Below are 72089 nucleotides of genomic sequence, written 5' to 3'. Positions count from 1 at the left end.
GCTGGAAACTAGGGATGATCATTGGGCGGGTTGGTCGGGTTATTGGGAATTTTTACCCGCCCAATGTCATAATCGGGTTAGGAAAAGTGAACCCGTAACTTGTCCAAATAAGAAAAAAAATATTTTAACCCGTCCAATAGTTTGGGCGGGTTGGTCGGGTCAACCCGCTTAAACCGAAGTGAGAATAATTTTTTTTTTTTAGATTACATTTTTGTAGTTTTTTTTCCTTTAAATACTAGTACTAATAGTGTGAAATTTATCTTTTTAATCTTAAAACAATATTTTGAATTTATAGTAAAAAAATAAAACAAAACTTAATTAATTTATATATTTATTTGGATTAATTGGCAATATATTAATAATTGCATGAACATTAAAAGTATTAAACAAAGTAACAAACATATATCCTTAAAATGAAAAGGAAAATTAATATAGTCTAAAGTCCAATTACAAACCAAAGTCCAAATAAAATTAAAAAATATATAAATTTAATTATGTAGATAATATATTAATATATTTAAATGTATTAAAAAATAGTAAGCTCTTAATTGGACGGGTTGATAATTATTTTCAACCCGCCCAATGTAACAATTGGGCGGTTTAAATTTTTATCGGTTTATTCGGGTTGCGTTTTTTGGCGGTTTTTTCGGGTTGGTTTGGGTGGATTATTCGGGTTGGGCGGGTTGTAAAAATTTCTGCACAGCCCTACTGGAAACATTCCCAGATCTAGAAGTGGACGACCACTACCCAGAATCTCAGAGGAAAATACCTCACGGACTGAGGAACACCCCCGAAGGTCGGGCAAGCAACATGTTAACGATTAGACCTCCAATGAAGGAAGTGCTTCATCGATACCACGAGACCTTGGTCAAAGTTCTACGCCACCAAATCAAAATTACTGCAATCTTGATAGTTATGTCCCAATGGTGGAGTTGGAGAACCAAATGTTGCGAGAAAGATTAGTCGAAGCTACTTGGCTAAATGAAGAGATGTAAGGACAGGTGAGGCCCAAGCACCCCCACGAAGGACTAGGGGGCATCCTCGGGGTAGTACTATGGCTTGAATGGCCGAGCAGATAGCTCAACAAAAAAAGGCAGGAAGAGCTAGGGCGAATGCTGGAGTTAACCAGACAAGGATTTCATCTCGAAACCCGAAAGGCACCAACCAGACTAGAGAGATTCATGCTGATACTAGGAACAATTGAGCTGCCCCACAAGCAACTCAGAGTAATAACCCAGAACCTGCAAGGCTTGCCTTGAATAACGAGAGACCGCCACCATCTTCGATCAGGCATCCCCTTTCTCCTATCAGACATCCCTTACCAGTTTAAGGCGTACCGCATCCTGCCCCTGGTGGACCTCGAACACGCAAGGGGGCTCCTCAAAGACCTACCCAAAGTGCAAGAAGTGTCAGTCGAGACAGAAACACTCGAGAGAGGGATAATCGTGAGGTCCTAATGGGGGAAAATCAATGCCACAGGCAGCCAAGACAACCCCAACCATCGGGAGTCACATGTCAAGATCACATGCCACTGGGATTAAGGTACATGTGGATAATCCACCGCGAAACCATGCTCAATAGCAGTAGTAGAGGACAGTCAGTTTCTTCGAAGATAATCAAGATCATAGTAGGTCAGTGAGTGTTTACAATATGAAACCGAGATATTATGAAAATTATCCTAATAATGGTCCGGATCTCCGAGACTACCTGAACGAGAACCAGGGATAGTACAACTAGCCAAACCTAGAATTAAGGACACACGTGAATGCCCAAAGGGAGCACTTACAACCTGTTTACAGAAATAATTACAACCTGATACTTCAACAAGGAGTTGGAGTTTCTTTGAACAACAACCAGCTCTCCATAGTGCAAACTCTGCCCCAATATGATCTTGTCCATGAAATAATTAAAGCACTCGAGGAGCAGATCAGGCTCCTTCGAGAAGGGAAAAATAAGGAAAAGGCATATGACTCGAAAGAGGAGCTAGAGCATTTTGCTCCTCATATTTCGAGCACGCCTTTCCCACGAGGTTTCAAAATACCCCACGTGGCACCATTGATGGACCCAAAACAGGTATGTTTTAAAAATTTATAACTCGCAAGCGCACGAATCGTATATGAAATATAGTGTTCGTGTAAGCACGAGATCGAACCCAAAGGAGTTGTCTAAAATAAAAAGAAAACTATTTTAAACCAAAATTAATAAATTCTAACCTAGCTCCAAAGATTAATTTTAATGTTATGAACATAAAATAAAAGATTGAAAATAAAGTTATTTAAGAGAATAAAAATAAACCAATAATGATTTGAAAATAAGTGTTAAAAGAAAAGATTATTAAGATACTAGAATCCATAAATTGTAAGTTTAATAATATTTATTAGTATATTGATTCCCAAGTTTTAGTGATAGTTAAAATAAATCAAACTATCATTTTCTAAATAGATTTATAATTTTAAGCACAAATTACTTATAAAAAGATAGGATTTTTCTTCACTTTTCAAAAATTATAATTTCAAAACATTTAATATGAATCAACCTAATGAAACAACAAAAAATCAAATAACATTATTTATAAGGCAAAACATAATATATTTGTTATAAGCATGGATGTGTACAATTTAATGACACATCTTACACAAAGAATATTATGTTTTTGCAAAATGAAGAACAAAGTGCATATTATCTAACAATCCAAAATATGAGATATTAAAGATGAAAGACATATATGAAGAAGAAAAATCCATAATCTTTGTTGCATTACAAGGGAAATTAACATACAACATAAATATTACCTAGTTACAAGTTGCTTCATCATGATCTTAATAATCTTATGAAAAAGATTAGAAGCACATAACTAGAATAGAAATTACAAACCAAAAAATTACAAACATAAATAGGAAAATTTGGAGGAGGAACCCCCAAATTTTTCCTCTAAAATCTCATAAAAAAAATTACCAAAAAGAAGAAAAAGATGAAGAAAATAGAAAGGTCTTGAAAGTGTAGAACTTGTGTAGTGTAACTGCCCTCTCAAAATTAAGCACTCTAAATGGTTTTGAAAATTCCCTATTTATAGCCAAAATGAGAGTATTAAAATAATCAATTTAAATTAATTAAATTAATAATAATATGGCAAATATGGGTAAATTATAGTGTAATGATGATGTTTTGGGATAAAATGTGTAGAAAAGTTTGGGTAAAAAATAGTATTTTTGGCAAAGGGGACAAGGGTACAAAAGTGAGCTTTTTTGGGCTCAAGGGGAAAATGGCATGGAGGTTGTGGCAGGTGGGAAAGTGCCTGGATTGGGCCCGGTTGTCTTATGGTGGCAGGCGTGATGGGCCGTGGGGCATTGAAGCAGGCCCACGGTGAGGAGACTGTAAAGGTTTTGACAAAGGCTATGAATTGTGTAATCTCTCAATTGAATTGAATGAATGAATATACAAGAGTATAAATAGAGATTACAGCAGGAGAAAACATAACTAACTATCTAACCGAATTGCAGCTAACACTAAGAATAAATAACTAACTGTAAGCTATAAAATAACAGAATGTACAAGTATTTACAATCAGTTATAACTAGTCTTAACACCCCCGCTCAAACTAAGAGTGGATAAGGATTCAACTCTTAGTTTGGATCACAAGTAGAAGAACCGAGAATGTGAGAGGGCTTTGGTTAGAATGTCAGCAGTCTGATCGTGAGCAGGAACATGACGAACGACAATTTGCTTTCTCTACACTTTTTCCCTGACAAAGTATAAGTCCAGCTCAATATGCTTGGTCCGAGCATGTTGAATTGGATTGGCTGAGAGGAGAACAGTGCTAAGGTTATCACACCAAAGCATAGGAGGATGAGGTTGGGCAATCTTCAGTTCAGTAAGTAGAGCTTGAAGCCAAGTAATTTCAGCAGTAAGAGTAGCCAAACTTCGGTACTCTGCCTCCGTGCTAGACCTGGAAACAGTGGCTTGCTTCTTAGATGACCAGGATACCAGATTTGGACCAAGATAAATGCACATGCCAGAGGTAGATCGACGGTCATCGGGATCCGATGCCCAATCAGCATCACAGAAGCCAACCAGATTATGGGAAGAGCTAACCCGAAAATGAAGGCCATAGTCCAGAGTGTGCTTCAGATATCGAAGAAGACGCTTGACAGTTTTCCAGTGCGACTCAAGTGGATTATGCATAAATTGAGAAACTTTGCTAACAGCAAAGGAGATCTCTGGACGTGTAATAGTTGCATACTGAAGAGCCCCCACCAAACTGCGATAAAGCTTTGGATCCTAAATAGGATCACTACCTGATGCAGAAAGTTTTTCGCCACCAACCATAGGAGTAGGGAGACCATTAGCAAACTGCATTTTTGATCTACATAGTAAATTTGTGATATACTTAGACTGAGATAAGTGATATCCTTGAGATGTTTTGGCCACTTGGATGCCAAGAAAGTAATGAACATCACCAAGATCCTTGAGAGCAAACACAGAATTCAGATGAGAGATCAAATGATGCATTTCAGTAGCTAATCGACCTGTCACCAATATGTCATCTACATATACTAGAACAAAGAGAGGTGAGCCATTGTCAAACCTTAAAAAGAGAGATTGATCAGCTTGAGAGTTATAAAAATGCAGAGAAAGTAAAGTTGTTCGAAGCTTTTCAAACCATGCTCGAGGGGCTTGTTTCAAGCCATAGAGAGCCTTTTTCAACTTGCAAACCAGTGGAGGATTATTTTGAGTCTCAAAACCAGGAGGTTGGGTCATAAAAACTTCATCTTGTAGCTGGCCATTCAAAAAAGCATTATTGATGTCTAGTTGTTTGATAGGCCAGCCATAAGAGAGAGCTAAGGAGAAAATGACCCGAATAGTTGTTGGTTTGATTACTGGACTAAATGTCTTAGTAAAATCAAACCCATATTGCTGATTAAAACCCTTAGCCACCAATCTCACCTTGTGCTTTTGAACTGAACCATCATGATTCTCTTTTACCTTAAAAACCCATTTACACCCAATGGCTCTTCGGTTTGGTGGCAGCTCCACTAGAGTCCAAGTATCATTTTGTTCTAAAGCTCTGAACTCAGCATCCATAGCAGATTTCCAATGAGAACTAGTCAAAGCATCATTAAGGGTCAAAGGCTCTCTAGAGGTGATGAACACCTTCGGTTTATAAACCCCTGCTTTAGAACGAGTTACCATTTGATGTTGGTTCTGGATAGATCTTGAAATAGGTAACAGAGGATCATCTGCTTGTACAGTCTCGGGTGGGGATGGAGAAGTGGAAGGTGGATCATGAGGCAATGGAGAAGAGGCAGCGGAAAGGTGAGAAGGAGGTGGAAGAGGTGGATTAAGTGGCTGGAAAGGGGATGAAAAGGGAGAGGACCGAGAAGTGGAATTAGATGGTGAAGAAGGAGACAATGAATGAAGAGGAGCATGAAGAGATGCAGATGTTTGAGGCGTGGATGATATAGAAACAGTGGTACGAATCTTGGATAACAAAGGAATTGAAGTAGTGGAAGGAGATGATATCTGAGTATGAGGCTGCACTGGTAAAATAGGTGATGAATAAGGGAACTTATGCTCATTGAAAATAACATCACGAGAGATATAGATCCTACCTGATTTGGAAAGGCATTTATAGCCTTTATGATTGTAGCTATATCCAAGAAAAGTGCAGGACTCAGATCTAAATTGAAGCTTATGAGAATTGTAGGGTCTGATATTAGGGAAACACTCACAACCAAATGTTTTGAGCTTAGAGTAATCTGGTTGCTTTTGGAACAAACGAAAAAGAGGAGATGTATTAGAAATAACAGGAGAGGGCAAACGATTGATTAGGTAGACAGAGGTTCGAATAGCTTCATCCCAGAATTTGAGAGGCAATGAAGCATTTGCAAGAAGAGTGAGGGACATCTCAATAATATGCCGGTGCTTGCGCTCAGCAAGACCATTTTGCTCAGAAGTTTTGGGACAGGAAACACGATGAGTGATGCCATTCTCTAGGAGGTATTGAGTAAAAGCCTGGTACTCACCTCCCCAATCCGTTTGGATTTATTTGATCTTATAGCCAAGTTCATTTTCAACCTGAGTCTTAAAGTTTCAAAAAGTTTGTTTGGCTTCAGATTTGTTTTTAAGTAGATATATCTAGGTATACCTTGAAAAAGAATCTATAAAATGTATGTAATATCTGTAGCCATTTGAAGACACAATGGGAGCTGGCCCCCATAGGTCAGAATGAATAAGCTCTAGTGGAGTAGTATACTCAGATGTAGAAGTAGGAAATGGGAATTTGTGTATTTTGCCTTGACAACAGGATGAGCAAAAATCAAAATGTGTTTTATTAATGTGGGGAAGATTACATACAGAGAGAATGGACTTTACAATCTTAGCAGATGGGTGACCCAATCTGTTGTGCCATAACAAAAATTCAGAATTACATTGGGACTTAGAGCTAGATACATCAGCAGAAAAACAATGTGACAGAGACTGAGGTGAGGATTTATTCAAATTGGTAGGCACTGAGCTAGGATGAACAAGCTGGACTGCAGACGATGGAAAAGCATAGAGACCGTTGTTAAGGGTCCCTCGCATCAGAGTTTGATTGGTGACCTGATCTTTCACAAGGCAAAAATCAGAATGAAATTCACAGTAGACATGATTATCCTTAGTTAATTGGGAAACACTGATAAGGTTTTTCTTGATAGTAGGAACATGCAAAAGTTGATTCAAGAATAGAGGTTTGGAAGGGCAGAGAGACTGTATAGCAGACTTACCAATGTTGGAGATAGATAGACCCGAGCCATCACCAACATGCAATTGGTCAGATCCAGAATATGGACTCTTGCTCAAGAGATTCTGATCATTATTTGTGCAGTGATTCGTTGCTCCCGAGTCAGGATACCACGAGGAATCATTAACCATGTCTGAAGAAGCTATGAGAGCATTCATGGAAGAGGTCGATTTGTCTGCAGGTTGAGCTCCAAAACCTGGAAAATCAATGTTAAAACGTTGATAACACTGCGATGCGTAGTGGCCTGGACGGGAGCACAGCTGACAAATTGGACGATTTGCTTGAGGAGTCGCAGAATTGGGGGAACCTTCATTGTACGATCTACCAAGATTAGAAACACGGCCACGACCACCAGCATAGGGATTCCAGAAATTACCACGGCCAACAGAAGGTAAGGAACCTTGAGAGTGAGGCGATGGAGAGAATCGACCATACCCAGGGTTAGAGAATGAAGCCGAACCACCTCGTCTGTACGCGGCATTGACCTGAGGACTGGAATCAAGATCGCGATTATGTTTCTCCAAACGGCTTTCTTGAGAGAGAAGAAGAGATTCAATTTCAGCAACAGTATAAGTCGATTGACAAGAATTGATGGAGATGACAAAAACATCGTATTCAGGCGGAAGACCATTAAAAATCGCAGTGATGTGGTCTTTCGCAGTGGTAGTGTGACCTATAGAGCTGAGCTGATCAACTAGAAACTTAATCTTGAGTAAGTAATCATTCAAAGATAGGGAGCCTTTCTTTAGATTTCGCAATTAAGTGTGAAATTGATCGATCTTAGCATTAGTTTGAGTAGTGAAGTAAGTATCAAGAACAGACCAAACCTGAGCCGAGGTGTCAGAACCAACAACTCGAGTAAGAATACTTTCAGACATGGAGGATAGGAGCCATGAAAACAGAAGATTGTCTTGTTGCTTCCACTGAGTATACGCCGAATTGATGTGACCAGCGGCACGATCAGCATCCGTGAGAAATTTCAATGGAGGCGTGTAGTCAAGATCGATGTAATCTTCAAGCATATGGCCTCTGATGGCGGCAAGAACCTGAGGCCTCCAGAGAAGAAAATTGTGATTGTCCAGCTTTACAGAAAGATTGTGAGAAAAGACAACAGGTGCAAACGAAGAGGAAGCCATAGATGATGGAACAGCAGAAGCCATGGATGAACAGAAAAGAAGATGAAGATCAAGAACTCAACGAAAAACAGAATCGTATGGGCACTGATACCATGTAAAGGTTTTGACAAAGGCTATGAATTGTGTAATCTCTCAATTGAATTGAATGAATGAATATACAAGAGTATAAATAGAGATTACAGCAGGAGAAAACATAACTAACTATCTAACCGAATTGCAGCTAACACTAAGAATAAATAACTAACTGTAAGCTGTAAAATAACATAATGTACAAGTATTTACAATCAGTTATAACTAGTCTTAACAGAGACCAGCTGGCTGGGGGCTTCGGGTGAAGAGGAACCAGGCGGGTCCAGTTGGCTAGGGAAGTGTTGAACGTGGTGGAGCAGTGGTCCTGGCTGAGCTGCTTTGGCTGGATTGAGCATGGGCCTGGGCTTCGGATGGAAGGCCCAACGGCTGGGAAGGGAGGCAGCAGGGAGACGGGCCGTGGGCCTGGGGAGGCTGGGCTGCTGGGCATTGAAGGATGCTTTAATTTCCTCATTTTTCTCCTTTCTTTCTTCAAAAATGCCACTTCTTTCTTTTGATTTCCTTACTTCTCAAAGCCCAAAAAAAAACAATATACTCCCTACAAAATAAATCATAATAAAATATTTCTAACTATAAAATAAATCAAGTTAATTATTTGAAAATATTAATTGTAACTTAATTTATATTTAACATTTAAGCTCAATAATACAACATTTTTTTACCTTAAATTAAACAACAATAATTCCAATAATTAACTACAACATAATACAATAAAATATATATTGTAATAACCCATAAATTTTTTATTTATTTTTATTATGTTTTATGTAAACATTATTTTGTGATTTTTTTTTATTAAGAGTGAGTAATAATTAAATTAATATTTGGTGAATATTATTTTAATTAAAGCAGTGTGAGTTGATCGCTTTAAACCATAGTGTGGGGACTTAGATGTGAAATAAGTCTAAGATAGACATCTTGTTCAAAGAGTTTAAGTATATGATTTTATGTGTTTGGAATCCACATAAAATCTTAGAATTATTTTAGACTATGATTTTGTGACTTATTCACTAAGAGTCTATGAATAATTCAAAAGGAATTTTATGGGATTAAAATTATGATTTTATATTGAAAGGACTCACATAAAATCATAGACATAAGTTTATACCAAAGTTGCATTATTTAGTGCTTAGACCATAGTTGATTTTAATTATTTTAAGCAATGGTTTAATGCATTATTTTGGATAAAATGCATGTAACATTTCAGCACATATATTATTGTGCTTCTCACGTGTGTGTCTCGGCCAACCACACAAATCAAGTTTTGGTGGGAAGTTTTTGAAAGGATCATGGGTAGTTATTAGAGGTTGGTTGAGAGGGGGTGCCATGTTTCTCTCAGCCATCTTCGAAATTGAAAGGGAAACCGAGAGAGAAAAGATGAAGAACACTTGGTGTTCTTGAGAGTGTGGTACGTTCGGGTCCAAGAAGAAGAAGGCAAGGTGAGTTTTTCTTGGTTTTCTTTGGATTACGAACTTTAGACACGTCCTTAGAACCTCTGTTTTGATTGTAGAAGAAATCAAGAGAAAGAAGGGAGTGTTTTGAGAGTTTGGTACAAGAATAGTTAGAACAAAATAATGTAAGTCCAAACCTACTTTGTGTTAATTTCTCTCTTATATTCAGTTCCAAATTCATGTCGAATGGTTTTGTTGTGTTCATAGTGTTCTGGACTGAGTTGAGGAGAAGAAAGAACACACCAAGAACCGGCCACAGTAAGAGGTATATATTCATAGATTTCCTTTGTAGTTTTAAGTTTCCGATTTTTCATTTTCATTTCTTAGGATGGTGATGAATTTATGGCCTGTTATGTATGGTTTTAATTAGCGTTTTAGGACTAGAGAACATCCTTAAGGTGTTGGGAAGAGTCTAATATAGTAGATCTTAAGTTTTGGGGTGGCAAGGTGGTGGTTGTAGCCATGGCCGATGCTTGCATTGAGAGTTTCCTCACCGCCGGCGTTAATGGAGGTTGCAGGCGGTGATGATATTTAAGGCCATGGCTGGGTGTTCTTCCACACCCCTAAGAGTTCCAGAGGTGTATTAGAAGTTGCCTTGGGGTTGGGTTCCACCTTTGGTGGGTTTGGGAGTCACGGATGAAACTTGGGAGTCATTGTTGACCGTTTGCTTCGATCAACCACCACCGGTGGCGATGGTGGTGGTGGCCGGAGGTGAAGGTCATGGTGGTGCTAGGATGAGGCAGTGAACGTTGTGGGAGGTACCTATGACTCGAAACTGGACTTGAAGAGTGCTTGCCATTCTTGGCCGTGCACAAGGAGCCATTGATGAAGTCTTTGTGCACGTGAGCATGCATGCATGGTTTGTTGTTTCTTTTGGTAACTAATGGTTACAAATTTGTAACCAAAGGGGACAAAAAGTGGTATTTGGTCCCGAAACTTTAGAAAGTTACTGCAAGGCTTGGGATTAGGTATTATAAGATCAAAATCTGATTATTGAGAATTAAGGATAAAAATTCTCTAGTTAATTGTTCAAGTATAATAATTTAGAAGCTAGGCTCGGGAATTATTATGTAAGCTTCAAGAAAAATTCTAGGTTTGGGAGTTAGTTTCAAAGTTTAGATTTGATGACTTATGTAACGCCCTAACTCCAGGGACCGTTACAATGTGCCTTGTAAACAGTGCTAAACTCGCTAATCGAGTCATTTGGCCAAAATCGTGTAACTAAGTATGATTAGCGGTTTAGGGATTAAAATTTTTGGTTAAGATATGACGTTTCACTAGAACGTCTATTATATACGTTGGGATCCCAAAAATATAATTTAGAGGTCTATTACAAGAAAATATTTACAGCCAGCCGATCTAAGCAGCAAAATCAGGTTAAACCCTAGTTCCTCTTCAAACCTCGGCTGTGGTGGTCGAGCAGCTGCATATGTACACATCGCCACCTAAGCTCTCCAGCTCAAGGATGGTCCAGCTTTCTTTTGCCTTTACCTGCACCACATAGCACCCGTGAGCCAAAGCCCAGCAAGAAAACTCAATATGCTCATGAACAGTAATAACATGTCATCAAATCATAAGGCACACGCCTAGCAGATATAGCCCTAGTCAAGCAGGCAACAAATCCATGTTATGATGGGTATCCAGGATAAGAAATCCTGCCCTCCTGAGTGGATGACTATCAAGTCAATCTCAATCAGATAAGTGATTTAACACTGATGGTTCCGGTAACCATACCGGACTGATAGCCCTGAATAAAAGAGTGACAGTGGTACAAGTCACTAAGGTGGGTTCCGTTCCCTTTATAAATAAGTGATCATTTCGCTAGCTTAAACATGATAGGTGCATGATGATTAGTCACCAACATAACCTTCCTCATGACCCTAGAGTCATAACTATGGAACACTGTTCCCTAGCCATGTGACAAGCAATCACCTAGGCCTTAGGCCCTGGCTCTGAGTAACTAGTCCTAGACTAGCCAAGCGCTTATAATTTTCATCGACCTTCAGGTTGGTCCAACATTAATACCCCATATGAGTCATTCAACGCTGATATCGATTAGATCTAATCTTCATTCGGCCCTGCGTCCTCGACGCTTATGCCGTTTCTGACTCTTAGGTCAGTAAAACATGACCAGTGTTCAACCCGTTGTGAACGTGACTAGTAAATCACAGTTTCACAGATGGATCTGACACCATTTCCGATTTTGACTAATAAATCAGTGCCATACACAAGTAAGCAATGCCACCAAACATATATCATATGTCAAATAACCGAATACAGGGCATTCAGCATGCTTACTCAATAATTACTAGCACAACTAGGATCATGCATAAACACAGAGGCTCAAGTTCTGAACAATATCATACTCAGTATAGAAAGCATGTCCTAATCACATGTTTCTCGTACATTACATTTAAACATCCAACATGCATCAAGAATAATCATGCATGTCACATATACACAGGGTGCAATTTTCTTACCTTTGGTCCAAGCACAGGTTACCAATAAATGAGCCACAAGAGCGATCCTGATTCCAAGCCCCTATTGATAACCTACTCACAACCATGATATAAAACCTCATCAAAATGAGTAAATAAATACTTCCAAACCCAACCCAAGTCTCTGGGACAACAAATCCCACTCAACTAGGTAGTAGGATCGATCCCAGGCCCTTAGAGTTAAGTTCCCATGCTCAAAACATTAGTTTGGCCAAAAATCGCACCAAGCGCCGCGACCCTCCCGGCAAGCATTGCGGCCTTTAGGCAAAACAGAACCTCCACCTGCTTCTTCAAGCCTGGGCCGCGACGCCCAAGAACAGGGTCGCGGCACTACCTCAAACCAGCCATTTTTCCCCATTTTTAACCTTTTAAAACCTCCCAAAAACATATCCAAACATCTCAAACCTCAAAAATCAAAGTTCCCAAACATCCCCATCATCCAAAACCAACAAAACCCAAGTCTCAAATCAATTAAAAACTCATCAAAACACAAAATCCAATTCAAGCTTAAAAACTTTTAAAAACATAGAACTTAAAACTTGAATTACCTTCGATTTAGTTGTTTCCCAACTAAATCCTCCGGCTAATAAGCTTCTAATCTTCCCTAGGATTGCTATGCCTCAATCCTCGCTTGAATCCGAGTCCTAGAACTCAAGTTACCTTCGAAAATGCGATCGGGGAACAAAAATGGAACTTTGAGGGAGAGAGAACGTACAGAACGTTCTTTTTATTCTTTTAAAAGGTTACTTCAACCAAATCCTAACACTCGGGGTCCCGAAAACACTCCCGGGGGAAAAATAGTCAAAACCTCCAGAATTTCCCCCTAATCTTACTAACTCCCAATTTATCACCAAATATTAATTCTCATTACCCAATAACCCGGTAATGCTCTAAATACCTCTTGACTCACTCCGAGTTAAGAATAAATCCCGTTGTGACTTTCCCACTAGCTTACCTCCTAGGATCGTCTTGTGCTCAGTAACCTTAGCATAACCAAATAATAATATAGCACCACACACATATCACGTATATGCCAAATTTGCCCGAAATGGCCAAAATATGAAAATCACCCAATTACTCAAAAATGAGTTCACATGCATATTTAATACACCTAAACATGCATATTATCATTTAATAGCACAATAAATCAATTATGGCCCTCCCGGCCTCCTAATCAAGGTCCTAAACCTTATTAGGAAATTTGGGGCATTACAACTTAGAACCTACGAAATATTTGCAAGGACTTGGAGAATATTTTAGGAAGTACAATATTACCAATTTTAAGTCTCAAGGTCAAGAGGTGGACTCGGGGCTCGTGAATTGGACTCGAGCATCGGAAAATAGAATTTTAAGAAATAATTGGAAGTTTTGACTTGAGTTTGGGATTCTGAGAGGGGTATTATGGTCATTTTACCCCAAGGGCTCGGGTTTGGGCCAGGGTCAGGAATTTCAGTTTTTTTTTTATTTTTAAATTCCCTTATATATTTTAGAATCTTAGTAAGCATAAACTAAGACATATTGTCCCAATATGATAATAGGGTCTCAACGCGATCAGAAATACTCACAAAGACATAATTCACGAAAGCTAAGGACAAGAGGTAAGGAAGTATACACCAAGAGTAACTTAGCTTGTTGTGATCTTAGCGAATTGTTTGCTTGTTTGTATGCTGTCGGTTAAATTCTAGTTGCTATATATATGTTTGATTATATGGCTGGATGCGCATGATAGTACCCATCTATCGGGTTTGAATGTGCTCAGTGCAGTAAAGTTATCATGAATGCATGTGCAATGTTTGTGACTGTCAAGGGAAACCTTGTGAGGGTGGACCCCATGCAGCCGTGTAGTGGGGTTAGTCGCCAAGTCAGTAAAGTCATCGAGTTTTAGCGGAGTGTACCCCTTTGGCACGGGAGGTGAGTATTCTCTAGGCCACGGAGGCCACCCGGGGATCATGACCCCACAGATAACTCGATGGCTCAGTACAAGGGAAACCTTGTGAGGGTGGATCCCCATGTAGTCGTACAGTGGGGTTAGCCGCCAAGTCAGTAAAGTCATCGTGTTTTAGCGGAGTGTACCCCTTTGGTACGGGAGGTGAGTATTCTATGGGCCATGGAGGCCACACGGGGATTAAGACCCCACAGATAACACGATGGCTCAGTTATATGTTTTCAGTATGTTACGCAACACTTTGACTTATGTGAATATGCTAGACGTGTTGCTCAGTTTGCAATTTCTAGATATGCATTTCTGTTATGCAAAGTTTGTTTTGGATAGTGGAGTCATAAGTTGTAGCTAGCTTCCTTAGTGAGCGTTATAGCTCATCAGTTACTCTGTGTGTGTAGGTAAGGGCAAAGCTTAAGGAGCAGTGCAATAAGTTGGAGGGGATTCTGTCTAAAGTATGCATACTGTGAAACAACCGACCTGCGGGGTTGTCAGGGTTCTCTTAAGTTTTCCACTGAGTCTAGTAACAGTTTTATCAATTTCATGTTTACTAGTTTTACTTAAAGAAGGCCCTATGGCCATAGACTATTTCTTAAGTTACGTTTAACTACGTTTTGTTTTTAAAACTATGGGATCCCATCCAAATAATATTTTATTTCAAAGTACTCCAATGTAAATTTTTCTAAAGTCTACTTTAAAGTTTATTTAGTTTTTAATGTCCGATTTTTACCAAAGTTGACCGTAAGGGTCTAGTTGACCCCGGATAATCATAGTCGGGTTTCAGTGGGTCTAGTTAAGAAAAGGCGGGTCGTTACATCTATAAAAACATATAAAAATCTAGAAAAATACAATAAGACTAATAAATTTAAAATTACTTAAAAACTTAATAAATCAATTAAAAACTCAAGAACTAAGCAACAATTAGCATAAAAAATGTGGCAAAATAACTCTATTTTGTAGAGTTATCAACCATATGATGGGAATACTAACCCTAGTAGCTACTTGAGTACGTTCAACACAATGATGAGGGCCAATAATGTTGGCCTCGAACTTCGATGCATGCTTTTCTCAACAACATTGTCTGGAGTTGCAAAAAGTTGGTTCAACAAGTTTCATAGACATTCGATCTCGTCATGGGAACAACTATCAAAAGCTTTTACGATACAGTTTCGGGCTGCAATAAGCATCAAGCCTAAAGCTTCCTTCTTGGCAAACATTAAGCAACAACCAGGACAGTCACTTAAGAAATATCTTGCAAGATTTAATATTGAAGCAGCTCGAGCTCGAGATGTTGACGACAACAGCCATTTAATGGCTATTCGAGCTGGAATCTTGCCAGTAAGCCCCCTTTGGGAGGATTTGCAATGAAAACTGATGCGAAGTATAGCAGAGTTCACTCTTCGAGCTCAGAAGTTCATCAATGTAGACGAGGCCAGTTCGGCACTACAATTAGTGCCTACTGCCCCAATAATGTTAACGATAAACATTAACTCTACAACAAGCTCGACAACACCATCTACAACTCAACCTTCTGGTGATAATTTTTCAAAATGGAAGAAGAATGAAGGAAATACTCCCGAGGTCGAAAGGAGTAAGAAGAAAAAGAGAGATAAATACACCTCCATTTACACATTGTACATCGAGCTAACAGAGATTCGGGAGAACATATATATGGTTAATGAGAATCAGTTCCCGTTTCGGCGACCTGAAGCAATGCGCCAAATGAGATTAGAATAATTATTGTCGATTCCATAGGGGCATTGGTCACATGACTAAGGAATGCAAGCAATTAAAGGACGAGATTGAGGGCTTGATCTCAAGGGGTTATCTCTGACAATATGTTCGATACAAGAATAATTACCAGGGGCATGCACCACAAAACCAAAGGGTGGCATCGGCCCAACCTGCACCATAACCATAAGTCGCAACACCTCCTAATAAAGAAGACAATCGACCCCCTCCAATTGATGGAGAATATGTAATAACCATCTCCAGGGGACCCCACATAGCTGGGACAAGCATGAATGGATCTCCCTATGTTTCAGAGCATTGAGCTCCAAAGCAACAAAGGGTCGAATCCCAGCCAATAACCTTTACAGAAGAAGATGCCTCTTATGTCTAATTTCCCCATAATGACCCATTAGTCATAACTATCCAGCACGCCAACAAAATGGTCCACCGAGTATTGATTGATAACGAGAGCTTAGTAAATATCTTTTACAGGGCAACATTGGAAAAGATGGGTCTATCGATTCGAGACTTAAAAGCGTGCACAATTACCCTCTATGGATTTTCAAGAGAAGGGATAGTCAGCACTAGAGCAATCGAACTTTTGGTACCTTTGGGAGAATATCCTATCTCAATCATGAGAATGTTCAAATTCATAGTGGTTGACACCCTATTAGCCTACAATGTCTTGCTCGAGAGACCAGCCCAGATTAGGCTAGGGGTAGCGACATCTATAAGGCATTTAGCACTGAAATTCCCAACACCAAGTGGAATTGGGACACTGAAGGGAGATCAATTAGCAGCCCAAGAATGCTATAGTATCTCCATGAGGGGAAAATGTCAATCTAGTGACCAAGCCCTGGTCATGATTGAGGAAATAGTAGAGAGGATTTGCGAGGTTGAAGATGAAATCAACCCCATGAAGGGAGAAGACGAGCTGAGCTCGAAGACATCAAGCTTGATGATAAGGGCATAGCCAAAGTGATAAAATTTGGAAAGAATCTTGCTAAGGAGGCAAAATAGCAGTTAACATGCTTCTTGAGGGAAAACCAAGATGTTTTCGCTTGGTCCCTTGCATATATGATTGGGATTAGTCCTAACATAATAAGTCACGCTTTGAACATAGATAAACACTTCCCTCCTAAGTAGCAAAAAATGAGGCCCCTTGATGATGAAAGGAAGCAAGCCCTAAAGGAAGAAGTTGATAGGCTAAAGGCAAATTGCTTCATAAGGGAAGGTTACTACCCAGACTGGATAGCCAATCCAGTGTTAGTTCCCAAGCCAAATGGGAAATGGCCAACTTGCATTGACTATTCAGCCTTAAATAAAGTGTGCCCAAAGGATTGCTTCCTATTGCCTCGAATTGTTCAGCTAGTTGATGCAACCTCGTGGCATGATATCATGTCATTCATGGATGCTTACTCTGGATATAACAAAATAGCAATGCATGCTCCTGACCAAGAACACACGAGCTTCTCAACGGACAAAGGATTGTATTGTTGCAACATGATGCCATTTGGGCTTAAAAAATGTTGGAGCAACATACCAGAGATTGGTGAATCGCATGTTCGCTGAACAAATTAGAAACAACATGGAAGTGTATATGGATGACATGCTAGTAAAATCTAAGCACACTAGTAACCATGTTGCCGACCTCACAGAGTGATTTACTATACTCTGAAAGTACAACATGAGACTAGACCCACAAAAGTGCTCCTTCAGGGTATCTTCGGGAAAAATTATTAGTTTCATAGTGTAACGACCCAAAATTACTAATAAGGCTTAAGGGCCTTGATTAGTGTGTCGGGAGGGCATAATTGATATTTATGTGAATTAACGATTAAATGCATGACTATGTGATATGCATGATCCTATGATTATATGGATATGTGAAATGCATGTTTATGAGAATTAATATGCATGTGGGCCCTGTTTAGTTTATAAGGGCATATTTGTAATTTTGGCCCGTTGAGGGCATAAATATAATTATGTACGATAAATTGTTGAGACCACACTATTATGTGGATGTATTTGCAGCATATGGCTCGAGACATTCCTAGTGAGCGGATTGGCGAAATAGTCACGGCGGGGATTTATACCCGGCTGGGGGGAGCCTGGGGGAATTTTCGGGAATTGGGAAAGTATATCGGGGATTATTAGACATTTGGGTAAATAGTTGTTTAGTAATTGGATGACGAGATTTAATTGGTTAATATTAAGAACACTCGAGGAATTAGCGGGAATTGAGGATAAATGACTATTTTGACCCTTAGATTAAATAAATGATTAATAGGTATGTGGAGGGGCAAAGTGGTATTTTCCATAGAAGGGATATACTCTGATTATTTAGGAAGAATACAGAAGAAAATAGAACTCCCCTGCCTTCTCTCCCTCTCACGTATTCTCTCTCTCTCTCTCTTTCTCTATTACACTTTGGAAGTTAAGGAATATGGGCAGAAGGAATTGGGTTGAAGGCTTAGGAAATTAAAGGCTAGAGCTGGGTAATTCAATTCAGGGGCCATAACTTGTTAGGAAAACTTATATAGGATCTTTATTTATTTTCATGTATATCTAATATTAAACAAATTAATATGAGATAACCTAGAACATGTTTCTAAAATTGAATTCAAAGAGAAACAAAGAAAAGAATACTTACAGTATACGCAGCGGAATGAAAGAGTCTTTCCTTCAGTTTCTCTAACTCTTGTATCCAATCTATCGCAGAGTATTATCAAGAAACTGAATCGTTCTTCTAATTTCTTCACAGTCTTCCAATGTATCCTTAAAATCACCTAGACTAGTGTGGGCGATTCTCAACACGTGAGATAGATACAGAGAGAAGACGAGAAAATAATAAAGAGGCTTAGAAAATTTCTTATGTTTAGAGATAATCTAAAACCTATCAGAAAATCTGACTTGTGACTTATCAAACTTATCTGTCGTCTCAGAAATTTGAACTTGTGACTTCTCTCTAAGCACTTCTTTTATAGACTCAATTAGGCCATTTAATTTAATTAAAAAATCAATAAAATAATAGCCAATTTGAAGCCCTAGGTCAAAATTATCATGGGCTTTAGGCCCGTGAAATTTCTCATTTGATTATAAGCCCATTAGACTTAAAATCAAGGCATGTATTATTTTCTATTGATTTAATTAATTAAATAATTATTTAAATCCTTTATCAAATTAATTATTTATAATTTGAACATTGAGTTAAACTTATTTATTAATTTAGATACTAATTTATCTTAATTAATAAATCTGCCCTAATTTCTCTTTTCTTCTGAAAATTACATAACTCAGTGAAACTATCCAAAATTGACCTGGTCAACTTTGATAATTCTAATTGATAATTAAATCAATTAATTGAGACTATCTAGATGATTTTATCCAAGGTACAATGGGGACCATGGGCCTATGAAATCAAGTTCCAATAAGTTATCATAAATCTAACAAATAAATTTACTAACTTATTAATTCCTCGTGACTCCACTATAGACTTGGAATTGCACTCTTGAATTCATAGAACACTCTATAACAAATATATATACACTATTAATTATCCATTGTTACAACCATAATTGTCACTCAATCCTCTATAGACGGTCTACAATGAGATGGGACTAAAATACCGTTTTACCCCTCATTGTATTTTATCCTTAAAACACTTAGTTCCTTGTAAATGATATTTCAGTAAACTAATTTAATTACTGAAATGAGATCTCTATCATTTAACACCTTGAACCAAACTAAAAGGAAACCATCGTTTCACTTCCTCATCAGAAGCTATAGATGTTCATATCTATGATTAACACTCCCACTCAATTATACTACCGAGTTTCGAAGATGTAAGTATGGGCTAGTCCGTAGGGTAAGCTGGTAACGAACAAGTCAAAAAACTCAAATAATACAATCAGTTAGAATACTAACCACTCAGAATTGAAATTGAATTGACCTATGGTCAACTATATGATATGACTAGAATAGATAATAGCGGTATGTTTACTTATCTTATCAATTGTCAATATTGGTCCAGTCCGATGTAACAAATACATCCGATCTTATCTACTTTACTAATGTTCTGGAAAGAACATAACACCACAACGTGTAAGTGTAACACCCTGGATAGCCAGGACTGCTACACTGTGTACTTATAAAGGTGCAGGACTTGCTAATCAAGTCATTTAGTTAAGAATGTGTCACTAACCATAAATGTGCTAGAGTTTAAAAGGGTTTTGGTCTCAAAAGATACATTTTATATAATTAAACAGTTTTACACATGGGATCCCAAAAAAACAGTGTTTAAAAGCCGGTTTATAGAATCTCCAAAATACAGACAACCACCAGACATTCTAAGGTAAAACAAATGTTTATAGCTCTCCTGTTCCTGTCGTCCTCACAACCGTGGCGGCTGAGCAGCTGGTCATGTACATTCAGCTCACAGAGCCCTCCAAGTCAGGGCTGATCAAGTTTGCCCTTGCCTTTACTGTTAGGAGTGTGTCCTAAAAGCATGTAAAGACATTTGTTTTTCTGTGACTAAATAAATACAATGGTTTATTATTATTGTCATATTTAGATTGTTAAATTATTGTTTGAATAATTTTGTAAATATCAGAAAAATTCCATATTCATTATTGAGGATGTGATCTTGTATTAGTACGAGAGAATTAAGATCACATGAATGAATAAAAATAGTCAACAACAATAAATTAAAGTTATGGAATTCTTTAATTGGAGTTGTAAGTACGGTTTACTGAGTATCATAATGATACAAATAATCTAGATTCAGATTATTGATGTGGAAAGACATCTCGGTAAATGTGCTTTATATAATATGATTATATATGGCATGGACCGATATGAATTAAAGTCTTTATCCAAAAATCATTTAACAATAAAGACTTGTAATTCATATCATAACTAATGATCATTTATAGATCAACCTAAATCATGAGTGTTCATGAACTCCTGTTCATGTTTATTAAATCTTTTGATTCATTCGTGAAGGTCTCTTCAAAGAATGAGGTTAATGACTTTTGTTTTGGAGATTTAATATCATGGATGGCTGAGAACATGTATCAACAATACGGAATCTAATCTTTCCTAACGGATCGTATATTAGTTCCCTTAAGGGTTAATTCTTGAACTGAATGATTTTGAGCTCAAATCTATAATTAGATTATAGATTAATTATTCACTAGTGAATTAATGGTACTTAAGGAATAAGAAGTAAATTAGAAAGGTTAAATGGTAATTCTCCCATTCTAATTTATGAACTAATTAATTAGAGGGTTGAACTATTGTAAGATGGTTATATCAATGGACGACTTAAGAAAAAGATTTCTGTAAAAGTATATCTATAACATAAAGAGTGCAATTCTGAATTTATAGTAGAGTAATATCAGAATTAATAAATTAACTATTATAATTAAAGAGTTTAATTATTTAGTTTCAATTTATTGGAGCTTAATATTATAGGTTCATGGTCCCCAAAATGGCTTAACAATCACTGTCAAAGGCAAATACAAAAATGGGCAAAAAGGACTTATGTGATAAGTAAAATAGTTTTCTATGTATCAAACATAATTATTATTTAATTATGTGTAATTAATTAATTATTTGATTTAACAAAAATATAATTAATTTATCTTTGGGATTTTTGGTATTTAAATAATAATAAAAATTGGGAAAAATCACATGCCATCACAGGCATGTGGTACACGTGTGGCACAGTGCAAAGGCACTGTGCTACACGCATAAGAGATGGACTTAGTCTCTTGATTCCACAATTTTAGTTATTTAAATATTAAATAAATAATGAGATATTTTAATATGATTAAAATATTATTATTTAAACAAAAATCTGAAAACTGATCAATTATTTTGAATTTGTTTAAAATAACAAATATTTTAATATATTGGATATATTAAATATAGGATATCAGTTTTCACAGAACGTAACTTTTCAGGGATAGAAAAATATCTAGGAATCTCTCTCAGAGAAAGAGAACAATGACAAAAACAAAGGTCATTGTTCTTCACAAAACCTAGGTCCAAACTTTATCAGATCTCATGTGTTGAGAACATCTGATAAATAGTTATTGCCTATTATTTGTATAGCGAGCCCACACTCGTTCTTTGTGTGCCTGAGAACATTTTGGAAGATCTTGGTGTGAGATCTCAAGGATTCAGCCATACGAAAAGATAGCAGCTAGGAAGGACCTGAGGTCATTTTTCTATTCTTGTCCTTGATTCAATATATATATGAGTGTGAAGAAGTAGATCTAGAAATCTTATGGGATTAATCTAACAATTTGATTGTTGTTCCGCTGCGCATAATCTCTGATTTGATCAATAAAAACCAACATTTACCTGCACCACGTAGCACCCGTGAGCCAAGGCCCAGCAAGAAAACATAATATGCATCACAAACAGCAATAACAGATGAATAATCCTTTAAGTATGATCAAACACTTAACACTCATACTAATCACATAGCATGTATTCAGAATCAAAGATGCAACCAAGCATTAATAACAATCAAGTTACATGACTATCAGGGCTGACAACTTAGGTCGCACCCTCTGTTTACCCCACTGACTCCGGCCCGCTTAAACCGAGCTTAGTGCATAATAAGCTGTCCTTGGCTACAAGTGGCCGAGCCGCGCCTTGGTTGCTAGTGTAACCTTGGGCACTCTTAGGTCGTGGTTTACTGTTTACATGGCATAATACCATCCTTTCAAAGTATACATATTAGGGAACCCTTAGTCCCACTACAAATACACAACCGGGTGCAGTTTTCTTACCTTTAATTTCCAAGTTCATCGACTATAAGCGACGTCTCTCGAGCACGACCCGCTCCCCGAGCCCTAGCTTAACACCTAGTCACAACCAATGTAATGGATTCCATTAATATTCAAATAAAGGTTTCCGGGTACAATGCTAGCTTTTGGGACATTGAATTTCACCAAACACGGTGGTGAAATCGATCCCGAGCACCCTAGGTTAGGTTCCCGTGCTTAGAATCCCCAAAATATCAAAGATGCACCTAAAGGCTGTGGCCCCTGAAACCTAGCCGTGGCCTGCCCCTTAAACAGAAACCACGCCCCTTAGAAGGCAGACACGCGCCGTGGCGCTCCCCTTCGGCCGAGCCTCACTGACTCCTTTGCTTCGTAGGGCCGCATCGCTCTAGAACAGAGATGCGACCCAACCCTTCGTGCCCAGAAAATCCACCATTTATAACATCCTAGCCTTATTCAAAACCTCCCCAAAGCACCCTAAACCCAAAACCTATTAATCACAAGGCTTTTAACATGATTCTAACAGCATAACCCAACAGAAATCCAACTTAAAAACCCATTAAAATCTCATTTTGATTTCTGAAACCCAGCAGCTCAAAACACAAAAACCAGTCATGCAAACTCAAATTTTAACCTCTAGATTACGAATTGAAGTTTACCTTCTTTGATGAGCCACCTTCTTAACAACTTCTAAGCCAAAACCCAAGCTTCTTAGCTCTAATTCAGTCCTTAAATATTCAAACCATAAACACCCTTAATATTCAGCCAAAACTCAGAATTCTAACACCAAAAAACAAGACTCAATTCTTACCTTGGCCTTGGTTGAGTGCTCCTTGGTTAGTGCTGAGCTAATTCCTCAAACTTCAGCTCAAATCACAAGATTTCCAACTGAATTCACCTTAGTTCCCTATAGCTTTCTTGGGAGAGAAAAGATAAGAGAGGAGAAGAGAAAACATGGGTCGGTTTGGGTCTTTTGTTCTACTACTTTCTTATTACTTAGTCTAATCTTAGCTAGTTAGATCAATCACGAGGCTCAGGGTACCGAAAACGTCCCCGAGGGTAAAATGGTAAAATTCCCCAAAATTCTCGCCTAAGCTTCCAAACCTCAAATATATCTCCATATATTTATTTCCATAACCCGATAGTCTAAATAACCACCCGATACCTGAAATACCCCTGACTTCTCCAAAGTCAAATATTACGCCCCGTTGTGACTTTCCCGCTATCTAGCTCCCTAAGATCGCCTCAAGTCACTCGCTGCAGATCTACCCACATAATAATGTGGTTCTCACAGATATAACATTTAACCACATTTATATTCATATAATCATACAGGCATGCTCATCATATAATCATGCATCAAATCAATAAATTCACACATAAACCAACTATGCCCTCCTGGCATACTAATCAAGGCCCTTAAGCCATAATAGTGATTTTGGGTCGTTACAGTAAGTAGATGATATCGTAGATTGGCAAGTCAGTGTAAATCCTATGCACTGACTAATCTTAGGACTAACTTATTTTGAACATATGATCATATTTATATTCCACTGTGATTATGTCACTATAAATAAGATTAGCTATATGCTCGGGATTTAATATAAGTTTATATTAAACAAATAATCATGAAAATAAAACATGTGAGCAAAGTGATTGACCAAGTCAAAAAATGATTTCTATTCTTTTATTGATAATAAAATGAGATTACAAAGAATTTGGGTTTTAATTAGGGCATAAAACCCCAACATAACTATCGTGAGGTAAGCTTCAAATCCTTAGGTAAGATTCAATTCAAGGCTTATGTTTGATTTGCTTGAATTTGTGTTCTTGAGTTTTGGGTTCAAGAGATGAGTTTGACTGGTTTTTGGGTAGAATATAGCTGCTGAACTGGATTGTTGGTTTTAGTAATATAGCTTCGGTTTTGAGTTTTATTGGGTAATCAAAAGCCTTATAATTCTAGTTGGTTTGATTGAAGTTGATGGGTTTTGTTGGTAGAAAATTATGGGTTAAAGCTTAGTAGTTCGTGCCTGGGAAGAAGAAGAGGAAACCCAAGCTTTCTTTGGGTTCGAAGGGCGCGCTGCGACCTGGCTAGGGGGCGCCGCGATGCTCATGGCCCTTATGGCCTGGGATGCTCTTTGACTTGGGGGCATGCCGTGACTTGCCTGGCCAAGTCGCGACCCACCTCCCCTTTGGCAAGAGGGCTTGCTCTCTGACTTGGGGCAAGTCGCGACTTGTTGAGCCAAGTCGCGACCCGCCTGAGAGTTTTGGTCTTGGAAGTATTTCAAGTGTTGTTAGGGCTCGGGGGTTCGGTCCTAGGTGCTCGGGACAATTTCTATTACCTAATTTAGTTGAAATTGAGGTCCCAGAGGCTAGTTTTGATCCCTAGGTATTTTGTTTCTAATTGGAAGTTAATAGATATCCATGGCCTTTGTGACTAGGTTTATCGTTGAGGCTCGAGGCTAAGGACCGTGCTCGGAATCAATTCGTTTTTCTCCGCTCGGAATCAAAGGTAAGAAAACTGCACCCAGTTATGTGGTTATGTTAGGACTAAGAGTTCCCTATACTTGTATGTAATGTCATATGATGGTATTATGCCATGTGGAAATGAGATAAACAACCTAAGAGTGTCGAAATTAATATTGGCGCACAAGGACGCGGCTCGACCACTGGTAGCTGAGGTTAATTAAATAATCACTGAGCTTGGCCTAAGCGAGCCAAAGTCAGTGGGTTGAACACTGGGCTCGGCCTAAGTGAGCCGAAGACAGTGGGTTAAACAGAGGGTGCGGCCTACGGGCATCAACCCTAGCTATTGTATGATATGTCTATTGTTGTTAATTTGATGAATATGATATGCTGAATACCTAGATAATAGATTGTTGAATTGTCAATTGTTATCACTGGTTATGTGAATGGTATGGACTGTTGAATATCTGGTTATGCTTTATGAATTTATTTGGTTGTTAATATTAATCATGCTATGATGTTATGGTTTTCTTGATGGGCCTCGGCTCACGGGTGCTACGTGGTGTAGGAAAGGCAAGGGTAAGATGGTTCAACCATGAATTGGAGAACTTTAGGGGTGAGGTGTACATTGTCAGCTGCTCGGCCGCCACGGTCGAGGGTTTGTACAGGGACGGAAACCTAAAATGTGTATTTTTCCATTAGAGTGACCTCGATTGTTCATAACTTTTGGAAATTTTGTAAATATGTTCTTTAAACCCCGTTTTTGGGATCCCATGTACTAAACATTTATTTTAATGAAAATTATCCACTTATGACCAAAATATTTTAATCCTAACATGTTTATGACCTTAGATTCACGTTTTTTTTTTTTGATGAATCAGCAAGATTTTCATTACTCCAAAAACAACTTTACAACCTAATAGCATCTTCAATGGAAGATCTAATAATATCAACTTCTATACAAGTATATGAACTGTTAGAATATTTCCAGCTTTACATCTTTATAATCTTTACAATTTCAAAAACCACTCTATGTCTACTGAGCTGACATGTTTAGGCCAAACATAGCTGACTCTACATTTGACATCTTCCTTAACCTTTCGCACAATCAAGTCTGCCTTTACCACCTTCGAATGCCAAAGAATATCATTTCTGGCATGCCAGATTTGATAGACTAAAGATGCAGTTGCAGCTGAGAAAAATTGTTTTCTGAACCTGCTGATTTTAGCTCTTTCAATCCACCTAAGAAGACTGCCCAAGGATCTTGATTCAGCTCCCCATCGAAGCCAGCTTTTCACTTGCTGAAGACATATCATAGATAAAGAGCAACCAAAGAAGAGGTGCTCCTCTGTTTCTGTTTGAATTCTGCTAAACAAACAGTAAGACTCAGCAATTACATTGTGTTTCTGCAGTTTTCCCCTTGTTTTCAATCTGTTTTGAACAACTATTCATAATACCAAGCTATGTCTTGGTAAATTAAGTCTTCCCCACACCTCTTGACTCCATTTTACCTTATTCTGAACAGGACATAACAACTTGTAGCCTCGAGATATCTGGTATCTTGCACCAGCAAACTGCTGCATATCAATAATACTCTTAACCTGTTCTTTGACAGCAACCAACTTTCTCCAATACCAGCTCCCATGTGTAGGTGCCTGATAGCTCCACCAATCTTCTCCCTTGGTGTAAACACTATGTATCCACCTAACCCATAAGTTGTCTTCTTTTTTTGCAATTGCCCATACATACTTAATGATGGCAGCTTTATTCCATTCAGCAACTTTCTTAAAACCTATTCCTCCTGCAACCTTGGATTGACATACACTGTCCCAAGCTATAAGGCCTGCTCCCTGGAACATATGATGGCCCTTCCAAAGGTAAGCACGGTAAATGGATTCTATTTCGTTGATAACCTTCTTTGGCAAGATCATGACTTGGCTCCAATATGAATGAATGGTCAATAATACAGAGTTGATTAGCACGGCTCGACCTACAAATGATAAATTTCGAGTACTCCAAGCCTTAATCCTAGCTTTCATTTTGTCAGCTATAATAGAACAATCCTTGCTGGAAATTCGCTTGGCACATACAGGAATGCCCAAGTATTTGAATGGCACTTCTTTCCTGCAAAAACCTGAAGCATCAACAATGCGCTGCACTTCTCTATCCTGCATGCCACATCAGTAAATTGCTGACTTCGAAGGATTAGGTTGCAGCCCAAAAGAACAAGAAAATAATTTCAGCCCTTGCAAGAGATAGTGGATGCTTTTAAAGTCTCCATGACAGAACATGATAACATCATTTGCAAAGCTCAGATGATTTAATTTCAAGTCTTCGCACCTATCATGAAACTTGAAGTCTGATTTGGTCCCAATTCGTTGTATAATTCTTGAAAGATACTCCATTCCGAGGACAGAGAGAAGAGGAGACATAGGATCCCCTTGTCTTAATCCTCTTTTTGCCTCAAAATACCCATGCATTGAGCCATTGAACATGAGTGAGAACCTAGGAGTGAGAACGCAATCATTAGATTCACGTTTTTATTTAAATGACTTGGTTAGCAAGTCTTGCACTATTTTAAATACAGTGTAACGGTCTTGGTTATCCAGGGCGTTACACATAGTGAACGCTCGAGGGATTGAGGCAAATACTGAAAAAAATCAAGGCCCTAATAGACATGCCTTCACCTCGAAAACATAAGGATGTCTGGAGTTTAACTGGACGAATGGGGGCTCTAAATAGGTTCATCTCGAAATCCATTGATAAATGCCTGCCCTTCTTTAATCTTTTGAGAGGGGGTAAGAAATTCAAGTGGACAGAGGAGTGCGAGCTCACCTTTCAGGCTCTTGAAAAACACCTCGCTGAACCACCCATCTTGTCTAAACCTGTGTTGGGAGAGTAATGTACTTATACCTCGCCACAACCGAGCATGCAATCAGTCCTGTGTTAGTTTGAGAGGATAAAAAAGTACAAAGGTCAGTGTGTTACATCTGTAAAAGGCTCTTAGGGGTTGAATCAAGATACCCTCTAATGGAAAAGCTCACATTATGCATGGTGCATGCGTCTCAAAAGTTGCAACCTTACTTCCAAGCATACCCAATACAAGTGCTAGCTGATTAACCATTTATGCAAATATTGGCAAAACTTGAAGCATTAGGTTGACTCTTGAAATGGGCGATTGAACTCAAGTAATTCGAGAACACATATAACCCGAGAACAATGATAAAGGTCCAAGCACTAGCCGATTTCATAGTCGAATGCACCGACATATCCAATGAAGAAGTAATAACCCCAGCTCGAAAGTTGTGGAAATTTTATGTCGATGGGTCCTCAAATGAAAATGGATCGGGGCAGGGATCATACTGATAATCCCCGAGGGACATAGAATTCACTCTACATTGAGATTTGGATTTGACACATCCAACAACAAGGCATAATACGAAGCACTACTAGTAGGGCTTTGAGTGGCCTGTGATCTAAAAGCCAAAACCATACACTGCTACAACGACTCACAACTCATAATCAACCAAGTGCAAGGTGAATACCAAGCTTGAGGGACAAGAATGGCGGTGTACCTGGAAAAATTCAAAACAACATTCGAACATTTTGAGTATTACACAATCGAACAATTCCCAAGAGAGCAAAACTCGAATGCTAATGCCCTGGCTCGACTTGCAACAACTAGGGAAGTCGAAACACTTAATGTGGTTCCAATAGAATTTTTACCACAACCAAGTATCTCTAAGCTGGAAATGAACGAGGTCGACATGATTGATTCGCAACCAATATGGATGATTCCTATAATTGATTACCTCAAACAAAGAATCTCCCTAAAGACCGGAATAAGCTCAAAAACTAATATACAAGATTCCCATATATACTATCTTGGAAGAAAAGTTGTATCAAAAGGGACATTTAGTCTTCGAAACCAAATTATTCACTTAGATTTGTGAACGAAATGAGATTATAAAGAGCTTCTCCTCGGTGACCCACCATCAGGAAATTGGTCAGGTTGAGGCCGTAAACAAAACGTTGAAGAGTTCTATGAAGAAGCAGCTTGAAGAGGCAAAAGGAAAATGACATGATATACTTCCACAAGTACTATGGGCTTATAGAACAACAACTCGAACCTCGACAGGGCACACACCCTTCTCATTAGCCTATGGATGCAAGGCAATGCTGCCAATCAAGGTCGAAATATCGACATTGCGATACGAAGCATATGCACAAGACTCGAACCAGTCACAACTAGAAGAATCCTTAGACCTACTAGAAGAAAAGCGAGATGAAGCTCAGTTAAAAAATATCGCATACCAACTGTAACGTCCAAAATTACCTAATAAGGCTTATGACTTTGATTATGGGGCTAGGACGGAAAATTATGGAAATTATGTGATGTATATGTGTATCATTATATGATTATGTGAGTTATATTATAATATGACTTGATATGCATGTTTATGTATATTAAATATGCATAGGGCTTATTTCTGATTAAAATAACAACTTTCGTAATTTTGCCCGTTATGAGTATATTTGACATATATGTGATATATGTGCGAGAGCACATCATTATGTGGATATATTTAGGTTACTCGGCACGAAACGATCCTAGGGAGCAAGCTAGTGGGGAAGTCACAACGGGACCCATACTTGACTCAGAGTGAGTCAAGGGGTATATTGAGTATTTAGTACATTAACGGAGTTTTCGGTAATGAGAATAAATATTTAAGGATATAATTAGAGTTAGTGAGATCAAGTAGATTTAATTACTGAACTACGTAAAAAATCTATTTATTTTCTTTTCCTCCTTGATTATTCAAAAACGCTTAATTGCTCTTGTTTAATTTTAGTTGACGAAAAACGTGGTCAACACAAAACATAAACACAACTACCTTTTTTTGTCATGTTTTGTTGAAGTTTGTGATTCCTTAGAGCTTTTTACATTACGCATTCTTTTAAATGATTTATTTTTATTTTCTTTTGTAAATTTTAACTTTTATTTACAATTTAATACATTAATTAAATAATTTTTAAATAACACTAAAGCATAACTAATTCTAACATAATAATATTTTCATAATCAAAATATTATTTAATTTATATTTTGAAATATTTGGAGGAGTTTATTTCAATAAAATAAAATTGTAAAAAAATATGTTATTTTACTTTTTAAAAGAAATTTTATCATTAAAGTAAAAACATTTTGTTAAAATGATTAAAAATCAAATATTTTAAAAAATTAATTAACTTAAAATAAAATTATTTTAAAAAGTGAAAATAGTATCTTTTATAAATAAATTTATATATATTTTTGAAACTATTAATATTTTGTTTCGATAATTATTAGTTTTAATATTTATATATAAGCTAACCATATAAAATAATATATTATATTATAAATCATATAATATTATTATGTAAGGAAATCATATTACACACTAAATTAAATTTTACTATATTTATAAATAATTGTTTATTTATAATTACACCATATCATTTTATTATAAATGATTTTTTATATTATTCTTATTTATAATTACACTCCTAAATATTATAATTACACTCTCTATAATTCTTATTTTGAAGAACAATTAAAAATGGGAATTAGCGGCAAAGATACCCAAATTTTAACAAAACTTGCAATTTAGTACCCGATCTTTTTTTTTTGCGGAAAAAATACCAATGTCATGTTCCATTTGTATGTACCCAACCATTAGTTGTTGAATGGGTATACACGTGTCACAGTTCGATTGGTCCAACTCATATTATTTTCAAATTTAAAATAGAAAAAAATATTTAAAATTCATTTTAAAGATATTTAAAACAATTAAAATACAAATGTTATATAGTTAAAAAACAAACTTAGACTAATCAGGAAAAAAACTGATTTAGAGTTTTAGAATTTCATAAACCATTATGAATCCTTTTTTTAAAAAAAAAAATCTTTTTCAAAACCCTAAATCCTAAATCATCACCACATCTTCTATCATCCTCCTCTCTTTCTTCATTTCACAAATCAAGAGCTTAGCAGGGGTGAGACAGTTTGGGGCTTTCCTCATAATGGTGGCAACATGTTGGACTCAAAGATGACTGAGGAGGTCAGAGAAGCACAGGTCAGGGATGAGTGCCCGGGTCACCGCAAATCTGGGCTTCAGCAGTTCGGAACAACGAGAAAATCTGGCCAGAGATCGGATTGACAACAACGGGTTTGGATGGGCAGTGGAGCAACGTGCCGAAGATGGGCTTTGCAAGCATGAAAGAACATCGACGCCAGAGCTAGGGAGAAAGCTCGACGCGGGGCATGGACTTGTGAAGTTGAAATTGGCGCAACAATAGACATCAAAAATGTTTACTTCTGCAATTTTGTTTGTGAATTTTAGAAGATGAACAGTAAAATGTTAATGTTATGTTTTTAATGAAATTTAAAAATGGGTTAATACCCATGAACAAATGAAGAACAAGTTAATTTTATTTGATGAGTTAAGTAATAAAGTTTTGTTTTATTTTTATTGTTTATGAATTTAATTATTTATGTTTAATTTTAAGATTTAAAAAATGATTAAATTAATTTTTATTTAACTATTTATTATTTGAAATCAGTATAAATGATTTAAATTTTAAATTTTAAATTAATCTACTTTAAATTTAATTTAAATTAATTTTAAAAAATATTATGAAATTGACCAATTAAATTGTGACACATGTACACCTTGTCAGCTTTTAACAAGACTGTTAGATTGGGTACTGACGGATACAAACGGAACATGACATTGGGTATTTTTTTCCCCGAAAAAAAGATTGGGTATTAAATCGCAAGTTTTGTGAAACATTTGATATTTTTGCCGCTAATTCTCCTTAAAAAAATAAAAAAACCTGCTCATGTAGATTCACTATTGTCACACTGCTAATTAGGGGTGCACGGTGGGCGGTTTGGGCAGTTTTAGAAAAATGTAACTCATAACTGCCCAACAAGTGTGCGGTTTGGACGGTTTTTTATGGGCAGATTTATGCGGTTTTATGGGCGGGTTGTATTGATTTAAAGTTCAAAATTATCAACTTATAATATTTAAAAAAAAACAAAAAATTGTAGACTATAAAGTTCAAGCTTATACTATCTTTACTCATCAATGTCATCAAGAATAATAACTTGATAAAATATTATTATATCTCAAACTTTACAAAAAATTATAATAATTAGTATAATAATTATCTAAATTAAACAAATTAAAAATGATATTAAACTCGTCAATCCACACATTAATAATTTCAACAATTTGAGTTTTGTTATGGAAATTTTCACTAATAATAAACCATTAATACTATTTATTTTTTCATCTATTTTTCCTAAACAAGTTTTATATACAATTCTTAAGTTATCATCATTAATCTCATAGCATCGAAAGCTTTTATTAAAAAAATGTTAAATCTTTAGACTATCATAAATATATATATATATATAATTTCTTAGGTAGGGGCATTATTTTTGTCCCTATCGTAGGAACGTTTTCTATTTGCGGGACTTGAAGAAATTATAACCAATTTTTTTTTTTTGCATGATGTCGTATATTACAATTATAACAAGTTTCCTGCCAATTTTTAAGAAATTCCGATGAATTTACAGTGCCGAAATCAGAGTTTAAATAGTCTGTTTTCTACTTGTATAAAAAAATTTTAAGTATACATGCAACTGATTGTTTGAACTCTGATTTCAGCACTATAAATTATTAGAATTTTTCTGAAAATTAGCAGGATGTCTGTTATAAATATAACGTACGCTATCATGTAAAATTTTAATTTATAATTTTTTTTAATATTATCTTATGATAAAATCATAGGTGTTTATTTTAAAAGAGAAAATTTTTAAAAAGTTATTTAATTTTAAAACTAGAATACACCATATCTTTATATATAAAAAGTGTATATCTAGTAAATTTTTGATTTAACATTTTATATTTTGAAAAAATAAAAAAATTATCTTATTTATTATTGAACAATATTTTGGTTTAATTTTATTTTATACATTTATGTCATTTTTTTATAATATATACTTTTTTATTTATTTAAAATTTATATAACAATTAAAAAAACATAATAAAAATAAAATAATACATAATCTAAATAAAACTAAGTAAATGACCCCGTATATGTATAAATATAAAAAATACAACGATTCACATATCAAAATCTAATATCTCCATCGAACTATTAAAATGGTCACAAACTTTACAATTTTGAATGAACCCTTTATGGACTGGACACTCTTTATATTATTAAGCCAACCTAATTTCAATGGAAATTTTAATAGGCTGCTTTAAAGCGGACGAATTTTGATAGGTTGGACGGATAGACTTTTTTTTTGCACCCGTACTACTTATAGTAAAAAAGTTTCTACCAATAAATACAATCAAATATAAAGATTGAATATAATATATTATTGTTCTAAAAAAGAAAAAATGGGTAAATAAATAATACTATCGGCAACATTTTGGTATTATTACTAAAAATATCATGATTTATTTTATTTTTCACGTACTCTTCACCAGTAATAATATATATATGAAGATAAAGATATTAATGTCCAAACCTATTTTGTATTTCTACTCTTTTTTATTTTTTAACTTTTGCCTTTTTTTAATATATTTTTCATTTTCACTCCATAATCGCACTCAGTCATATCTTAGATTGGGTTTATTTTTCAAAATTGTCAGCACATGTGGTGATCTTAATTTTTGTTGTTGTCATCCTTTAGATAAAAAAAAATCCATATTTGAATTTAAAACATTTTATCACTCACTGAGCGACAATTTGAATTTACTTAGATAATTAAGAGTTTTATTTTATTTTTATAAAATTTAAATGATTATGATTTTTCATATAAATAAGCATGGCTTTCTTTTTTATAAAAATGTTGGCATTTATATTGCACTTCAAGAAATTACCATCTCATTATCAAATTTATTTAATTAATTTAAACATAAACAAATTGAGTTTTAAGTTTTAAGCTATTCTACAAAATTCGGCAAAGATAATTATAATCTCACTTTACGATCTAATTCAAAATTGTAATAAATTAAATCAAATATTAATTAATTTGAAATAAAAAATAAACAAAAGTCAAAATATATGATTCAAAATTAATAAAGAGTATTTTGAAAAAAAAATCAATAAAAAATATGAAGATATTTATTTATTTTAATATAGCACAGGACTAATAAATACAATAAAGGGGTACATTTGTCAAAACATAGAAGTAGATCTACCAAGATGCTAACATATAGGGGCAGCATCGTAATTTAACAACCCACCTAAGCAAAATCTCAATTAAAAAATAAAATAGATTTCTTTTTCCTTTTCATAAAAGGAAATACAATTAAAAATAAATAAAAAAGTAAAAACTCACTCACTACTCACTCCCACCAAAGAAGGGTTTTTTAGACTCTCCACCGGCCTCTTTCTATCTCTCTCTTTGGCTGCGTTTTTCTTTCTCTCTCTCTCATCAGAAAGAAAGAGAGAGATAAACCAAAGTTACATCCCCCAAACCCTATCTCCCTCTCTCTATCGTATTTCTCTCTCATCTCTTTTTCTATATCTTTCTTCGAATCCAATCGCATCTTGATTCAGCCCCCTCGCGGCCGCTGAATCTGTTTATCTTTTTTTTCGTATTGTATCTTTGATCGGACGGCGGAGATTATTCTCGGGAGTGAAAGATTGAGGTATGCAGCAGGCTGATCAGACGGTGTTGAGCTTGAGACCTGGTGGCGGTCGCGGTAGACTTGGTGGTGGTTCTCGCTTTGAGTCCTCCTCTTCTACTTCGTCGTCTTCCTCCTCTTTTGCCTTTGGTTCCCTTTCATCTGATCTCCCTCTTTTGCGCCCCCATGGTGGCTCGCCGCCTTCTTTCTCCATAAAGGTCTGAATCAAATCTATGCTCTTTTTTTTTCTTTGGATCTAGAGATTTCACCATTTTTATTTGGTACCCTTTTCGCTGTTTTTGTCTTTATGCTTTTTTTTTTAGATATTTGTATGTTTAATGTTAGACGTGGGTTTTCGTCTAATCTGGTTTTGTTCGTTTGCTTGATATTTTCAGATTGATGCAAGGGTTTTTTGAAGAGTGAATAATTTAGTTCGATATTGTCAAAGATACCATTTTTTTTTTCTTATTCTTTTGTTTGTGTTAGTTGTAGTGTATTGGATAGTTTTCTTCAATGTTGGATCCCTATTGCGTTTGTGTTATTTGTAATATGGTTAAATTTCATATGGATCTTGAGTGTAGTTTTGCTCGTATATTATTCATCTGTTTTATTTTAAAGGTTTGCTAAATCGTGTATCTTTTTGGTATTCACTTGCTTGATCCTTAATAGGGTTTTGATTTATTTAATCTATGTTTGCTGGGATAAATGCTGCTTGATTATCTGTTATTCATACATCAATCTAAAGTTCTTGTCTTTGTCTTCTTTGTTTTTTTATTTTTTCTTCTGAGAATTGGAATTTGATAATTGGTTTAGTAGTCATGGATTATAAGGGTTAAGTGTGCTGTGAACAATTTTTGTAATGAATTGTCCTAATTCTTGGTGGGCCACGAAGCATGTGTTCCTGCTGTAAATATGGACAGAGAGCTACTTGTAGGCTTTAGATGGGCAGCATTGAGTGGTATATTGCCCATAAAGGACCTACAAACATCTTAATTCCTAAATTCTGATAATATCTTTTTTAACCGATGAACTTCTTACAGTCTAGCTGGTCCTTTAATTTGTATTTAAAAATTCAATAAGAATAGGTCAGTGGTGTAACTAATTTTGGTAATAGTTCTTTGCTAACTAGCGCCTACCTATGGTTGGTAGGCTATATTATGTTCACATACATTATTTATGATTTGTTTAGTTATGTTAGTTTTTCTTTGTGATTTTGTAGAGTGGAGACTCCAGGTTTGAGGGTCGTGAACGAGTGCGGTACACTCGAGACCAACTATTGCAGCTTCGTGAGGTAATTGATTTTTGCATGTAATATGTGCATGTAGAGTGATAATACTTATATGGATGGGAAGAAGCTTTGGTTGCTAACTGTTCTTTCTTTGGCGTTAACTTATCTAATGTGATGAGGTGCACAATTTTCATTACAGTTCTAATGGATTTTGGATATTCTATATTTTCAAAGGTTGGTGAAGTTCCAGAGGAAATTTTGAAACTTAGACGAGAAATAGAAGCTGAATTTCTCGGTGAAGAACCAAACTGGGGACGTGGAGAGACTATTGTGCGTTTTTTTTTTCTATTCTTTTTGATGTTTTTAATTTGGGGTTTCATTGCAAATCTTATGCATCCTTTTATTTTGGCCTTTTCAGCCACCAAATCCCCCTCAGGGTCGCTATTCTGAGCCAGACAATCGTGATTGGCGTGGCCGCTCGGCACCATTTCCTCCCTCTGGGGAAGAGAGGTCTTGGGAAGCCCTTAAAGAGAACAGGGAGTTTGGCAACCGATCTGATTCCAGACAGCAGGATGCCAATCAGTTTGGTCGTCAAGATCAATCAAGCTCCCAGTTTGCTAGGTCTAATGAAGGGGTAAATAGTTGGCATCATTATTATTAGTATTAGTTTTGTACTTGGAAGTGCTTGGAAGTGCTTTGCAAAAGCTTTTGACTTTTATATGTATTTTGTTATCTCCTACTGTCCTACATGGTTTAAATGTTCTCTTGTTGGCTTATTGAATTTACCCTGTAAACATTTCCGTTGCTTGACACAACTAGTGCATTAGTATTAGGCTTTGCATTTCTAATAAATTGTTAGTGTTCTAGTGCTGGTAGTTAATGACTTTGCATGTTATGCAGTTTACAAAGCATGACATGTACATTACAGGCGTGAGCGAATATTTTTGTTGCGAGGCTTTAAGAGAATATAGTTTTCTGTTTTGTCTATGTTTCATGGCTTTGAAAGAATGTAGTTTTCTGTTTTTGTATTGTTTTGGGTTTATTTCAGCGTAGTCTTATGTTCAAATTCTTCGTTTGTTATCATAGCTGCAACTTGGTTCTCATTTATTGTTTTGATATTTTTTCAGGGAGGACCACCCCCTGCTCTTGTCAAGGCAGAGGTGCCGTGGTCGGCTAGGAGAGGAACTTTATCTGACAAGGATCGTGTTTTGAAGACAATAAAAGGGTAAATAGGGGAAATAATTACTTCTGAAGCTACTTTCACATGATTTTAGCTTTCATTGTATATGTTCTTCGATGGGTTGTTGCTTATTTTTTTAATAGGGGAAAGAATTACTTCTGAAGCTACTTTCACATCTTGATCGAGTAAATGGTGAACCTGCAAATGTGTTGATATAATATTTGAACTTTTGCTGAAAAAAAAAAGAAAAGAGAAAGAACTACTATAAAGTTTATTACTGTTGCTTCTTCCTCTGCTTTCTGAGAGAAGAATAATATGTTCCTAATCAGTGCTGAAAATATTTTAATGTTGCCAGTGAGGTTCTATTTTTCTCACGGTACTTACCATGTGTTACCTGGTTGGATGATAGGTTATTTACTTCTTAAGTGTTGTGGTGAAGTTATGTGTGTTCTGTCTTTTGAATTAATTGTAGTGAATTGTTCTTGAAGGCTCTGTGTGTGTAAATATTATATATATATAGATAGATAGATATCTATATTTTGTATGCTGAATGTGGCACTCTTTTTGGTTTTTATTTCTTCTTAACAGAATACTGAACAAGCTGACGCCAGAGAAATTTGATGTCCTTAAAGGTCAACTAATTGATTCGGGAATTACATCAGCCGATATATTAAAGGTAATCTGTCCATCTTCCATCCTCACACGACTGTCAACTATTTGTTTATTCATGTTCTTACAATTGTTTAAGTTTTTTTTTTAAAATTGCAGGATGTTATATCTCTGATATTTGATAAGGCTGTGCTTGAGCCCACATTTTGCCCTATGTATGCTCGTCTGTGTTTTGATCTTAGTGAGAATCTCCCTATGTTCCCATCTGATGAACCTGGTGGCAAAGAAATCACGTTCAAGCGTGTGCTCCTAAATAACTGCCAGGAGGCTTTTGAAGGTGCTGATAAAATTAGGGAAGAAATAAGACAAATGACTGCTCCTGAACAAGAGATGGAGCGCAGGGACAAAGATAGATTGCTCAAGCTTCGTACACTTGGAAACATCCGGTTGATTGGAGAGCTTCTGAAGCAGAAGATGGTGCCTGAAAAGATTGTCCACCACATTGTTCAGGTTCTTATACCTCTCCCTAGTCCATTCAGAGGTTAGCTTGAACATCAAGTGCTTGATTTAATTATTATTACTCTTTCTTTATGACAGGAACTTTTAGGAACTGATGTTAAAGTTTGCCCTGCCGAGGAAAATGTTGAGGCGATTTGTCAGTTCTTCAACACAATTGGTAAGCAGCTGGATGAGAGCCCAAAATCAAGGCGAATAAATGATGTGTACTTTGGCAGATTAAAGGAACTTACAACAAATCCTCAGTTGGCTCCGAGACTGAGGTTTATGGTTCGTGATGTTCTTGATTTGCGTTCCAATAATTGGGTACCCAGGCGTGAAGAGGTAGATATTTATTTATTTTTTGGTATAGATGCTGGTGCAATTAAGTAATGATATATTAACTGGTCTTTGTATTTCTTATCCTTTTCTTTTCTTTTTAGGTAAAAGCCAAAACCATTACTGAAATACATACAGAGGCCGAAAAGAATCTTGGGTTACGACCAGGTGCCACAGCAAGCATCAGAAATAATCGTGGCCTAGTTTCTAGTAATCAAGGGAGCACAAGTCCTGGAGGCTTCCCCATTGGAGGAAGGCCTGGTGCAGGGGGTATGATGCCTGGAATGCCAGGCGCTACTAGGAAAATGCCTGGGATGCCTGTGATTGGAATGGATAATGACAACTGGGAAGTAGTGCCTAGGCAACGGTCAATGCCAAGGGGGGACGTTTCTGGTGTCCATGTGGCTGGACGTGGCCAGTCTCCATTAATTGGGAAATCAACTTCGATGAATACAAGGCTGTTACCTCAGGGTAGTGGCGGAATCATAAGTGGCAAGACAAGTGCCCTGTTGCAAGGCAGTGGTACCCCTCCTGCCCGGCCATCTAACTATGGTTTTGCTGCAGAAACTGCAGCTGAAGTTGCTAGACCTGTTCCTCCTCCTGCATCTTTGCCTGTAGTTGTAGAGAAACCACAGGCTCCAGTTCTAGGGTTGAGTCCTGCAGATCTTCATAAAAAGACAGTTTCTCTTTTGGAGGAATATTTCAGTATCCTGATGTTAGATGAGGCACAACAGTGTGTGGAGGAACTCAAGTCTCCAGGTTACCACTCAGAGGTTGTCAAGGAGGCCATTTCTCTTGCTCTAGAAAAAAGTCCACCGTGTGTCAACCAAACTGTGAGGCTTCTAGATCACCTGTCTTCTAAAAAGATCATTACGGCAAGAGACATAGGCACTGGATGTTTGCTCTATGCGTCACTCCTGGACGATGTCGGTATTGATTTACCAATAGCACCACCTAATTTTGGTGCAATTATAGGAAAGTTACTGTCAAATGGAAGTTTGGACTTTAAAGTGCTGATAGAGGTTCTCAAGAAAGTGGAAGACGACCGCTTTCGAATTTCCATATTTGACAACGCAATGAGGATTGTTAATGCTAGTCCTTCCGGTCAAGGCTTATTGGAAGCCCAAGCATCTGACGTTGAGGCCTGCCGGAGTTTGCTTTAGAAAGGTCCTAAAATATTTTTGCAACTGAGTACTTTTGTTCTTTTTTCTGTAACATTGTGAGAACTTCTCGTCGTCATTTTGTTTCGCGTTTTCAATGCCTTTTTTCATTCACCCCACCCCTCCTGAAGAGAGCTAGTTGTATTACGGTATGTGATAAGGTGGAGAGAGCTGCCAAGAACAGATAATTTTTATGGAGTTGTAAATTTTCTTTTTTCCCCAACCCCTGAGGAAGGTGTCACAGCAGTGTGCTTTTTCGAGGAAAGAAAACCAACCATAAATGCCATTTAGATTTTGTTCCCGGGATTTGGCTGATCATGTGCCATAAAACTTGCTTGAAGACTAGCCCTTGTGGGATCCAGATGTTTTTTTGCTTTATATTTCGTTACTTTTTGTATCATTTTTTTTCCCTCTTTATTTTTTTCTTTTCGGGTTATAAATTTTCTCGACTGAGTAATTTAGTTCATTGTTAAACTGGTTAGCTCATAAATGTTATGTCTTTTGCCTTATTCTTGAGAGGTAATGCATGATTCCATATCTTAATTTTTCTACTTTGGGTTTGAATTTTTCTTCTTTTCTACTCCAGTAACTTTCAAATTTCTTTCAGCTTTTGATGCTAGTTTATCCGAGTATAGGCTTCTTCCTTTATTAGTTTCTTTTACCGATTGCAAAACCAACAAAATTGAGTTCTGATTTTCATTCCCATCTGCTCGAATTAATGAGTTTATAATTCAAAATTATTTTTTCCATTTAAGTGATCTCATTGGAATTTAAGCTTTATCCAAATATACTTTATCAGGAATGTGGACTCACTAAATATCTAAAGTAACTCAACCATCAAGTTGTTGTGAATATAGAAATATTCAAACAAAGCTAGTAACATTTATTAAAAGCTAATTACGGGAAATGAAAAAGACTAAAAAGAAAAGAAAGTAAAGAAAAGAGGATCTTCCATAGTTGACCACCTCACTCACTCATCCCCTCTTCTTATTCTTCTTTCTTCAATCAGTGACCACCGTTAACCACTTCTTTTCTTCTTCTTCCATGTCCAATCATGACAATTGTCGACTCGTGTCACCCACTAAATCCTTCAATCCTCAAGCCCTATCTTCCCACTCACCACCAATAGCTGTTGATAGAGAAGATGAAATATATATATTTTTTAAAATTGAGAGAGTAAATGATGTGTAAATAAAGCGAGAAGAGAGAAAATGATGAGAGAAAAAGATATGAAAATAAATGATGTGAGATAATAATAATAATAATTAAAAAAGTAAGAATAAAGAAAGATGGACTAAAAAAATTGAGAACAACAGAAAATAACTTTTTGTAGTTCTCAAAATTTTTTAATTTTGTAACTTTTTTTTAAAAAATTATTTTATAAAAACAATGCCAAACACTACTACATGTTTTCAATGGAAAAAATAGTAATAAATCTCTTTTAAAAACAATGGATTTTTTAGTTACAAATTAGCGGATATATGTTGTTTACATAAATTCTTTTCTGTAACCATTCTCTATTCTCTAGTTTGTTGCAAAATTGCTAGTCAATAAATATTTAATATTTTGTTTTTTTTTTTTGGAAAAATGTACAGATATTTCCCTAATTATTTTTCCCAACCGTAATTTTCAAATTTGTGTATGAGTTGCATGCATTTTTGTAAATCTCCCTTGAGTCTGAACAAAACTTGGCCTGTTATATGTTGGGCCAAATGGGCCCCCAAACAGTAAGTGTGATGTGAGATCATAATACTCAATTCCCTTTTCTCCTCTTTTTCTATAGTCTCTTTCTTACTTATCAGTTACCACAAAAAAGTCCAAACATCTTAGAACACTCCCTTGGATTTCAAACAGATAGAACAGAGCATAAAGATATCACAGCACAGCACAACTCTCTTTGAGCCTTATCCTTTGTCCACCATCATCACCATCATCGCCATCATCACCATGTAGAAGAGGTAAAACAACCTCTATACTCTAACTCCAAACCCCACCAAATGCAAGAAACTCAAATCTTCTCCTCCATTTCCATCTCCATTTCCAACACCAGAGCTACCACTTCTTCCAACCCCTCCAGACCCCATCTCCCTCTCCCTCCTAACCATGATTTTCCCTCTCTTTCTCACCCCAGAAACCCCCGTTTTCCCTCCCTTTCCACCAAAACAAACACCACTCTTCCTCCTCCTTCAAAACCCACTTCCTCTTCTTCTTCCTCGTCTTCTGACTTCGAACAGAAAATGCTTTATCTCGACTCTATCGGTATCGACTTCCTCTCCCTAATCGACGACCACCCACCTATCCTTACCTTCCCTCTCTCCGACATGAAATCCACCGTCGATTTCGTCGTCTCCACCGTGGGCTTCACCGCTCTCGAGTTCCGCCGCGTCGTCGGTATGTGCCCGGAGGTTTTATCCTCGCGGGTCTCCGACGTTGTTCCCGTGTTCACCTTCCTCACACGCGAGGCTCGCGTCAACGGCTCCGATCTCAAACGGGTCATCAACCGACGACCCAGATTGCTCGCTTGCAGTGTCAAGAACCGGCTCCGTCCCACGCTCTACTTCCTCCAGAGCATTGGCATAGCCGAGGTGAACAAGCACACTGACTTGCTTTCTTGTTCCGCCGAGGAAAAGTTCTTACCCAGAATCGAGTACCTCGAGAAGATCGGGTTGTCGCACCGTGACGCGGTGTCCATGGTTCGGAGGTTCCCCCAGCTGTTTTGTTACAGTATTAAGGAGAATTTCGAGCCCAAATTTGATTACTTTGTGGTGGAAATGGGGAGAGAGTTGAGGGAGTTGAAGGAGTTTCCACAGTACTTCTCGTTCAGCTTGGATAAGAGGATTAAGCCTAGACACCAGAGTTGTGTAGAGAAAGGTGTGTGTTTTCCTTTGCCTATACTGTTAAAGACAAGCAATGCCAAATTCATAGATAGGTTGGAAGTTTGTTGTAGCACTTCCTTGCCTTTTAAATCATCTCCTTTGTGGTGTACAGATGGTGATATTCATTCAATATAAATTGGAATTAAAACAAAAGAAGAAGAAAAATGCAAATTGTATAAAATGCTCTGATTTTGAAAGTTTTAATGGGTTTAGTTGCCTAGTGTGAATACATTGCTTGGCACTGCATATACTCTACGGCTGAGTTGATTTTGATGGGTTAAGATTCCTAATGTGAATTGGTATCTTGACCATGCGTACACTATAGAGCTGAGTTTATTTTAATGAAATTTTGATGGGTTACATTGCTTGACACTGCATATGCTATAGAGCTGAGTTGATTTTGATAAAATTTTGAAGTGTTTAGTTGCCCTAGTGTGAATAGATTGCTTGACACTGCATTTGATATATAGCTGAGTTGATTTAAGAAGAAATGCTGATGGGTTTAGTTGCCTAGTGTTGATTGGTTTCTTGACGCTCCATATACTCTAGGGCTGAGTTGATTTTGATAAAATTTTGATGGGTTTAGTTGCCTAGTGTGAATTGATTGCTTGATACAGCAAATTTTTAAAGAAGAATAAAGTATCTCTAGCAATTTTACTGGTAAAGTCATTGTTTTTAGTATAGTTTTGGTGGTGGGTTGCCTTCATTTGACGAGTTACGCTTCTGAGTTCATGTCATATTCTCATTTGGCTTGAGAAAAGTAGATGACGCCGCTACTAATACAGAGTGAAGTGGTCTATTTTCATGTCGTTTTTCAGTATGGATAAGTTAAACGACATGCCGTTGATTGTTTATACTGACTAAACAATATCTAACTAATATCTTGTTACATGGCGCAACACAAACGCTGTCTTCAATGAACAAAAATAACCAAAAAATGAAAGCAAAATTCTGCACCATTTACGCTAGTGGACACCGAATTTCTCTATATGAAGTATGAACATATTCATTGCCAACATAAACCGATGCAATAGACTTAAAAATTAATTAATTTAGTATTAAAAAAAAGAGATTTAGAGGAAAACAATATTATATAAAATAAAGCAATTAACTTTACAAATGGTTTTGGCCTTGTAATTAGACATTATTTCTTTTTCTTAAGAGCAATCTTGTTGCAATGTTTAATTAGGGGTTGAAATGGTATAATTATATAATTTGGAGGCCATTAGTAAAATTAACCCATAGTTTTTTGAGCGCTAATGGATATGTCGTTTGTAATCACGATAATGGGGATTTCTCAACTACTTGAAGTCGTTTTTTTCTTGAACGACAAACAGAATTTCTTATTAGCACCCAAAACGACAAAGAAAATGTCCCTTTCAGTATTACGACATCAGCAAACGAAGAAACAAACCTGTCGTTTCGTTGAGCATCAAGGGTTAATTGGAAAGTATATGATAGACGTTGAAACAAATTTACAATTTCCCGCGATAATTTTCTAGAGAGGGAATGGCAAGTGAAAGCGAAGTGGCAGATAATGCAGAGGGGGAAGATCCGAAGCTGCGAATGGCGTTAGCCATTTCTCTTCTCCGATCCAAGTTCTTTGTCCCAAACCCGCCGCCTAATCCTTCCGCATCCGATTCTGACGTTCTCCGATGGAAGCGAAAGGTTTATTTCTTTCGAAATCGATCCTTACTTTTATGGTCTGTCCTGTTTGGTTGGTGAGACAGTTAAGGAAAATTGTTAACAGACATCTTTCTTCCTACGGTTTATTGACACCGGATTCGATCTAAGGAAGTTTAAAATACCTTTTATCAACTGCGGACATATCTTATTTTTTCGTTTTTCTTTTCTCTCTCCAAATTTTTGAGGCCCACAGAGCCTAATTGAGCTGCTGCAATGGTGGAGATATAGGCAAAGGAGCGAAAGCAAGAGCTTTTGAGACTCAGAGAAGATCTGAAACTAGCCGAAGGTCATATTCCTGCTATTTTCGCTCTTTCTCTCTGCTTTTTCATCATCATCATCATGATTATCTTTTTAAATTTGTTTGGTTTCAGATGTTTCGCAATGCGATTTGTTTCCGCAAAGTGCCGCTTGCAAGTGCTATTTCTTTGATCAATTGGGGAAAATGAGCCCTAAATCAGTCACAGATGGCTCCGATCGTCGATTCAACGACGTGTTGCGTCGGAGGTTTCTTCGGCAAGGTTCGTTATTAACACACTTCAAAGCTATTGACTTCATTTCATTATTGATTTGTTATAATTATAATTATTTATTTTCAGTAAGATTCAAGGAACGAAGAAGAAGAAGAACAGGCGGTGGTTCTCTTCAGAGGTTGCTTTTATCAGGTTTATAATTAATTATAATTAAGCTTGAATTTATTTTGTTGATTAAAGTTTGTTATTTTTGTTTCTAACTACAGTGTATGGTTTTCGCATAATTTGTGTGTCTAATGCTTTTGAGCGCAGAGCTTGACAATGAAAATGAACTGGAGCAGCTTAAAGCTGCAATTGATTTTCTTGTGGAACTCTGTGAAACTGTTTCTCCGGTTAGATTGTATTACCATAAACTTGAAAGCTTCAATTATATTTTACTCTGCTGACTGTTTGCAATTTGTTTTTTGTCTCTGTTTGTATATGATCTTATATTTTTTAATTTCAAAATTTTTGGACATTGTAATTTCAGGTGGAGGATGTAAATTTTGCGAATTGGTCGCACCAAGCTGTGGACTTCATTTTAGGTTGCGAAAGTGCTTCTTTTGCCTTTTCTTTTTAGCTTATTTTGTTTTGGTAGGAAGAACCACTATGGTTGTCTAGTGTTGATACATTGTTCATTCATCAAACTTCTAAGGAATTATATGAGTTACCTTCTTTGTTCTGGTTTGTAGGATATTATCCATGAAATAATAGTTCGTTTGCTTTCATAGAACTCAATATTATAAGCTATTGTAGCCGATAATATGTTGCTCTGACTGATTCTATACTCGTGTTTATCTTCATCGAAGCTGCTGTCTTGCTCTTTTCTTCTGGTTGTTCTGGTAGAAGATTAAGGATATTCCATAAAAGGGATGGTCGCATTTTATTTGTAGCCTATATGTATCATTGTACTAGTTGTCTATTTTCTAACTAGGGTGATTTTTTGTTTCCATGTGAAGCTACATTGAAAAATTTGTTAACAACGGCAAAGAACATGGAATGTGTAGAAGGATATATCAGCAGCTTAGTTACACGATTGGTCAAAAGGATGTGTTCCCCAGAAAATGGTAACGTCTCTCTTGTAGTTCAAATCTTTAAAAACATAGGAGATTAGTGTAGAGATTGCGATGAACTTGTTCGGAGAAAGTTTCTTAGATAGCCTGCAAAATAACTTTGTAATGGCCTTCACTAATTAATCTTTTTCTCAGAGTCAAGCAATAGCAGCATGGATTCCCAGTTTTATGTTCAACACTTGATCCGCAAGCTTGGAAGTGAGTCCTACATTGGACAACGAGCAATGCTTTCAGTTTCTCAAACACTCTCTGTACTTGCAGAGAGTATACTTTTCGCAGATCCATTTGATGCCGCTTTTCACCATTGGCATGAATGCATGTTCATAATGTAAGTAATTAAGTGAAACCACAACAATGATAATACGGACAGTTCATAAGTCTTTAAGTTTGGCATTAAGAGGTTGAAACGCATTAGCATTGATTTTAGTGATTAAAATCCAAGTTTTTTGCCACACATACATATCTAGCTTCAATACGAGCTTCCGAAATGATTTTACAATTAGGCAGGGACAGATCGAGGATTAGTGGCCTTAGGGCCCCTTAATGCTAAACGCCTCAATTTACTATATTTTGCTTTCTAACAAAATGAGTAAAAGCCTACATGTTTGGCTCATTTTAGTCATGACTAATGTTTTCTCATTTTTTCCTCTACTGTAGCTTATAAATTAGAGATTCTAAATTGTCTTTAATGTTGCATCTAATCTGTTTATATGGAATCAACAGGATTCAGCTTATTGAGTTTTTGATATCAGATTACCTTTCAATGTGGTCGAAAGATGAAGGCTTTGACAAGAGTATGTATCCTAGCCGATCATGTTTATTCTTATACTCACTTTGCACCAAGAAATGAAGTGTAATATACATGTCACATACATATGTACTTTTCATTACCTGAGAAATAATGAACCATAATTTTGTTGCAGTGCTCTTTGAAGAGTGGGTGGTGTCCATTTGTAATGCACGGAAAGCGTTAGAACTATTGGAAAACAGGAATGGGTTATACGTGTTGTATATTGACCGAGTCACAGGAGAATTGTCTAAAAAGGTTAGCCAGGTTTCATTACTCCAGAAACTTAAGCCAGAGATTCTTGTTAAGTTGCTATGCTGAGTGCTGTAATAAAAGATGTTTTTTTTGCCATTTAGAAATAATAAAAATAAGAAAAAGAAAAAAATAATAAAAAAAAAGAAATCTGATTCAATTATCGTAAATTCTTTTCCCATATACTGCTGGTAATTTGGATTGATTCAAAATTTGCGACGTATCACGTATAAGTTGCTGACCAAACCTCTTTTAAGAGTTTCAATTTCTGTACTGTACTTATAGCATTCATTCAAAAACTTGTGTACCTTTAGCAACCGAGATATTTGATTCAACAGCCTCGAGTTTGAAACACTCACCTTTCAATATTTTCCTAGAAAATATACCTTCTGGACAAAACTATCATAAATTTGTTAAAAATGATCGAAATTATTTTGGGTTCATATTTTGTTCTTTCTTAATAACAGAGCACGAAATCACAAAGCTTTTGAAGAATCACTAAGAAATGTATATTTATTAATGGGTTTTATGTTATAGGAATCTTGAATCTTGCATTGGCTCATGGTGATTAACGAAAAAAGAAAAAGAAAAATAGAACAATTAATAGAAGGTTTAAATACCTTGGATTTGGTTCCTCTCTTTTCATTGAGTACGTGTTGAATTTTCTTTACATGAAGAAGCATCCGGTGATGGTAAGGCTTTCTTTGAGATAGAGCAAATCTCCCAAAGCAACTTTACTATTTCATTCAAACCTCATTGTTTACAAGAAAAAAATATTTATACTCACTACACAATTCCTTAGGCAATAATAGAATTGGTTACAAGGTCTTCTCTCCTCCTCAACGCACCAAGAGCATAACGAAATCTCTCAGCCAATATGGTTTCATGCGCACTCTTCTGTTACACGCTTTCTTCTTCCCAATGCTGGTGTCTTCTTCGTTAACTCCCTATCTTTGCTGTTATGAACTTCATTGGGTTGAGTTGTACTCACATCTTGGGCTGGGTCTTTCATCCACTCTTTTACTTGGTGCTGAGTAGATATGGGGTCCAAAGGAATTGGGCCACTTGATTGGGCTGAGCTATCACTGCCCTCTCCGTGAAAACAACCTTGTCCTCATGGTTGGCCAAATCGTGAAGTCTTCCCAAGTAGCATCCTCCGAGGAACTCAAGGTCCATTGAACAAGTACTTGTTGTGCCTCCTTACCGTGTATGTTTTGAGAGTGCGTAGCTAAAATCGCCAAGGGTGTCATAATTGGACGTTTTGCAATACTCAGATCCAGCATGGGAAAATACTTCAGTGGTGTTGCCCCATGATAAGGCTTGAGCAGGGACACATGGAATGTGGGGTGTATACAGCTACCTTGAGGGAGTTTGAGCGTGTACGCCACTTGACCAACTCTAGCAATCGCTTCAAAAAGGCCAAAGTACCTGCGACGTAACTTCAAATTTAAGCGATTAGCGACTGTCGTTTGCTGATACGGTTGGAGCTTAACTAGCACCAAATCACCCAACTTAAACTCTATATCCCTCCTCTTCTTATTAGCTTGCTACCTCATCCGATTTTGAGCTTGCTACAGGTTGTGTTCAGCTGTTGTAGAATATCATCTTTGGAAAGAAGGTCTTCCTCCACTGCTTGAATATGCGTAGCCCCTTTTGTATAGGTAGGGACTGTTGGTGGTGTCTGGCCATACACAGCCTGAAATGGAGTCATTCCAATCGAAGAATGAAAGCTGGTGTTGTAGTGATATTACGCCCAAGATAAAAATCTACTTCATTGTTTGGGATTTTCTGTCGTAAAAGCTCGAAGATACTACTCTAAATAACGGTTTGTAACCTCTGTTTGAGGGTGGTACGCTGAGCTCATCTTGAGTTTAGTGTCCATCAACTCAAATAGCTTCTTCCGAAACACACTCGTAAATATGGGGTCTCGATCTGAGACAATGGTACGAGGCAACCCATGTAAACGAATCACCATATTAGTAAAAATTTCAACAACCTTTGTAGCTGAGTAGTGGTTCGGCAATGCTCCAAAATAAGTGTACTTAGTGAAACGATCGATGACGACCAAAATATTTGTGACCTCGTTTGAGGTTGGCAGCCATACAATAAAATCCATTGCCAAATCCTCCCATACACGCTCGGGAATATCCAATGGTTGGAGCAGCCCATAAGGAGCCGTAGGGAAATACTTCACGGTTTGACACATTAAGCAAGCTTGAACATATTGTTGCACCTCTTTACACATTTTCCGCCATAATTTTTTTGCCCTCAGTCGCAAATAAGTCCTTTCCACACCTGCGTGGCCCCTACTCGGCGACACATGAAACTCTTGTAGAAGTTGAGACTTCAACTTAGAATGCTCACTGATGTAAAACTTGTGTCAATAATACAATATTCCCTCACGGACTGAGTATACTTCAACATCCAATTTTTTTTTTTAAGATGAGTATGCAAACTTCGAAGATCCGGACATGTGATATTTTCTTGCCGCAAGGTCTCCAAGAAATCAAAACACCATGAGTTGATTGCCATATATAAGGATGACAAGACCCCTTCATGTAGCCTTGACAGAGCATCGGCTGCTGAATTAGATGTGCCGACTTTGTATTCTATGGAAAATTGGAATCCTAGAAGCTTACAGAGAAACTGCTGCTGTTCAGGGTTTTGAATGACTTGAGTCAACAACTTTTTGAGACTTTTATGGTTTGTGCGAATGGTGAAATGGCAGCCCAACAAATACTGCCTCCATTTGGTCACAACCTCAATAATAGCACACATTTCTCTACTGTATGTGGATGCTCCTGCAAACTGTGGCCCAAGTTTTTTGCTGAAAAAAGCTACAGGATGACCTTCTTGCATCAACACCCCTCCAATGCCCACACATGAAGCATCAGTCTCCACTATAAATTCTTTTGAGAAATCAGGTAGGCGCAATACTGGGGTCTCAGTCATTGCCCTTTTAAGCTTCTCAAAAGCCAAAGCATCTTCAAATGTCCATTTAAAATTATCCTAAGTGGGGCAGCTATGGTAGCATATTGCACCACGAATCTTCGATAGTATCCCGTGAGCTCGAGGAAACCCCATAGTTGCTTTAGGTTCTTCAGTACTGGCCACTCAACCATGGAAACAATCTTTGAAGGGTCGAATTTAACTCCCTGCGAAGAAACCAAGTGACCAAGGTATTCAATATTGCGCTGGAAGAAATGACACTTGCTGACCTTGGCAAAAAAACTATGCTCCCTGAGTAATTGTAGCACTAAACGGAGGTTGTGGAGATGATCTTCCATCGTGTTGCTATATATCAGGATGTCGTAAAAAAAAAAACAATGACAAAGTGTCGTAAATGAGGTCAAAACAATTGGTTCATCGCTGCCTGAAACGTTGAAGGTGCATTAGTGAGGTCGAAGGGCATGACGCCAAACTCATAGTGCCCTTCGTGAGTGCGAAAAGCTGTCTTGTGGACATCCCTGCGATCCACTCGAATTTAATGATAGCCAACCCGAAGATCCAATTTCGAAAAAATCTCAGCAATACCCAACTCATCTAGAAGCTCGTCTATAGTCGGTATTGGAACCTGTCCTTGACGGCAATCCCATTGAGTGCTCGATAATCAATACAAAATCGCCACGACCCATCTTTCTTTTTAACCAACAACACGGGTGAGGAGTATGGGCTAGCACTAGGCTGAATAAACCCCATGTCACTCATTTCCTTTACAAGCTTCTCAATCACATCTTTCTAAAAATAGGGGTATCGATATGGCCTCACATTCACTTGAGTAGAGCCTCGTCGCAAACAAATTATGTGGTCAACACCACGATAAGGGGGTAGCTGTGTGGGCTCGGAAAACACTTCAGAAAACTCACTCAACACACGCCTTCCCCCTTCAGGAAAACCCTTTCTGTCAATTCCGTATTTCCTGGGATGTCGTCCCCTAGAGCATCAGACAATTTATATAGCCCTTGCACTTCCCCTTCCCGCAAGAGAGCATGAAACTGGGTGTATGAGAGCTGGTGTGGAGAGACATCAGTAGAACCAGCTAGTTTCACTACATTACCCTGCCAAGTAAACTCCATAGTGAGTGCCTTGTGATCATGTACACATGGTCCTAAGGTTTGCAACCATTGCATCCCCAAAACCACATCCAGTTCGCAAATGGGAAGCACAAATAGATCCACCACGAAGCTATGGTCCTGCAAAATCAATTCAACTCCTTTGCAAATTTTAGAACAAAGCGAAAAATTACCATTACCCATATACACCTTGAACCTTTTTGTACCCTCACAAGTCAGGTTCAGTTTAGTCACTAAAGCTTCTTGAATGAAGTTGTTATTGCTGCCCGTGTCGATAAGGGCCTCCAAAACTTCGGACCCGTGTTTCGCCATGATATGAAAGATCCTCAGATTCATTGAATTAGAGAGAGTTGAGGCTCACCTCATCCTCTGTTGCTTCCTCATATTCCTGCAATTCAGTCTCTCTAACAGTTTCAAAGTCATCACCCTTTTTTCCACATAAAATAAGCATTCGGTTTTTACATTTATGACCGTAATTGAATTTCTCATCACAAGTGAAACAAACACCTCTATCTCTATGATCCTTCATTTCAGCAAGAGAAAGTTTCTTAATAAGGAGTTATTGAGTACCTGAGACAGTAGATTTCGGTCCTGAAGACCCTTGCATGGCTGAGCTTTGTTTGAACGTCGACGGTGCTGGAGCTACTGACCCTTGATGATGCGTGATCGTACATGGTGACCAACCAGATTTCCCACTATCAAAATGACTATGTCTCGCCAAATCATCGTGTCGATCTTCAAACAGTTGCGCCTTCGCCATAGCATCAACAAGATCACTTGGCTTCATCATCAAAAGCTCCCTTCTAATTTCTAGCTTTAGTCCCCATATGAAAAAATTCAAGAACATCGATTCTTGAACTCCTGTAGTCCGAGGCATGAGGGACTCAAATTCAGCACTGTAGGTAGACACTACCAGTTTGGGTTAGTTTTGAGATACGCCCCATTGGATCGTTGTAAATCAAAGTCTCGAAACGCAGCTGCAATGCCCTGAGAAATGACTCCCAATTAGAAAATGCTCCTCCTTTCTCCATCCATTGAAACCACGTGGATGGTGCTCCATCCAAATAGAAGGGAACCACAGAGAGTCACATTGACGGTTTGACGCGATGAAGATCAAAGAATTTGTTGATCTTGTAAACCCAATCGTCCACATTAGAGCCATCAAACCTAGACTCTCAGAGTTTTGAGAATGGAGTTCAAATCCCTGTTGTCAGTCTTAGCATCGGGTCGTCTTCCTCCCGAGCGACCAGAGTCGCGCACAGTACTTCCTTCACCCCCAGTAGCCGACGACGATGAGCGAGACACCTGAGCGAGTTTCTCTTCCGTCTTCGTCGTGTGCTGCTCCAAAAGCAGCTTGAAATTCTCCATCTAAGACTCAGCTGCTCCCATTTGAGATCCAAAGCCTGCAACAGAGCTGCAATTTCGTCGTTCTTCATGGTGAAGAAAATCAATGAAAGCACCAGTGATGTTAAGGCTCTCTTCGAGATAGAGCAAATCTCCCAAAGCAACTTTACTATTTCATTCAAATACCAGATAAACCTCATTGATTACAAGAAAAAACTATTTATATTCACTACACAATTCCTTAGGCAATAACAGAATTGGTTACAAGGTCTTCTATCCTCCTCAATGCACCAAGAGCATAACGAAATCTCTCTGCCAATATGGTTTCACTCGCACCCTTCTGTTACGCGCTTTCTTCTTCCCACTGCTGGTGTCTTCTTTGTTAACTCCCTCATCTTTGCTGTTATGAACTTCATTGGGTTGAGTTGTACTCACATCTTGGCTGGGTCTTTCATCCATTCTTTTACGTGGAAATTAGATCCTGTACCCATTTTAAATGATACAATTTAATTTTTACTCACTATTTTTAACTTTTATTTTAGTACCCAAATTTTCAATTGATGTACTCATTATACCCCTTCAATTACATGTTTTTTTTTCTCCTTAAACACTACAATTAGAATGTAGGGGATTTTTAAAAAATATGGCTTTTTAGCCATCAATGTGCAAAAATATGGTAATTAAACTTTACTTATTTTGTATGGAAAAATTTAACTACAAAAAATCAGAATATGGGAAAAGTTATCCCACATTAAAAAATAAAAAATAAACAAACAAATCATCCATTAAGGAGGGTAGTATTGTAATTAAACATCCAAATACTACAATGCTGAAATTTTGACTCGATCAAAAACATCCCCAACAGAATTTTTTTTTTTAGCAAGAACACCCATCTCCTCCAGCAACTCCAGCCGCCATTAGAGCTCAGAACCAAGCTCAAAAGCTCACATGTTTTTTCTTTATTATTCTTTTTCAAGTTCTGAATCTTTTCTTGTAAATATGTCTATGTTGCTAAACAGCTTTCTTTCTTGATTGCCTCTTGGTTTCTGTATTGAATTAATTTGTATTAATGCATCTTCCCTTTTTGGATTTTCTATTTGGAGCATTTTGCACATCTATACACCGCATATAATCTTTAATCAAATACTCCATTGATTTGTTTTGCACTTTTCCTTTTTTCTAATTATTCCCAAATCTTGTAACCCGAATCGCTGTTCTCTCTCATTTTCCTAATATTTTCTTCTCGTTAAAGCACTTTTTGTAATTTTCCATTTGTCACTCTTTAGCTGATTTTCTCAGGAAAATCCAAGCTACGAACCTTCAAAATTCCCTCTAGTCTTTCTACAATCTTGTGTAATACACCTTTTTTTAAATATTTATAAAAATGCTTCGATTTGTGGGGTCGTTTTTGCTCTGCCTCTATGTCATGGCTCCGTTGTTTTTAGATTCAACTTTGTCTTTGCAATAAAAAAACATTTGATATTGGTCTGAATTCTAATTATCAAAACATTCAGTAACAACAAAGTAACCAGTTACCTTGAAAAACTGTTATATTTTCCAATTAAGTTTTTCAATGACGTATTTAATTGCAGACTAAAGTAACCAGTTACCTTCACCAGTTACACCCAATTAACCACTTAAAAATTTACAAAATATTATAGGTATGGAAAATACTACTTCTTTGGTTCAATTTGGAGGTAAGTGGTCGGAGGCGAGGGAGGAGGTTGGTTCGTGGTCAGATTGGTTTTTTTTTTCTGTCTTGAGATCTGTGGTAACTGGTTACCTTCACGTTGTTTGTTTATATATTTTAGGAGGTAACTGGTTACATTCACATTCTGATGTGTGTGTATATTTCTGGGTTCTATATGGTAACTGGTTACCTAGGTTACTAAATCATACTTACTCTTCTTCTTTTTTTTCCTTCAAATGTGATGTTTTTTTATCATTTCTAATATGAGTGACTCGTCAACCTCTTATGATAACTGGTTACCCCTCTTATGGCAGTAAGTTACTAATCGCACTGTAACTGGTTACCCCTCCTGATACATGTTATTTAACCTCTAAGATTATTTTTTTACATAAATATGAAAAACACAAACAAGTAATTGGTTACCCCTCTAGATAAATGTTATTTAAACTAGCTGTAGGATTTTTTTTACATAACTTTGAAAAATTAAATAAGTAATTGGTTACCTTACTCAGGTTTAAAAAAAAAAACGTACAACCTAAACAAAAAGAAAAAAAATGTTTACAATAAATAAAAAAAAATAATAAACACAATTCATATTACAAAAAAAAAAAATAGCAAAACAACTATGGAAAAATTTAATATAAAAATAGTTATATAAAATTAATATAAAAAAATAATCAAATAAGCTAAAAAAAATAATCAAATTACAAACATACCCTTCAAAATTCATAAAACTTGATTAAGAGTGAAAATATGGCATAAACAAACTTTTATACAAAAATATGGGAAACTAAACCCATAAAAGTGAAATTAAAACAATAAAAGCCATAGATTAACTTTTCTTGAAAAAAAGCCATATTTTTGCACAATCTATTAAAATTCCCATATAATATATAATTTTCACTAGAATGTATTTATAATTTAACTATAATATGACACATATAATACACATTACAACAACACTTAGAATCATGTGCTCAAATAAGGGTAATTTGAGAAATTTCATGATAATAATGGGTAAAGTTCAACTAAATATATTTAGTGTCTAATTTTAGTTAACCGCTCCTAAAAATGGGTAGTTTTCAACTTTTCCCTTCTTTTACTTGGTGCTGAATAGATATATGGGGTCCAAAGGGATTGGGCCACTTGATTGGGCTGAGCTATCAGACGGCTTGAGTTTTTAGTTCCAGCCTGCTTGTGGACGACTTGATAGTTTAAAACATTATCGTGTTATGTTAGTTTATCATAATTTATATTAGTTTGCGTGTGCTCTGACTTTCTTCTTTCTTGATTCCACGACTTTTTCCTTTATTCCCAAATAAATTTGTTGTCCTTTGTTTACTGAAGAATTGAAGAAGAATCTAAGTTTTATTTAATGAAAAATGCAAATTAGTTTGGTACTAATAAACTTTGTTGGCAATTATTATATCTTATTTGCATCCTAAGGTTTTTTTAACCCGATCATTATTATTGATTTTTCACTAAACCAAAATGTTTTGAATTCTAAAGGTTGTCACATAGAGAATGGCTTGGGCATGTAAATGATTATTTTTTGGTTAAAAACGAGTAAGTGGTGTTTCTAAAATTTTTGTATCTAAAACACATTAGTGTCGGAAAAAAGAAGCAAAAAATTATAAACAAAATAAATTCGTATATAATTTTGTTCAGTGCCAATTTTATTTAATTTTCGTCTCTAATGAATACTTTATAGTTCCAAAAAGATTTGTCTCTAAAATGTTGGACTCTCTTGGGACCATATATAATGCAAGTGTTAATTTCAAATTCAAATTAAAAAGTGATTAAATTTTTTATTTGACATAATATTTATTTTATGCTCCAATGCACAATTACTATATGTTACTTGAAAAATGAAAGCAATAAAATTCAATATTATTCATTATGTTTAAAATAAAAAATATAAAAAAATGATTTCTTGATCAATTTTAATAAGCATTTAATAAAAATATATAATATTTTATTATTATACTAAATATTTGTACATTTTGATTTGTCAACAAAACATTTTGTATTAAATTTAACACAATTTTTAACATAACCTAAATTTGACATATCTTTTTAACTTTATATTAAAATAGTATTTTTTACTTACTAAAATATAACATAGCAACAAAATTTAGCATTATATTATGATGAATGCTAAGGAGACTGTTTTGGTTACTCTCTTTGCACTTTTTTTATATTTTAACGATACGTCTCATCTTTTAAAATGTCTATTTTTATAATATAATTAGTCATGATATTTTAATTTTATTCAATTATACCACCATTAAATAATACTTATTACTTTATATTCAAAAATTAAATTTTATAAAAAAAATCATGTAAATAATAACAATCAGCTACATATAATAAGATATAATTAAACATAAATAAATCAATAAGTCATATTATCTAGTGCATACTCATCATTTGTAAATATATATACATACATATATTGTATATATAATACATTTGTAAAATATGATTTTTGTTTTTGTTGAAAAAAAATGTGAATGGTGATTCAAGACTTAATTTATATGTAATTGGTTTTTTTTATGACTTATTATATGTGTACTAAGTGATGATTTTTTTACTAAGTATAATTTTAATTTTTAAAATTTTCTTCAGATACATTATTAGCAAGAGATATAATATTAATGTAAGCATAATAATGAATATATAGCTGAATGTTTTTTTTAAATGATTTTTTTTAATATATAGAAAAATGAAATAAATGTAGTGGCATAATTTTAATAAAACTAAAAAACTTTCTGACACGTATCATCAAAATATAGAAAGTGCAAAAGAGAATAACCAAAGGGTCTCCTTAGATGAATGACTTTTTTTTTTTTAATTGAGATTTGACCTTCTTATATTATATTCAACCTTCTCACTCTTATCATATTATAAATAAAAGTCATACCTAGGTTGTTTGATATATAATATTAGGATCAAGTCCCCCATAAAATTAATTTTGACTAATGGATGCTGCTGATGATGGGTCAATAAATAATTAGTGTTACGTGCCTACCTTAATCATATGTAGCTCTGAAAACCCACGTTAGTTTCCACTTTTCATGCTATTTTATATTGATTTCAGCTCAGTTCCTCATGGTCCCAATACAACAATCCCTCCTATGATTAATACATTATTCAATCTCCAATCATAATATAAATAGAAGTCATATACTTCGCTCATTCGATATGGTATAATAAGACAATCAATAAACTTGGAACTACTACTACGTAGTATTCCATAATTCTCTCCTATATCAAAAACTTGTCCGAGATGAAACGTTTTGTGTGGTTTTCTCTTTTTGTAGTACTCTTAATAATAATATTATCTGAATCACATCCAAGTTCAGCTCATCAAGGTGTAGTCTTGGGCCCAAAAGTAATGCATGGTGATCATCATGGAAAACAAATATTATTGTCACCAAAACCCAAAGATATTTTTACGTCAGTAGAACTAGCTCGAAAGCCTCGAGTTTTCGTGCGAAGAAAAGGTATCCTCGGTAGTCTTGTCGGACTGGTTTTCAGAGGTGGTAGTCGTGGGAGTAGGAGATCCTCCGCCGAAGGACGACGACCAGCTTTTATTCATATCTTATTTTGTTTCATTCTTTTCCTTGGTGTCGTTTTGTTCTAGTTTTTACTTTGTTTTTTTTTAATTATTATTGGGATGTTTTTCAAATAAGTCGGTTTCTTCGACAAAAGATGTTAATTGTAAACTTACTTAACAAGTGTTTGAATGAATGTAATAGTTTTCTATTGTTTCATTGCGCGAGTAAATAATAGTCTATGATATTCATATCATCATACATTAATTAATAGTAATAATTCATTATACTTATTACTTTTTTATTTTAAAAAAATAGTAGTTGTACAATGCCGCGGTTCTACTCAGAAGAAGAATTCCCTCCTCTTTTCCTTGCCAATCGGTAGACCCACTAATTTATTGTTTTGTGTATATATATAGATATATATATATATATATATATATACAGCCAATAATTAATTAATATATAGGTACCGTATACGTATGTATTTTTAAAATACCAAAGTGCCAAGTCTCAGAAAAATATTCAATCGATCAATATGAGGATATATATTGATTGGATATTTCTCTGGCCAAACTACTTTTTCTTTAATTTATCAGGTCTAGCCTACTTGTTCGTGTACAAAATTTTGCCAATATTAGCAAAAGATGAAATAACCGTGTTCGTGGGTTGATCAAAAATACAATTCCAATTTTGTATGTTCTGTTTTAATTAAATAATAAAATACTAATATTTATAAAAATATAATAACTTTAATTATTTATTTTATAATATTTTAATAAAAATATTCTGTTTGACAAAATTGATAAAATCAATCGTTTACATTCTATATTAGTCACACTTTCTTAATAAGACATTTTTTTACTTATTATGTTATTATAATTAATAAACTTTTATTCACTTTAAAAACTAAAAGTAACTCTTTTGTAATCTCATATGACACGTTTTAATCATTTATTTATTTATTAATTTAGTTTAAAAAATAAAATATATTTATATTAAAATTGTAGTAATTCTAATAAAACAATGCTAATTAAAATAGTTTTATTTAATAAATTATATATAGTAGTTCTCCTATATATGTTATGTTTTGTAATTCAAACATTCAAATACCAATGGACGAGAAAAAAAATCAAGTTTTACAATATCACCATAATCATGTTAATGCCGTGTAATGTCCATATAAACCCTTGACTGATATAAATTAATACAATTTGACCACGCCACCGCCACTCGTATATATAATAAATCCAATCTTTCTGTCTAATAATATCATGTACTTTCTTTCCAGCTTCGGTTCTTGCTACTAGCTTACATTAATTATAAATACAAAAATTAGAATACAAGTAGTCATCAAAAAGTTTATATATAGCTCAATATATTGATGACAATATAATTCCAAATATTTTCTTTACTATAGTAATAATAATTATCATCTGAGATGAAATCCTCTGTTTGTTTCTCTATGATTATTGTTGTCTTAGTATTATTACTATTTCAATTTTCTCTTCCAACTTCAGCTCACCAAGGTGGTTTGGACACAAATGAACATAATCATGGAACACAAAACATATCATCATCACCACCACCACCATTAAAAACCGATCATAATGTTCTTACTTCATTCGAAGCTCATCATCATAAGCTTCGGACATACGTCAGGCCTGGTGGCGGTGGTGGTGGTGGCGGAGGTGGTGGCGGTGGCGGTAGAGGTGGTGGCAGTAGTGGAGGTGCAGGCGGTGGCGGTGGCGGTGGCGGTAGAGGTGGTGGCAGTAGTGGAGGTGCAAGCGGCGGTGGCGGCGGTGGCAGTAAAGGAGGTGTAAGTGGTGGTGGCAGCAGCGGCGGTGGCAGTAAAGGAGGTGCAAGTGGTGGTGGCAGCAGCGGCGGTAAAGGAGGTACAAGGGGTGGTGGCAGCAGCGGCGGTAAAGGAGGTGGTGCAAGTCGCGGTAGTAAAGGAGGTGGAAGTGGTGGTGATGGCGGTAAAAGTGGAGGTGTAAGTGGTGGTGTCAGCGGCGGCAATAGAGGAGTTTATTATACCGGACCTCGAGGCGTTTCATCATCGGCGGTCATTAATGGAAAACGACCTTCTGGTCTATTCATTTATGCCATCTTTTCTTTGGCACTTTTCTTAGGTATCGTTTTGTTCTAATAATAATTTGTATTATGATTAATTGTCATTCATGTTATGTTATAGTTTTTTGTATAGTTCGTCTTCTCAAAAAAGCTACAAGAGATCCAAATGTGTTTGTGGATCTTGATTCATATTATTCAAGATTGAAGTTTTTTTTCCCAATATATATTGTAGTATTATGCATTAGTGGGGCATATGTAAAAATATATAATTTTGTAATTTTTTTTTTGGTTTGAAAGAATGATTATTATTTACCTAATATTTTCCACATTAGTTGTAAAAAGAAGAAGACAATTTTCAAGTAAAAACAACAACAACAACAACAATAATAATAATAATAATAATAATAATAATAATAATAATAATAAAGAAATTTATCAAATCCACAGAAAAGAGTGATCGATCTAATTCAATACCACTTTCAACATTACATATACGTGATTAATGTGATGGCTTGATTGAGAGCATTCAAGCTCTTGTTCTAAGCTCTGGGTTCTTGGGAGTTAATATCACGACTCTTGTTGTGTGCAAGATTTGTAATATCCATAACTTGGTTAGTCTAATGTCAAATTTTGATTATTGTTGAAAAATAGTCTTTATAAATGATAATTTAGTTTATATTAAATAGTACTGTAATTTTAAGTTAAAATAATTAAATAACTCCTATAATTATATATATAAATATTAGTGATAAAAGCATGATCATTTATCATTATACATAGAACAATAATATCTCAACAGTTATGTAATCACCAAACAGTTAAATTTAATAAGTCATAAATACCCAAAATAATACTTAGCATCCATCATTCCTAACTATTACATAGCTAATTCAGACATACCGATTATTAGGTTCCAAATCAAACACATATATAATGTTCAAAAGATAAGACAATGACACTAAGGCCCCGTTTGGAATGGCTTTTTGAAAAGCCCACAGCACTTTTTAAAAAAGCTATTGACTAAAAAGTGTTTGGTAAAATAAAAAAAATAGCTTTTTTAGGAATTTAGGTTAAAATTATAGCTTTTTATCAAAGTTAGTCCACACCAACTTTGAGATTTTAGCTTATACGGGAAGCTGAAATTGTGGTTTAATGATATTTTTTTTGGACCAAAATACCCTCATTTAAATTAGAATTATTAGGTCTTCTTTTTCAATCGTTAAATCTTCTTCATCTTGCCTCGCCATTTCTTCTTCCTTCTTCCTCACGGACTACACTTCTCTGTCAAAAACTCCAGCACAATCAAGTCAAGGTATTTCTCTAACTTTTTTTTTGAATGCTATATTAAACACAGATTTATTAAAGGGCATTATATATATATATATTTGTACAGTGGTTTGAATATTGTTTCTGTGATACTGGGTTATTCGATCTTCTTCATACCAGTATATTTGTGTGTATATATATATATATGGGTTGGACTTGTTTAATGGTTTATTTTGATGCATTTCCTTTTTTGTTTCTAATGGATATATAGAGTGCATTTGGTTTTTTTTGTTTCTAATGGATATATAGAGTACGACGCAGAGGAGAGAGATTTTTTTTGTTTCTAATGGATATATAGAGTAGGACGCAGAGGAGAGAGAGAGAGAGAGAGAGAGAGAGAGAGAGAGAGAGAGAGAGAGAGAGAGAGAGAGAATTAAAGTCGTATATAGAGTTATATTCAACACTGAGAGAATTAAAGTCATATGTAGAGTTGAATATTTAACACTGACTGAAAAAGGAGCCTTTGTGATTGACCAAGAAAAATACAGAGTGATGGGTGCCAATAGAGTACGACACAGAGAGAGAGTACACAACCTTTTTTTTTTTTAATCTTTTTTCTAAATAAACTTTAATAATAAAGAATAAGAATTACCATGAAAGAATAGATATGCTTTTTTAATACAAAAACTAGATTAGATTTCTATCTTTTTATTTTGAGTGAAATAAACAATATAAAGGAGATATATTTTGTCTAACAATATCTATAATTAAAATAATTTCATTTATGGTTGTCTGCTCTCTCAGCCGAGAAGTGGACATTAAAAATACAATTTTTACATTCAAAGATGAATCATTTATGGTTGCCATATACATAACAAAAATATCTTTTTAGTTCTTTTATTTTTACTTAATTTTCTCACTTCAAAAGTTGATTTATAGTAACCTTTTTTACATGTATATGAATGTACATATGTGTGTGTTTTATCTTCTCCCAAGGGATTCTTTAAGAATAGTCTTGAAGTTGGATATGTTGAACTTTAGTTGAATTATTTAGTTTTACATAGATGGTAGTGATTGATAAGAGTTGTTGCGTATATGGATACATCATTTTACTTTTGTATTTTTTTTATACTTATCATTTCACTTTTATTAGATGGAAAATGAAAATAATATTTGCACCAAGAGTGACGTACCAAGAAGTAAAGCAATATGGAATTCAGAGAGTTTGAATTTTTTCTTAGACTTCTGTATCAAAGAGGTTGATGATGGGCATCGTCCTACTACTTATTTAGATAAAGTTGGATATGTAAACTTGATTACAAATATGAAGAAAGCAATTGGAAGAGATTACACTAGACCACAATAGAAAAATAAGTGGGATGGATTAAAAAATGAATGGAAGCTTTGGAAGCAACTCAAGGGAAAAGAAACTGGCTTAGGATGGAATATAAAAAAGAATACAATTGATGCAACTGAAGATTGGTGGAATACTAAATTACAGGTACATTATAATCTTGTTAAATATTTATATGAAACTAAAAGACTTTTTTTTTTCATAAATGTTACATTTAATTAACAAATTTTTTTTGTAGAGTCATCCCGATGCTGCAAAGTTTCGCATTCGGGGAATTGAACCAGAGGTAGAGGAAAAATTAGATAGGATTTTCATGAACACTGTTGCTACAGGAGAGTATGCTTGGACACCTTCATCCGGAATAATTCCATCTGAGTCTGAAAAACCTTTTAACAATATTGAAACCTTACATGAACAACTTGAGAGTAGTGACGATGATCTAGAGATGCCTAATACTGATAGATTTCTTAGAGAGAAAAATAACAAGAGATTAGCCGAGCCACTTGAGAAACAAAATAAAGCAATGAAACATGGAAAAGGAAAAATGAAGAAGACAGGGCCTTTAATGATATTTGAACAAATTGGTCGCCTTGCTGATGCTGTGGAGACAAGGAGTAGAAATATTGAAACAGCTAGAAAGGAGAATAGTATTACCGAAGTTATGAAAATTTTAAATTCTTTGCCTGGAATTGAGAAAGGGAGCAGCTTGTATTTATTTGCAACTCGCTTGTTTATCATGAAAGAGAAGAGAGAGATGTTTGCTTCATTGGAAGAACCTGAGTTGATGCTTACTTGGCTCAAGAATGAGCATACTCTGGGATAATTATAATACTATGACTTATAGTAGTAGTAGTATTTATTTTCTAAACTTTGTGTTATGATGTTAGTATATGTTTATTATGTTATTTCTTTACAGACTTTTTTTTTAAATTGCTCTCAAGACTTGGTGTTGTCACTATTTAATATAAATATGCTTTATTATGTTTTTCACTTGCATTTGTTATGAAGACTTTATGGCTATTTGACATGTATTTTATATACTCTGTAATATACACAGGTTTATTTTAAATTAGAAATAATGGCAGACACGGATGAGGAGATTGAGTTACAATCGGCGTCTATAGCTACATACTTTGTTCAACATTATTATACAACATATATTGAAAAGACACCTTGTATGAATTCTTCTCAAACTGGTCATATGTGGTTGATGGAAATATTAAAAGGAAATGAAAGTAGATGTTATAGCATGTTTAGGATGGAGAAAGATGTTTTCATTAAATTATGCTATGAATTGGAAGCTAATTATGGATTTAAGGGTTCAAAGAGAATGTGTGCTCTTGAGATATTAGGCATGTTTTTATTTACATTAGGTCACGGTGCTGGAAACCGATTAACACAAGAGCGATTCCAACACTCAGGCGAGACAGTTAGTCGATATTTCAACAAGGTTTTAGATGTTTTATGTCATATGAGTGTAGATGTATTAAAACCACCAGACCCAGAATTTAAAGATGTTCCTGAAGAGATATTGAAAGATTCTAGATATATGCCTCATTTTAAGGTAAGTCATACTTTAAAATTATACAATTTTTTAATAATTTTTTTTCTAACTAGAGTATATTTTTATAATCTTGTATTTTTTTTCTAGAACTGTATTAGCGCAATAGACGGTGTACATGTGAATGCTGTAATTCCACCTGAAGATCAAGTACCATTTGTTGGTAGAAAAGGGATACCAACTCAGAATGTCATGGCAATATGTAATTTTGATATGCAATTTATATATGCATATGCTGGGTGGGAAAGTTCTGCTCATGATACAAGAATTTTCTATACAGCTTTACGTGATTCAACTTCAAATTTTCCAAAATCTCCCCAAGGTTGTCATCTAAACACATTTATAAAATATTAAAGTCTTTATAATTTTGTAATTATATTTTTATATTTTATTTGACAGGAAAATATTATTTAGTGGATGCGGGATACCCACAAATTACAGGTTTTTTAGGACCATATAAAGGCCAAAGATACCGTCTACCACAATTTCAACGAGGTAGCAAACCTACTGGTTATAAAGAGGTATTCAACCAGGCACATTCTTCTCTTCGAAGTGTTATTGAAAGAACTTTTGGAGTATGGAAGAAAAGATGGAAAATATTAAGAGATATGCCTAGTTATCCATATCAGAAGCAAGTGAAAATAGTGATTGCATCAATAACCTTGCATAATTACATTCGAAGGCATGCAAAACGTGATCGACATTTTGAGAAAATTAGAGATAATCCATATTATTGTGTAGAAGATCAAACTAATATTGAAGATGAAGATGAGACAGCTAGAGCTTCAAATTTAAATGAAATGGACAATACTAGAGATCTGGTTGCTGCAAGTTTAATGAGATATAATTAAACTATATTCTTATCTATTTTATTTTATTTAAGTTTTGTATTTTGTCGTATCAAATTGACTAAATTTAAATTATTTGTTATGATCAAAATTTATAATAATTTAAAAATAGACAATATTTATGTTGATGTTTTATTTTTTAAAATTTAATTAATCATTTTATTATACGTATATATTAAAAGAATTAAATATTATAAAAAATCATTATTATTTTTAATAAAATAAAAAATAATTATAAATATGTTAATATGTATAAATTTATTCAAACAAAATTAGTTAAATACATATGATACCTATTTTGGTCATTCTGTATTTAACAGCTATCTAATAATCTAGTTTACCAAACACTTATATACAACTTTTCCAACTCACAGTATTTCTAAAGTTATAATTTACCAAACACTCAGCAGCTTTTTCTCACAGCACAGCTACAACTGTTTTTTCTCACAGCACAGCTACAACTGCTTTTTCCCACAGCACAACTGTACCAAACTGGCCCTAAATAGAACTAGGCTAAACACATTGGATCCATCAATAATTCACCTTATCCACATTCGCGTCACTAGGCTCCTGAATGGGAGAGATATAGGGGGTGAGCTTATAAAGCCCAGTAGGAAAGCAACTAATAACATAGGACCCAAAAGTTTAATACAACTCCAACATGCTTAGCTTTGAAAACAAAACATACATCATCATGTATAAACCAAAATAGAGAGAAACCACAAATAACCATTACAACATAGCTACAGGTGCACATCACACCATCCACTAAATCCCTAGTTCCCGTTACCCACCATAGAAAAACCGACATCCTAAACCGGGTAGCCGGACCTGATAACCACCACAAGGGGGAGGCTCAGAACACTTCTTATATACAGATGCTAGGTCTTTACACCTACAGGTGACTGGACACCTGATCTACCTATGATGACATAGAGACTAGGTCGTGAAACAACAACATGCACAAATCATGATCACTATGGCTCTCATCGGTATAACCAAATTCAGGTAAACATGAAAAGAAAGAAACATATTCCCTTTATATTTTAGAAAATTGGGCAGCATAACAGCTGAATTTGAATAAAACCAAAAAATCATAACATGCATAAATAAGTGAACAAAAATATATTTGGCACTCAGTGCCCTTAGAACAGATCAGAAAACATGCAGATTAAGTTTTCAATTTTTCAAAATTTTTATAAATATCAAAATTGGAATATGTTTAATGCAATTCAATACAAGTAAAATAAGTCCAATAGTCAAGTTGAGTCCCTATGTCCTTAGAATTTTCAATCCGAGCCCAAAGCGATGCTCCTGAGATTAACGATGATCCTAAAGTGATTTAGTCTAATTTTAATATCATGCTTTTCCTACATGCACCAAATGAGAAAACAATAATCATAATTGCATTCCTTAGTCAAAATAGTGTCCAACGACATATAATATAACCATATTTAAAATTTCAAGTTTCGGAACCTCACCCAAGCAGTGCATAGTAGCGGTTGGTGGCGATAGTGAGCGGTGTATTGGAAACTCCGACAAAGGTAGGCGTAGCATATATAAAAATGACCACATCGGCGGGTAGATCACATTCATGTGAGCTATCGGTCCAAAAAGTGCTCAGATTTGCCGGAATATCGCTGGAAAGTGGCGGAGATACCCAAAAATCTCGCCAGAGAAAAACGGCGAGTTGACCGGAAAGGCTTAGTGGGTTTTGTTTCTCTCTCTATGCTGGTTCCAAATGTACCAACCACTCGTCGAGGGGTGGTCGAAGTTGGCCGAAAAATACAGTCAAAGTTGACGGACCAAAACTTTGACTGACTATTTCGAACAATTGACGTTGAGTTGGGCGGTGCCACTTGGTGGTTGAGGTCACCGGAGCAAGGCGAATCCAATGAGCCGCCATGTGTCAAAATGGTGGTTGCCAGAGGTTGGGTCTTTGTGGTGGTGGTGTGGTACTGTGGAGAGAAGAGAGAAAAAAGAGAAGAGAAAGAGAAAGAGAAAGGAAAGAGAAAGAGAGAGAGCAATTGGGGAAAGAGAAAGAAAAAGAAAAAAAAGAGAAGAAAGAATCATTTGACTCTTTTCACTTAAAGTGGGTCCCACCCATTAAAAAATATTATTTATATTAAATTTTTTTTTTTTTTCTAAGTCTTAACATTCTTCATTCCTTAAAGAAATTTCGTCCTTAAATTTTCAAAGTGCTACCTCAAGCTGAAAAATAAACAAATGAGGATACTTCTCATACCCCTCTGACTCTAAATCCCAAGTAGCCTCGTCTTCTCTAAGGTTTAGCCATAAGACCTTGACCACTGGAATCTCTCCGTTCCTTAGCACCTTTAACTCTCTCACCAGGATTCTGATAGGTTGTTCTTCATATGTCACGTCCTCTTGAAGAGGGATAGCCTCTTACTCAATGATGTGCGATGGGTCTGGAGTATACTTCCTCAGCATCGATACATGGAACACATTGTGAACATGCCCCAATTGCGCTGGTAAGTATTATATTTTAATATAATGTTTGATTAAATAAGTGTTACAAAATGTGATTATTTAATCTAAGTGGGGAATGTTATATTATTTTAAATAATATCATGTTAGATTAAATAATGTGACATAATATGATTTGTCACACCTTGTAACATATTATTGAGAGTCACAAAATTGGACACATGTATGAGCCCAAATGTGACATATTTTGGAGTTACAAAAACAGTTACAAATTTGTAACTCCCAAAATATTACCCAATAATGTGTAGATTTGATATTACACATTTTGATTTGAATTTCTCAAATCCATAAGAGATATATCCATTAGAGATGTGATTTTAACTCCCATAATGTGTATGGAAGTTACAAAATCAAGTGGGAATGAATTTGGAACGTTTTGGCAAATTTGGAAAATTGGTTGCTGAAAAAACGTCTTGGGCCGCGGCCTGAGTTTTTCAGGCCACAGCCCAAGAGGAAGAAAATATCGTGGGCCGCGGCCCATGTTTTTCAGGCCGCGGTTTGAGCGGTTGACAACATTTTCCAAACTTCAGTTTTATCCAATTTTGAACGTTTCCAACAGCCAAGCAATTCCCAAATCTCTATTTTAATTCCATAAACATCCAATTAATCATTGGTAACAGCCAAGGGGGTTAGTGGAATTTGAAATTCAAATGGTGTCTCAAAACTCTATAAATAGGAGCCTAATGCTCACTTGTAAGACACACCATTTTCCATCCACAAAGCACTTGGCTGGAAAATACACCATAGAGGCTTGATAATTCCAGAGAGCTATTTCCTAGAGAGATCCCTTAGTGCTTAGAGAATAGGGGGAAATAAACTCTTGGATAAATGTTTTGAACCTTGTTTAAGTTGGTGATCCCCACTACTCTACACTTTGGTTGTGTGAGAGTTTGTTCTTTTTATTGATTTTATTTTCATTCTTTTGATTTTGTTGATCTTATTTACTTGTATTACTATTGTTTTGAGTTTGTAATCTTCTTCTTCTACCTCTTTATATTTACTTGTATTTTGAGCAATTAAGTTGTAATGTTTATTTAATCAATTACCTTGTCTATTGTATTTTTTGCATAGAGTTGTATTGTGGTTATTCCATGTTTCCATTGAGTATAAATATATATTCTCTAACAATCAAAAACTTAATTTTCCTTTTTAATGGAAGGAGAAACCATAGAGATCTTGTGAGGATCCAACTTTGAAAAGATGGTAAGATAAGGTAATGTTCTTCTTTAGTTTTCTTAGAAGATCTAATGATTTTCATATAGTGATAGAAATGAGAAGAAGAAAATTTTATAAATGAGGTTCATTGTTTTCTAATCTCCTTTATTTTTTCAAATATAGTGGTCAGATTAGAAGATAATTCAACATCTTGAGTTGTTGCTATATGTGATTAATTAACATATTGTGTAAATAATCTAGTAGATTATTGGGTAATATGCAAGCATGTTATATAATTGTCTTATTTGGTGATAATGAGAAATGATTAGAATGAAAATTTTATGAGTTTTATATAACATGCATTACTATATTGATTTTGTGAATGAGTTAAAAATATGAAATCATATGTGTATGATATTTGTAATTTATGTTTACATATTAATAAAGAGTCATGTGAGTATGATATAAGCCATATATGTTGACAACTATGTGAAATTATAATCATGCAAACATTTGTGAGATGTTAATAGGTTTTATCCTATATTATTGTTAGTATGTGGTTTGTGAATAAAAGAATTATATGAGAATTTAAAATTTTCTCATTTAAAAGATGAGCATCTCATTTTATGAGATAAGAAAAGATGAACCTAAGGGGGTTACATCTATTAATGGTTGTGTTTTGTTATTGCAAGAAAAATGGATTAAGGTAGATCCAAAACTTGAGATAACACATTGTCCAATAGACTTAGAGTCTAAAGTGTGGTCAAATGAAATATATTTAAGAATTATTTAGTGACAATAATTCTTAAATATTCAATGTCTCAACGAGGAGACATTTCAAAATTGGAGAATCAATTTTGAATCTTTACACCAATGGTGAATAAAAGAGAACTTTATTCATTTGGTTAAAGATGGTGATATGTTTAAATTAATCTCAACGAGCAGATAAATTTAAACTAAAACATAAGAAATTAAAGTGTTTTAATAAATCAATGAAGATTTATTTTCTTTGATTTAAAGTGTTTAAAAAATTGACATCTTCAAATTGATTTTGATGAGAAAATCAATGGATGTAAAATTGGTGCTTTCAAAAGAATCTCAAAGAGACTCTTAAGAAATACACAAAAGTTGTTTAAGTGATTTTGAGATTATTTAGACAACTAAAAGTGAAAATTAGTGATTATTTGTTTGAGAAATTTTCACATGACATATGTATTCACATATTTTATTTTGTGAAATATATAAAAGAAAGAAACTAAGTTAAAGATGCTTTGAAAGAAATGTGCCTTGCTTTAGTATCGAGATAAACATTGAGGTTTTTATCTTGATATATTGAGAGTTTATCATGTGTCTTAGAGGACCCATGATGAACTTTGAGAATTATAAGTCTAGATTTATCTTAGAGGATAAATGACTTAATAGAAATGAAGAAATTTCTATTTTAAAGTGATTATCACTATGTAAGAAATGTGGGGGTGATGCTCCAAAGTTAATCAATTTATTTTGTTGATAATAATTGATTAATTTGGTCATCCTATCCAATAAGTGATTTGAAATTCCACATTCTTAATCACATTGGCTATATGTGTATATAATGGATAAATCTAGACATGCTTGGTGTCTAAAGTTACTGTTTGTAATATTTTGATTCAAGAAGGAATAAATTTAAAACATAAAGAATAATTTTAGAAACAAAGAGGTTTCTAGAATTAATATTCAAATGTTTATCTTGGATATTAAACTATAAAATAGTGGGGGTGTTGACTATGGTCAAAATTACTATTTTAAAGAGATAACTATTTTAATCAAACTATGGCTAGCAACAAAGTTTGAATAAAATAAAAAGAGTGTTTAAAGTATGCATGCATGAGAAAATAAATGACTCAAATAGAATCATTTTTACATCTCAAGGGATGGGACTTAAACTCCCCAAAGAGATTCACGGTTGATGGTAACCTATCTTAATACTAGTAACCAAACTAGTATTAGATTCAATAGGTAATAACAAATCAATCAAGTGAATAGTAGTAGTACTCAAATTTTGTCCCATCTAAGATATGAGTACTAGTGTGTTACCAAAATGAGAGTTAAAACCAAAAGGTTTTTTAATAGAACTCGGTCTTGAAAAGATAAGTATTTTAGGGTAACAAAATACTATAAGAGTTCTACCTATATAGACCTAGGGGTGGTGCCTCCCCTCATGAGAATTGGGAGTCATTCTCAAGAAAAATCTATGAATGGAATGTGCATATGGTCATTAACAATGCAAAAGCGAGACATTGAGGTCTCAAGTGAATATAGCAAAGGTGTATGTGTTATCACCGGTTTGTTATCAAGGGATAGTAGTTTAATGCTTCGGCAACCAAAATTTCAACAATCTTTGTGATAATTACACTAAGGTAAAATTCAAGTCGAAAGACATTTTACTTTATGCACCAATGCAAATGTTTTTATAGAGAGTGATTATTTAATCAAGTGGGGGAATATTATATTTTAATATAATGTTTGATTAAATAAGTGTTACAAAAGGTGATTATTTAATCTAAGTGGGGAATGTTATATTATTTTAAATAATATAATGTTAGATTAAATAATATGACATAATGTGATTTTTCACACCTTGTAACATATTATTGAGAGTCACAAAATTTGACACATGTATGTGCCCAAATGTGACATATTTTGGAGTTACAAAAAAGTTACAAATTTGTAACTCCCAAAATATTACCCAATAATGTGTAGATTTGATATTACACATTTTGATTTGAATTTCTTAAAGCCATAAGAGATATGGCTGTTAGAGATGTGATTTTAACTCCCATAATGTGTATGGAAGTTACAAAATCAAGTGGTAATGAATTTGGAACGTTTTGGCGAATTTGGAAAATTGGTTGCTGAAAAAACGCCTTGGGTCACGGCCTGAGTTTTTCAGGACGCGGCCCAAGAGGCAGAAAACATTGTGGGCCACGGCCTGAGCGGCTGACAACATTTTCCGAACTTCGGTTTTATCCAATTTTGAACGTTTCCAACAACCAAGTAACTCCCAAATCTCTATTTTAATTCCATAAACATCCAATTAATCATTGGTAACAGCCATGGGTGTTAGTGGAATTTGAAATTCAAAGGGTGTCTCAAAACTCTATAAATAGGAGCCTAATGCCCACTTGTAAGACACACTATTTTCCATCCACAAAGCACTTGGCTGGAAAATACACCATAGAGGCTTGATGATTTCAGAGAGCTATTTCCTAGAGAGATCCCTTAATGCTTAGAGAATAGGGAGAAATAAACTTTTGGACAAAGGTTTTGAACCTTGTTCAAGTTGGTGATCCCCACTACTCTACACTTTGGTTGTGTGAGAGTTTGTTCTTTTTATTGGTTTTATTTTCATTCTTTTGATCTTATTGATCTTATTTACTTGTATTACTATTGTTTTGAGTTTGTAATTTTCTTCTTCTACCTCTTTATATTTACTTGTATTTTGAGCAATTGAGTTGTAATGTTTGTTTAATCAATTACATTTTCTATTGTATTTTTTGCATAGAGTTGTATTTTGGTTATTCCATGTTTCCATTGAGTATAAATATATATTCTCTAACAATAAGTTCATATGATAAGAGACCTCCCCAACCCTCTCGTTAACCTCGAAAGGTCGAATATACCTCAGGGCTAGCTTACCCTTCACTACAAATCTTATCACACCACACATAGGAGTAACTTTCAAGAAGACATAGTCACCAACCTCAAACTCAAATTTTCGTTGGTGGAGATCAGCATAACTCTTCTGACGAATTTGAACAACCTTAAGTCTCTCTTGGATGTCTTTGATCTTCTCAGTGATACTAGCGATAATTTGAGGTCCAATTGTAACATGCTCATCTGGTTCTG

The 72089-nt window shown here is 35.4% G+C and overlaps 4 protein-coding genes and 1 non-coding gene across 5 annotated transcripts; all 5 read left to right on the top strand.

Moving 5' to 3' along the window:
- The first annotated feature begins 34251 nt into the window (after window positions 1-34251).
- On the top strand, window positions 34252-40140 carry LOC133782973 (eukaryotic translation initiation factor). The gene is made up of 9 exons (XM_062222464.1): window positions 34252-34796; window positions 35798-35869; window positions 36041-36136; window positions 36225-36440; window positions 36934-37031; window positions 37575-37662; window positions 37755-38105; window positions 38193-38435; window positions 38534-40140. Exons 1-9 carry the CDS (start codon window positions 34605-34607, stop codon window positions 39590-39592), a joined length of 2415 nt encoding a protein of 804 aa, XP_062078448.1. The 5' UTR covers window positions 34252-34604; the 3' UTR covers window positions 39593-40140.
- LOC133787806 (small nucleolar RNA snoR103) lies at window positions 35465-35568 on the top strand. The gene has a single exon (XR_009872801.1). It is a non-coding gene; the product is annotated as a small nucleolar RNA snoR103 (small nucleolar RNA).
- A 1259-nt stretch (window positions 40141-41399) lies between the features above and the next one.
- LOC133782975 (protein SEEDLING LETHAL 1, chloroplastic) lies at window positions 41400-42711 on the top strand. Its single transcript, XM_062222466.1, has one exon. The coding sequence runs from the start codon at window positions 41587-41589 to the stop codon at window positions 42598-42600; it is 1014 nt and encodes a 337-aa protein (XP_062078450.1). The 5' UTR covers window positions 41400-41586; the 3' UTR covers window positions 42601-42711.
- A 200-nt stretch (window positions 42712-42911) lies between these two features.
- Window positions 42912-46942, top strand: LOC133782974 (protein MULTIPOLAR SPINDLE 1). Its single transcript, XM_062222465.1, has 10 exons — window positions 42912-44133; window positions 44380-44437; window positions 44523-44669; window positions 44748-44813; window positions 44934-45013; window positions 45151-45205; window positions 45620-45727; window positions 45869-46061; window positions 46457-46527; window positions 46657-46942. The coding sequence occupies exons 1-10, from the start codon at window positions 43975-43977 to the stop codon at window positions 46839-46841; spliced, it is 1122 nt and encodes a 373-aa protein (XP_062078449.1). The 5' UTR covers window positions 42912-43974; the 3' UTR covers window positions 46842-46942.
- A 16265-nt stretch (window positions 46943-63207) lies between these two features.
- LOC133785861 (protein ALP1-like) lies at window positions 63208-64541 on the top strand. The gene is made up of 3 exons (XM_062225079.1): window positions 63208-63693; window positions 63781-64012; window positions 64090-64541. The coding sequence occupies exons 1-3, from the start codon at window positions 63208-63210 to the stop codon at window positions 64539-64541; spliced, it is 1170 nt and encodes a 389-aa protein (XP_062081063.1).
- Window positions 64542-72089: the final 7548 nt, after the last annotated feature.

The sequence above is a fragment of the Humulus lupulus genome, chromosome 6 (genome assembly GCF_963169125.1).
Source record: "Humulus lupulus chromosome 6, drHumLupu1.1, whole genome shotgun sequence".
NCBI classification, from domain to species: Eukaryota; Viridiplantae; Streptophyta; class Magnoliopsida; order Rosales; family Cannabaceae; genus Humulus; species Humulus lupulus.
Note: the sequence above shows the minus strand (reverse complement) of the source record. Positions and strands in the feature narration are given on the sequence as shown.

Coding starts and splice junctions, on each gene's coding strand:
- LOC133782975 (XM_062222466.1), top strand. CDS start 41,587: ATGCAAGAAACTCAAATCTTCTCCTCCATTTCCATCTCCATTTCCAAC.
- LOC133782974 (XM_062222465.1), top strand. CDS start 43,975: ATGGCAAGTGAAAGCGAAGTGGCAGATAATGCAGAGGGGGAAGATCCG. Junction 44,134..44,379: donor TTCTCCGATGGAAGCGAAAG/GTTTATTTCTTT, acceptor GTGGAGATATAG/GCAAAGGAGCGAAAGCAAGA. Junction 44,438..44,522: donor AGATCTGAAACTAGCCGAAG/GTCATATTCCTG, acceptor GTTTGGTTTCAG/ATGTTTCGCAATGCGATTTG.
- LOC133782973 (XM_062222464.1), top strand. CDS start 34,605: ATGCAGCAGGCTGATCAGACGGTGTTGAGCTTGAGACCTGGTGGCGGT. Junction 37,663..37,754: donor CATCAGCCGATATATTAAAG/GTAATCTGTCCA, acceptor TTAAAATTGCAG/GATGTTATATCTCTGATATT. Junction 38,436..38,533: donor GGGTACCCAGGCGTGAAGAG/GTAGATATTTAT, acceptor TTTTCTTTTTAG/GTAAAAGCCAAAACCATTAC.
- LOC133785861 (XM_062225079.1), top strand. CDS start 63,208: ATGGCAGACACGGATGAGGAGATTGAGTTACAATCGGCGTCTATAGCT. Junction 63,694..63,780: donor GATATATGCCTCATTTTAAG/GTAAGTCATACT, acceptor TTTTTTTTCTAG/AACTGTATTAGCGCAATAGA. Junction 64,013..64,089: donor TTTTCCAAAATCTCCCCAAG/GTTGTCATCTAA, acceptor TTTATTTGACAG/GAAAATATTATTTAGTGGAT.